The sequence below is a fragment of the Capricornis sumatraensis genome, chromosome 4, assembly GCF_032405125.1.
Source record: "Capricornis sumatraensis isolate serow.1 chromosome 4, serow.2, whole genome shotgun sequence".
NCBI classification, from domain to species: domain Eukaryota; kingdom Metazoa; phylum Chordata; class Mammalia; order Artiodactyla; family Bovidae; genus Capricornis; species Capricornis sumatraensis.
In genome coordinates this window covers 74,696,530-74,767,532 of record NC_091072.1, presented here as the reverse complement: position 1 = coordinate 74,767,532, position 71,003 = coordinate 74,696,530, and the positions used below count along the sequence as shown (strand labels likewise).

The 71,003-nt window shown below is 49.3% G+C and overlaps 1 protein-coding gene and 1 non-coding gene across 2 annotated transcripts; one reads left to right on the top strand and one right to left on the bottom strand.

Moving 5' to 3' along the window:
- Window positions 1-24,176: 24,176 nt before the first annotated feature.
- On the bottom strand, window positions 24,177-54,654 carry FAIM2 (Fas apoptotic inhibitory molecule 2). Its single transcript, XM_068972011.1, has 12 exons — window positions 54,640-54,654; window positions 51,147-51,342; window positions 47,970-48,073; window positions 47,500-47,564; window positions 47,014-47,067; window positions 40,981-41,031; window positions 40,649-40,688; window positions 40,134-40,171; window positions 39,521-39,608; window positions 39,143-39,238; window positions 37,445-37,498; window positions 24,177-24,326 (listed from the first exon to the last, which is right to left on the bottom strand). Exons 1-12 carry the CDS (start codon window positions 54,652-54,654, stop codon window positions 24,177-24,179), a joined length of 951 nt encoding a protein of 316 aa, XP_068828112.1.
- Window positions 54,655-68,254: 13,600 nt separating this feature from the next.
- On the top strand, window positions 68,255-68,326 carry TRNAS-GGA (transfer RNA serine (anticodon GGA)). The gene has a single exon. It is a non-coding gene; the product is annotated as a tRNA-Ser (tRNA).
- Window positions 68,327-71,003: the final 2,677 nt, after the last annotated feature.

Here is a 71,003-nt window from a genome sequence, read left to right as displayed (position 1 = left end):
AGCATCAAGGTCTTTTCCAATGAGTTGGCTCTTTGCATCAGGTGGCCAAAATATTGGGGCCTCAGCTTCAGCATCAGTCCTTCCAATGAATATTCAGGACTGATTTCCTTTAGGATTGACTGGTTTGATCTTGCTGTCCAAGGGACTCTCAAGAGTCTTCCCCAACACCACAGTTCAAAAGCATCAATTCTTCAGTGCTCAGCGTTCTTTATGGTCCAACTCTCACATCTGTGCATGACTACTGGAAAAACCATAGTTTTGAGTATATGGACCTTCATCAGCCAAGTGATGTCTTTTTAATGTCTCTGCTTTTTAATGTATTGTTTACATTTGTCATAGCTTTTCTTTCAAGGAGCAAGTGTCTTTTAATTTCATAGCTGCAGTCACCATCTGCAGTGATTTTGGAGCCCAAGAAAATAGTCTGTCACTGTTGCCATTGTTTCCCCACCTATTTGCCATGAAGTGATGGAACTAAATCCATGACCTTAGTTTTTTGTATGTTGAGTTGTAAGCCAGCTTTTTCACCTTTCATCAAAAGGCTCTTTACTTCCTCTTTGTTTTCTGCCATTAGGGTGGTGTCATCTGCATATCTGAGGTTATTGTTATTTCTCCAAGCAGTCTTGATTCCAGCTTGTGATTCATCTAGCCTGGCATTTCATATGATGTACTCTCACTGCAGATGGTGATTGCAGCCGTGAACTTAAAAGACGCTTACTCCTTGGAAGAAAAGTTATGACCAACCTAGATAGCATATTGAAAAGCAGAGACATTACTTTGCCAACAAAGGTCCTTCTAGTCAAGGCTATGGTTTTTCCAGTGGTCATGTATGGATGTGAGAGTTGGACTGTGAAGAAAGCTGAGCGCCGAAGAATTGATGCTTTTGAACTGTGATGTTGGAGAAGACTTGAGAGTCCCTTGGACGGCAAGAGATCCAATCAGTCCATTCTAAAGGAGATCAGCCCTGGGTGTTCTTTGGAAGGAATGATGCTAAAGCTGAAACTCCAGTACTTTGGCCACCTCATGCGAAGAGTTGACTCATTGGAAAAGACTCTGATGCTGGGAGGGATTGTGGGCAGGAGGAGAAGGGGATGACAGAGGATGAGATGGCTGGATGGCATCACTGACTCAATGGACGTGAGTTTGAGTGAACTTCGGGAGTTGGTGATGGACAGGGAGGCCTGGCATGCTGCAGTTCATGGGGTTGCAGAGTCAGACATGACTGACTGAACTGAACTGACCTCTGCATATAAGTTAAATAATCAGGGTGGCAATATACAGCCTTGATGTACTCCTTTCCCAGTTTTGAAACAGTCTGTTTTTCCATGTCTGGTTCTAACTGTTGCCTCTTGACCTGCATACAGGTTTCTCTCTTTAAGAATTTTTCACAGTTTGTTGTGATCCACAGTCAAAGGCTTTAGTGTAGTCAATGAAGCAGAAGTAGATGTTTTTCTGGAATTCTCTTGCTTTTTCTGTGATCCAGTGAATGTTGGCAATTTGATCTCTGGTTCTTCTGCCTTTTCTAAATCCAGCTTGTGTATCTGTAAGTTCTTGGTTCATATATTGCTGAATCCTAGCTTGGAGGATTTTGAGCATAATCTTGCTAGCACATGAAATGAGTGCTATATGATGTTTTGAACATTCTTTGGCATTCTGCTTCTTTGGGATTAGAATAAAAACTGACCTTTTCCAGTCCTGTGTCCACTGCTTAGTTTTCCAAGTTTGCTGGCATACTGAGTGCAGCCCTTTAACACGATTAAATCTTTTAGGATTTGAAATAGCTCAGCTGGGATTCCATCACCTCCACTAGCTTTGTTTGTAGTAATGCTTCGTAAGGCCCACTTGACTTCACACTTCAAGATGTCTGGCTCTAGGTGAGTGACTGCACCATTGTGCTTATCCAAGTCATTAAGACCTTTTTTTGGTACAGTTCTTCTGTGTATTCTTCCCACCACTTCTTAATCTCTTCTGCTTCTGTTAGGTCCTTACCATTTCTGTCCTTTATTGTGCCCATATTTGCATGAAATGTTCCCTTGTTATCTCTAATTTTCTTAAAGAGATCTCTAGTCTTTCCCATTCTGTTGTTTTCCTCTATATCTTTACATTGCTTACTTAAGAAGGCTTTCTTATCTCTCCTTGGTATTCTTTGGAATGCTGCATTCAGGTGGGTATATCTTTCCCTTTCTCCTATGCCTACCATAATGCCTGGCCCAAGATGCTTAATAAGTGTTGAATAAAAACTCAGTATCAATAAATGATATTGGGAAAACTGGATATTCATATGCAAAAAGATGAAAGTGTATCCTTTTACACAAAAATCAACTCAAAATGGGTTAAGGACTTAAATGTAAGACCTGAAACTACAACAGCAAGAAAAAAAATCAGAGGAGAAAGACTTCAAGACTGATTTTGGTAATGATTTCATAGATATGATGTCAAGAGCACAGAAAACAAAAGCAAAAATAGACAAATGGAGCTATATCAAATTTAAAACTTCTACACAGCAACAGAATCCATTAACAGTGAAAAGGTAACCTATGGAGTGGGGGAAAATATTTCCCAAGCTATTTATCTGATTAGGGATTAAATTCTAAAATATATAAGGAACTCCTACAAATCAAACAAAGCTAGTGGAGGTGATGGAATTCCAGTTGACCTGTTTCAAATCCTGAAAGATGATGCTGTGAAAGTGCTACATTCAATATGCCCAAAAATTTGGAAAATGCAGCAGTGGCCACAGGACTGGAAAAGGTCAGTTTTCATTCTAATCCCAAAGAAAGGCAATGCCAAAGAATGCTCAAACTACTGCACAATTGCACTCATCTCACACGCTAGTAAAGTAATGCTCAAAATTCTCCAGGCCAGGCTTCAACAGTACGTGAACCAAGAACTTCCAGATGTTCAAGCTGGTTTTGGAAAAGACAGAGGAACCAGAGATCAAATTGCAACATCCACTGGATCATCGAAAAAGCAAGAGAGTTCCAGAAAAACATCTATTTCTGCTTTATTGACTATGCCAAAGCCTTTGACTGTGTGGATCACCACAAACTCTGGAAAATTCCTAAAGAGATGGGAATACCAGTCCATCTGACCTGCCTCTTGAGAAATCTGTGTGCAGCTCAGGAAGCAACAGTTAGAACTGGACAAGGAACAACAGACTGGTTCCAAATCAGGAAAGGAGTACGTCAAGGCTGTATATTTTCATCCTGCTTATTTAACTGATATGCAGAGTACATCATGAGAAACGCTGGACTGGATGACACACAGGCTGGAATCAAGATTGCTGGGAGAAATATCAATAACCTCAGATATGCAGATGATGTCACCCTTATGGCAGAAAGCTAAGAGCTAAAGAGCCTCTTGATGAAAATGAAAGAGGAGAGTGAAAATGTTGGCTTAAAGTTCAACATTCAGAAAACTAAGATTATGGCATCTGGTCCCATCACTCCATGGCAAACAGATGGAGAACAAATAGATGTTTCTAGTGGAAACGTCTTTCTTTTGGAGGGCTCCAAAATCACTGCACATGATGACTGTAGCCATAAAATTAAAAGACGCTTACTCCTTGTAAGAAAAGTTATGACAAACCTAGACAACATATTCAAAAGCAGAGACATTAATTTGCCAACAAACGTCCGTCTAGTCAAGGCTATGGTTTTTCCAGTAGTCATGTTGGATGTGAGAGTTGGACTATAAAGAAAGCTGAGCGCCAGAGAATTGATGCTTTTGAACTGTAGTGTTGGAGAAGACTCTTGAGAGTCCCTTGGACAGCAAGGAGATCCAACCAGTCCATCCTAAAGGAAATCAGTCCTGAATGTTCATTGGAAGGACTGGTTGAAGCTGAAACTCCAATACTTTGGCCACCTGATGCGAAGAACTGACTTATTTGAAAAGACCCTGATGCTGGGAAAGACTGAAGGCAGGAGGAGAAGGGGATGACAGAATGTGAGATGGTTGGATGCCATCACCGACTCAATGAACATGAGTTTGAGTAAACTCTGGGAGTTGGTGATGGACAGGGAGGCCTGGCGTGCTGCAGTCCATGGGGTTGCAAAGAGTCGGACATGACTGAGCAATTGAACTGAACTGAACTGAATAAATCAAAACCAAAAAAAAAAAAAAATTAAAAGACTCAGTAACTTGATTCTTTAAGTGGGCAAAGGACTTGAACAGACATTTTTTCCAAAGGAGGACATACAAATGGCCAACAGACATATGAAAAGATGCTCAGCTAGTCATTGGGGAAATGCATATCAAAACCACAATGAGATATCACCTCACAGCTATTTAGGGTGGCTATTATGAAAACAAAACCAAAAGACAGGAGCTGTTGGCAAAGATGTGGAAAAAGTGGAATGCTTGTGCATCGTTGGTGGAAATGTAAAATGGTGCAGCCTACATGACAGACAGTATGGATGTTCCTTGAAAAATTAAAAATAAAACTACCACATGATGCCCACAATCCCATTTTTGGGTATTTATCCAAAAGAATTGAAATTAGGATCTTGGAGAGATGTTAGTGCTCACATTCTCTCTGGACCACTTCCACTATAGTGACACTATTCACAATAGCCAAGATGTGGAAATGACTTAAATGTCCATCTACAGATTAATAGATAAAAGAAATGTTAACATACATACAACAGAATATTATTGATCTTAAGGAAGCTCTACCATATGCGACAAAAGGGATGAACCTTGAGGACATTCTGTTGTTGAGTCGCTAAGTCGTGTCTGACTCTTTGAGACCCCCATGAACTGCAGCACACTGGGCTCCTCTGTCCTTCACTATCTCCTGGAGTTTGCTCAAATCATGTTTGCTGAGTCAGTAATGCTATATAACCATCTCATCCTTTGCCTCCCCCTTCTCCTTTTGTCTTCAATCTTTCCCAGCATCAGGGTCTTTTCTAATGAGTCAGTTCTTCAAATGAGGCAACCAAACAATTGGCACTTCAGCTTCAGTCCTTCAAATGAATATTCAGGGTTGACTGCCTTTAGGATTGACTGGTTTGATCTCCTTGCAGTTCAAGGGACTCTCAAGAGGACATTATGCTAAGTGAAATAAGCCAGTCACAGAAGGACAATTACTGCATGATTCCATTTACATAAGGTATCCAAAATCAAATCCATAGAAAGAGAATAGAATGGTAGTTGCCAGGGGCTGGGGTGAGGGAAAGAGGGAGTGGCTAGTCACTGGTATAAAGTTTGAGGTATGCAAAATGAATAAGTTCTAGAGATCTGTTGTACACCATTGTGTCTATAGATAACAGTACTGTACTGTACACTTAAACACCGGTTTCAGGAACCTCCCTGGTAGGTCCAGTGGTTAAGGCTCCATGCTTCCAGTGCAGGGGGTGAGGTTTCAATCCCTGGTCAGAGAACTAAGATCCTACATGCCACGTGGTGTGGCCAAAAAATTAAAATAAAATTGAGTCTTAAAACCAAAAATGAAATAAAATATTAAAAAAAATCTGGTCTAATGGGGTGTGATGTGGGTTAGTCTCTCAGTCGTATTCCACTCTTTGCAACCTCATGGACTATAGTCTGCTAGGTTCTGCTTATGTTAAGTATTCTTTCTGCAATGAAATAAAATAGACCCAAGCTCCACAGAGGATGCAAGTAGGGAACAAGAGCCAGGTCTGTTTGGGGAAAACTGAAAAGGAAGAAAGAAAGGAACTGAACTGAAACAGACCTGTTGGAATGGAGCTAGGCAAAATGTGGGCTGAACCAAAGATAAGAAAAAAACAGAGCTGGTGAGAAACTGGGTGGGAGTGGAGCAGGATGAGGTGTTTGCCTAGGTAGCAGGTCAAGTCAGCAGCCAGGATGGCCCAGAATGTACAACAGCTTCAGCCAGGGGTCTGCAAAGGTGGTGTGACTTCTGCCCACCTGGCCAGTCATCTGAAAGGGGTCTCCAGCTTCAGGAACCCGGTGATAATGCTGAAATTCTTCCAAGGACTGAAGCATGACTTCTGCAGACAGTCCTGGAAAGTGCTATCAGAGATTAAAAATAGGCCCTGTCCCTTTTCCTCTCAATTTTCACTTCGCATTTTCATCTCTGTCTGATGTATCAGATAGAGAGGACATAAGTTAATGACCAAAAGTCATGGTGGAATTGTGTTAACCACAGTATTCTTCTAGAAAAAAGATGGCGTTGGAGGACAGCAGCACCGCCCTTTCTCTCCCCAGTGTTCCACCGATTTTGGTAAGCTGAGATTACCCCTTTTTGTCACTAGATGACGCTAGCACAAACTCTTGACAGTCCTTAATTTTCAAAGTGCAGGAATCGCCTTTCTTCTGTAAGCACTTTTTCTGTTGTTTGCCTGTTTAAACACAGTGTATACATATTTGCCAGTAAAGAGCTTAATTTCATTAAGGACATGGGCATGGCTTTTGAGTCTTCAAAACATTGTTCACCTGAAAAGAAATAGGCAACAGTCCTAAGTGGTGAATGGGAGGCTCCCGGTAATCCTGGGAGCCTCAAGCAGTGAAGACAGAAGTGGCCTGGTAATGTTACTGGGGACCTGAAATGCCTCAGAAGTGAGCCCATGGACATTTGGATTGGACTCACTGTGGGCACTTTTTGAACCTATCCTCGCTTTTCAGAGCCCAGTCAGCCTAAGTGACCTGACAATACTCAACCCGCGCCTGAGTAATCAGCCCTCAAATAGCTGCTGTTGTTCAGTCACTAAGTTGTGTCCTACCCCATGGACTGCAGCACGCCAGGCTCCTCTGTCCTCTGCTATCTCCTGGAGTTTGCTCAAAATCACGTCCGTTGAGTCAGTGGTGCTATCTTACCATCTCATCCTCTGTCACTCCCTTCTCCTTCTGCCTTCAATCTTTCCCAGCATCAGGGAAATAGCTGTGATAGCACCTAAGAGCATGCTCTGTGCTGTAGTTGGCTAGATTTTGATGTTTACACAATTGTAGGGGTGGGTTTGGTGACATAATTCCCTGATGGCTCAGTGGTAAAGAATCTGCCACTGATTCTTTAGAATTCACAGATTCAAAGAATCTGCTGCAATGAGGAGATGAGGCTTTGCTCTCTGGGTCGGGAAGATTGCATGGAGGAGGAAATGGCAACCCACTCCAGTATTCTTGCCTGGAAAATCCCATAGATAGAAGACCCTCGCAGTCTATAGTCCATAGGGTCGCAAAGAGTTGGACACGACTGAGCTTGCACATGCACGCAAGCATGTAGTTTTTAAAGAAAAACAAATTACAAACAGAAAGATAGATGTGAATGTGAATATTTATTTACAATGAGAAAATAAATCACAACAAATTAGAATTTTTAAAAATCTGAAAAGTGCTACAAACATCACAAAAATCCCCATAATAGTTGGATGAATCAAATGCTAGTCACGCGTGAATATTACTTTTTTTCTTACATTTTTTGGCTGTATATGCTTTGATTGCTTCTTCATATGATAATTTGAAAAGGAAATGGTAACCCACTCCAGAATTCTTGCCTGGGAAATACCATGGAGAGAGGAATCTGGTGGTCTACAGTCCATGGGGTCGCAAAGAGTTGGACACGACTGAGCGACCAACGCTTTCATATGGTAATGATTTGATAATAGCATTTTACTAAGAGGAATAGAAAGATAATTTAGTCTTTTCTTAGCTTGGCAGATAAAAAATGTCTTTTTGATCATTTAGAAAAATTTCTTTCAAGCTTATGATTCATGATCGGCAATGTCATGTAAATGTTTAGGTTTGTTATCAAATTGGGAAAAAAAACTTGATCAAGTTTCTTTCATCCTAGGAGCTATATGATTTCAGAGCTTTTCAAATTTTCTTGTGCAGGGATTAATTGTAGATATATTCTTCAAATTGACTACGCTTACAGGCCAGTTCACCTTTGAAAACCTCGTTACAAATGGTGTATTAGAGTTCTTTTATTATCTGTATTGGTATTAGTAATTTGTGTCATCAAAAACTGTAAAGATAGGAGTTTTGATAAATCATATTTTGAACAGTTCCTATGAAAGAGAGAAAAGAATCCGTGGTACATTTATAATATTATGTGCTGTGTTATTGCGTATACTGATGACATAACAAAACTTGTTTTGACTGAAATCAATAAGGACAGAGTCTTCTGCTTGTATTTTTATATAGATGAGGAATAGAGTTTTCTTCAGACTAGCTTCTGGCTTCATACATTTTCTTTTCTTTCTTTTTTTTTAAATGTGTTTATTTTTCCAGTATATAGTCTTTTTAATTAATTTTTATTGGAGTATAGTTGATTTATAATGTGCTAGTTTCTGCTGAACAGCGAATTAAATCAGTTATACATATATCCACTCTTTTTTAGATTATTTTTCCATATAAGTCATTACAGAGTATTGAGTAAGTTCCCTGTGCTATATAGTAGTTCTTATTAGTTATATATTTTATATGTACTGGTGTGTGTATGTCAACCCCAGTCTCCCAATGTATCCCTCCCTCCCTCCCTCTCCCTTGGTAACCACAAATTTGTTTTCTGTATCTGTGACTCACTGGGTCGGGAAGATCCCCTGGAGAAGGAAATGGCACTCCACTCCAGTACTCTTGCCTGGAAAATCCCATGGACGGAGGAGCCTGGTGGGCTACAGTCCATGGGGTCGCAAAGAGTTGGAGACAACTGAGCAGCTTCACCTTCACCTTCTGTGACTCTATTTCTGTTTTGTAAATAGGTTCATTTGTACCATTTTTTTTAGATTCCAAATATAAGCAATATCATAAGATATTTGTCTTTCTCTGTCTGACTTCGACGTCATACGTTGTCAAAACTTGATTTTCTTCTACTCGCACACACTTCTGGTACCAAGTGCAGTAGGTCACGTTTAGATCTTGATTTGACCTCTCGTCTTGCACCCTCAGGTCACAACTTCAGGTGAGTCAGAGTTATGTGTGGATAAGAGATTCCTGGAACTACTCCTTCATCTGGGCAGCAGGTAATAGCCATAATAGGTCAACTGTAAATCGAAGTGACTGTAAATTATGTGAATAGATCCCAAATGGAGTGTATCCCTAGCTAAACTTCTCTTAGCTGGATTCCAGGAAAGTCTGTGGCCATTCCAGTGTTGTCTAACACAAGAGGAAGTGTGAAGGAGGGGAAGTCAAAGTGGAGATAGCTGTCGTAATCAACTGAAATTAATCAACTACAATAGTAACTGTTTCAAATTTTGTAAAATCAAATGATCTTGTGAATGTACAAGGGCCTTGGAAGGGTCCTGGGTATGAGTGAGGACCCTGAAGGTTGAGTTTCATTAGTTCCATAGTAAATCCATCTTTGCCCTGCACAGAATATGTACCCAAGCACATATTAACATCCAAGTTAAAATGAAGCAGTATATGTAGAACTGGAAATATCCAAGTTAAGAATCATTCACATGTATAACGGCATCTATGGCCTCCCAAAGAAGCTTGTGCTCCCGACATCCTGGCCCATGGTCCAGCCCATCCTACCCACCCATCCTGTCCCTCTCTAATCATGCCCCAGAGCCTCTGCTCAGTCCCTGCTCTCCCACCTCACTCACTGCCTCAGAAGTGAGGGTTAAGCAGGAATCTACACATATTTTAAAATATTGAATCTGTTTTACAACAGAAACCATGTTCCAAAAAGGGACTCATACCTGAGCTTCTGGAACACAATCTATAAATGGAGAATTTGCTTTTTATTATAGTTAAGAAATTCTGCAATTAATCCTTGTGGAGTTTTAAACCCCTTGGGAATAATGGCCATACAATTTATAAATGGATTTATAAATCATACTCCTGGGCATTTATCCTAGAGAAATGAAAGCTTATAGCCACGCAAAACCTCTACATGAATGTTCATAGTGGCTTTATTTGTTGTAGCTAAAAATGGAAAAGAACCAAACGCCCTTCAGTGAGTGAATGGTTAAACAATCTGTGGTACATCTACAGCATGGACTATTACTCATCAATAAAAAGGAACGAACGGCTGATATATGCAACAATTTGGGTGGACGTTAAAGCTTTATGTTGAGTGAGGAAAAAAAATCTCAAAAAAGTAAATACTGTACAATTCCATTTATATAACATTTTAAAATGGAAAAATTATAGAAAATGCAAAACAGACCAGTAGGGGTTTGCTAGGGTTAGGGATGATAGCAGCGCGGATGTGAGTATCACATGGTAGCTTAATGGAGGTGTTTATGATGGTGGAAGGGTTCTGTATCTTGATTATCGTGGTGGCTACACGAAGCTATGTGATAACATGCTACAGAACTGTATACACACTTTGCACCCATGTTGATTTCCCAGTTTGGGTAGTGTCGTGTCATTATATAAGATGTTGTCATGGAGGGAAACAATGAAGAGTCGGGGGGAACCTCCTTTTTGTGACTTTGGTACATCTATAAATGTTTCAAAATAAAAAGTTTTAAAATTTGAGGAATTATTACGGAATCAATATAATTTCCTGAAAGTCTTGTTGGGAATATAATAGATACAAATAGTTCCACAATGAGACATAACATGGTACATTTTCAAAACATTGAGGACAAAGAGGAAATCCTACGTGTTTCCAGAAAGATTAAAAATAAAAGAAGCAGGCAAAGGGTCAAGGATCATAATAGCACTGGATTTCTCAACAGCCATACTGGCAGCCTAGAAGACAGTGAAACCATGCCTTGAATATTCTGAAGGAAAGGTTATTTCCAATCTTTATACTCAGTCTAGTGATTGATGAAGTGTGAAGACAGAATGAAGACATTTCCAGACTTGCAAGAAGCCAAAACTGTTACCCTCAATGAACTGCTTCTCAGGACACTACTGGAAAATGTTTTCCACCGAAATGAGATAGGAAACCAAGAAAGAGAAATTCATGGAATCTAGATTGCAAGTTTCTAACAGAGGAGAGTGATGAAGGCAATCCTCAGAATGGGGATGAAGGAAGATTCCTGGATAATAGTTGTACAGTGGGTCTTTAGAGTAACCAATGCAAGTTAGAGGATTCAGGATATTACAGGAGAGAAGAGGGAATCAACAAGATGAAACTGATATTATATCTAGTGGATTTGGGCATACTGAGAGAATGTTTACCCACTTAGGAGAGAGTTAATAAATAAGTTGTTAATGGGGATATAAAAACTAAGCATGTGGAGACTTCCCTGGTAATCTAGTGGTTATGAATCTGCCTTGCAATGTAGGGGAGCTGGGTTGGATCCCTGGTTGTGAAACTAAGACCCTACCTGCTGTGGAGCAACTAATCACTTGAAATACAACAAAAGATCCCGCTTGATGAAATGGAGATCCTGAATGGCACAACTGAGACATGTTGCAGCAAAAAAAAAAAAAAAAAAAAACCTGTTAAAAAAATTAAGCAAATGAAGAACAACTAACAACAGTGATTAACCTCCAGAAAAACAAAATATGCAAGAAAGGAAAATAATCATTGTATGCTACATAGCTCAGTGGTCACCAGGGTTTTGAGTCTTAACAATGGAAACATTAAATATTGATCAATCCATAATTATCCAAATCAGAAGAGCTTGGGGTGGGGTGGGGAGGAGGAAGACTGTGTCACAAGTACAGGCACACAGGCACTTGATTTCCTTCTTTAATTCTTTCCATTTCTTTCTCTGACTGCCCTTTTCTCTTTTCAAACTAATGTATTTCCCAAGCTTTCTATAATGAATATATATTAATTTTGTAGTCATAAAAAAATAAAGATTATTACAAAGAAAAAATTAAGAACTGTGTCTATAAGCAGCCTCAGATCCTCTTCTAATTCACCTGGACTTAGCATCTGTGACTTTTTCTAAATGCTGTTTGAGCCTACTTACATTTTTAGCGTGTCCCACTGCTTGAATATAATGAGTTCCACAAGGGCACCCTGCTGTGCAAAGTGTTCTTTCATAAAATCCTGCATTTTCCTTTATCATCTTTCAAATCCAAGGGACTCCTTGCATTCAAGAATTTCCTAAGGTGTATTCAGAATAATGTGACTGAGGCAGGATCTGTGAAGGGAAGCAGTGGGAAAAGATATTTGCCAATGATACATCCAGTAGGGGTTGATATCCAAAATACATAAAGAACCCATACAACTCAGCAACAAAAAACCAAATGACCTGATTAAAGAATGGACAGAGGAGCTAAGTAGACGTTTTTCCAAAGAAGACATACAGATGACCAATTGACACATGAAGAGATGTTCATTATCACTAACTGTTAGGGACATGCAAATCAAAACCACAATGAGATATTACCTCATGCTTGTTAGAATAAATAACAAGGGAAGACCTAAGTGTTGGCAAGGATGAGAAAAGGAAGCCCTTGTGCAGTGTTGGTGGGAATGTAAATTGGTGCAGCCAAATATACTGAACTCAGTATATTTCCAAAATATTAAAACTAGAAATGATCCAGAAATCCCAGTTCTGGGTATTCATCCAAAGAATATGAAAATGCTAACTTGAAAAGATATAAGCACTCTTATGTTGATCACAGCATTATCTAAAGTAGCCAAGATATTGAACCTAAGCGCCCATCAATGGATGAATGGATAAAGAAGATAACACAATGGAATAGTACTCAGCCATAAAAGGGTAAAATCTTGCCGATTGTGACAACATGGGTGAACCTGGAGTGTGTTATGCTGAGTGAAACAAATCAAATAAAAAAAGTGAACTACCACATGATTTCATTCATATGTGTAATATAAAAACCAAATAAAAGCAAAATAAATGAGCAAACCAAACAAAAATAAACTTGTAGAGAAAAAAATAGTAGTTACTAGAGGGGAAGGGGTAGTTCAATTCAGTTCAGTCGCTCAGTCGTGTCCAACTCTTTGCGACGCCATGAATTGCAGCACGCCAGGCCTCCCTGTCCATCACCAACTCTCGGAGTTCACCGAAACTCACATCCATCGAGTCCATGATGCCATCCAGCCATCTCATCTTCTGTCATCCCCTTCTCCCCCTGCCCCCAGTCCCTCCCAGCATCAGAGTCTTTTCCAATGAGTCAACTCTTCACATGAGGTGGCCAAAGTATGGGAGTTTTAGATTTAGCATCATTCCTTCCAAAGAACACCCAGGACTGATCTCCTGTAGAATGGACTGGTTGGATCTCCTTGCAGTCCATGGGACTCTCAAGAGTCTTCTCCAACACCACAGTTCAAAAGCATTAATTCTTTGGTGCTCAGCCTTCTTCACAGTCCACCTCTCACATCCATACACAACCACTGGAAAAACCATAGCCTTGACTAGATGGACCTTTGTTGGGGTAGTAGTGGGGGCCAATTGGGTAAAGAGGATCAATTGTATGGTGATGCATGGAAACTGAAATTTTGGTAGTGAGCATGCTGTATGGTATACAGAAGCAAAAATGTGGGGATGTACATATGAAACTTATAGTACACGTGAAGCTTATAGTTTATAATGTTATAAACTGTTACCTCAAAAAATCTTTAAAAAAATAAAAGAGGGAAGTAATTTGTGTGGAGATCAGTTGAAACTATGTAAATATTCTGTCCTAGTGAAACTTTCACCTAAAAGTTTAGCATTTTCATTTGATGATTCTTTCCTGAATCAATTATTCAGTTCAGTTCAGTTGCTCAGTCATGTCTGACTCTTTGTGGTCCCATGGACTGCAGCACGCCAGGCTTCCCTGTCCATCACCAACTCCCAGAGCTTGCTCAAACTCATGTCCATTGAGTTGGTGATGCCATCCAACCATCTCATCCTCTCCCATCCCCTTTTCCTCCTGCCTTCAATCTTTCCCAGCATCAGGGTCTTTTCCAGTGAGTCAGTTCTTCGCATCAGATGACCAAAGTATTGGAGTTTCAGCCTCAGCATCAGTCCTTCTAATGGATATTCAGGATTGATTTCCTTTAGGATTGACTGGTTGGATCTCTTTGCAGTCCAAGAGACTCTCAAAAGTCTTTTCCAACACCACAGTTCAAAAGCATCCATTCTTTGGCTTTCAGCCTTCTTTATGGTACAACTCTCACATCCATACATGACTACTGAAAAAACCATAGCTTTGACTAGATGGACATTTGTTGGCAAAGTAATGTCTCTGCTTTTTAATATACTGTCTAGATTGGTCATAGCTTTTCTTCCAAGGAGCAAGCATCTTTTAAGTTCATGACTGCAGTCACCATCTGTAGTGATTTTTGAGCCCAAGTATGTCACTGAATCAATTATTACTTTATTACAAAATGTAAATTTTCTGATTATCTCATTCCATCTATATTTATTTGTGGGCAGTTTACCATAAGGAAAAGCCACAAAATATATTTTAAAAAATAAAAATGGGGATTATACTCAATATTTTTCAATATAATTTTTCATTTAATGTTATGCAATATTGTGATTCTGTGTAAATATTTACCCAGATTATCATTCTTAATGACTGCTTAGTAGTTCATAGAACAAGTGTATCACAATTTGTTAGTCTCTTATTGTTTAATATTTATGTTTCCAAATTTTCAGTGGCATTTGTCCAGTTGTTTTCTTAGGATAAACTTCTAAAAATATGATTCCTGGGACACAAGGCATACACTTCTAAAAGTCACTTGATAAAGATGGCTAAATTCTCATCCAGACTTGTTTCCCAAACACAGATCTAATCTTGTCAGTTAATCTTGTCTAATCTTGTTAATTAATCTACTTAACTGTCTACAGTGTTCTCACTGTCTACAGAATCTAGGTCCATCTCCTTGGCAGAGTGTTGCTGGGTCCCTTATATCCCAATTCCTCTCCAAGTTTTAGCATCTTTTCTTTCTATGCTCTTCGATCCCCTGTGTTCTAGTTATACCCGACAATTGCAATCCTCTACATATTGTAACATTCCATGCCACCAGGCTTTTCAGTCATTCCTTTAGTCTGAAATACCCTCTTCTCCCTTTCTTCTTGACCAAAGTGTGATCATTCTCTAAGTTCAAAGTCCTCTGAGAAGCCTTTTCTAGCTCCCTATATAACTATATATATAACTTTCAAATTGTGGAGCTGGAGAAGACCCTTGAAATTCCCTTGGACAGCAAGGAAATCAAACCAGTTGATCTTAAAGGAAATCAACTCTGAATATTCACTGGAAGGACTGATGCTGAAGCTGAAGCTCCAATACTTCAGCCACCTGATACAAAGAGGCGACTCACTAGAAAAGACCCTGATGCTGGGAAAGATTGAAGGCAGGAAGAGAAGAGGGCACCAGAGGATGGGATGGTTGGATAGCATCACCGACTCAATGGACATGAACTTGGGCAAGCTCCAGGAGATCGTGAGGGACAGGGAGGTCTGGTGTGCTGTAGTCCACGCGGTTGCAAAGACAGCAACTAAACGACAATATATAACTATAATAGAAGGGCAGTTAATACATTAGTTACCTCCCTGACATTGTCACACCACTCTGCTGAGTCCCTTGAGGACAAGGTCTCTTTCCTCTGCTGGTGGACACTTGTTCTTTCTCCCTGCTTAGCATTCGACTTTCTCCTGGGAACCATATTCTGATTTTCCTTTGGGGTAGATATCCCTTACCTCCCTGATTCCCATCAATGAATGTGGCTCCAAGGATAAAGATATGACCTAGGTCCATTCTGTCAGAGCATTCCACCCTAGTGCCACAATGATCGGTCCAGCAGAGAACTTCTGAACCAAGGACGACTAATTAGAATCAGTTAGGACTTCTGCTTGAATTCCTGGGCTAGAGAGCTCTTGGAACTCCCATAGAAATATTTTTATCAATTCTGTTGGCCAAAGAACTTGTGGTCTTTGTTTTAAACTGCTCCATTCTATCCTCAAGCCTCATGCAAGATATACCCAACATTTCCCAAGACCCTGACGTCTCATCCCATTACAGCATCAGGCTGAAGCCTGAGGTCCAGAATCACATCTAAACCAAGTCTGTGTGCACTTGAGGCTCTTCAGGTTTGGTCCCCAGGTAAGGCTGCTGTCAATCTGAAGACTTCAGAACAAGAGAGACATCTCCCACCCCTCACTCCCCACCCACCACCATAGCATACTATAGGGGAACAGGGATGGGACAACCACAATAGTTGCTCTGGTTCAAAAGCGAGGGAATGAGAGGTATACAGAAGACGTTTATGAACCCCATCTGGGCACATGTTGCCCATTCCTTGACTAGGGCCCAGTATATCCCTCTGGTCATGATTCTCTGCGGCTCCTCACTGCACCTTCAGTCTGGCTTCTTGGTTTTGCCTCTGAGTCACTCTCTTTTCCATAGAGAGTAGTCCATATTACCTCTGAATTGTTTTCTCAGCCTGCTTCCTGTCCACAGATGTTCGGGAGTTCCAAGTCTTCTCCATTTCGCACTGTTTCTGTCCCTTGGCAATTGAACTGGTGGTGCTACTACAAATACAGCTGTCTCAAAAACTGTTTTTTTCTATGACTTATTGAGGGTCTGACCAATAGGTGACAAGAATCACACTCATAAGTCTCTTTAAGACAAGGCTGTCTCTCTCTGTCTTGGGCCCCCAGTGAGGCTGCTGAGGGATAATATTTTTAAGATCCTTCCATGCTCAATCACTCTGTCATGTCCAAATTTTTGCAGTCCCATGGACTGCCACCAGCCAGGCTCTTCTGCCCAAGGGATTTTCCAGGCACGAATAGTGCAGTGGATTGCTACTTCCTTCTCCAGGGGATCCTCCCAACCCAGGGGTCTAACCGGCATCTCTTCATCTCTTTTGTCTCCTGCATGGACGGGCAGATGGGAAGCCCATTTAAGATCCTTAGAGGCCCTGTTGTTTAGCAGAGTGGGTCCTCCCCCGACCCTGCTCCCTGGCTGCTAGGCAGCATGTGGGATCTTAGTTCCCTGACCAGGTATTGAAGAATATGCCCCGAGCATAGGAAGCATGAAATTTTAATCACTGGACCTCCAGGGAAGTCCCAACAGAGTGGGTTTGCAACAAATGCCTTTGAGATTCTTAGGAGTGCTTTTGTCTTTTGGAAAGATTCTATGAGGCACCAGCTTAGAATGTTCTAAGGTCTTTTTTTTTTTTTTTTTTTTTTTTACTTTATTTTACTTTACAATACTGTATTGGTTTTGCCATCCATTGACATGAATCCACCACAGGTGTACATGAGTTCCCAAACATGAACCCCCCTCCCACCTCCCACCCCATACCATCTCTCTTAACAAAGGGTTTTACAGTCACACCTTTGGCTTCATCTTTGCTAGGAGATCATGTTTTCCTGACAGTATCCTGGATTTAATCTTTGTCCTAAGGTCTTTAATAAGGTATTCTTTGCTGGCTGGATAGACTGTCCCAAGCTTTCTATATCTCCTCCAAATTTTGTTTAACAGAATAATTCCTTCTTTAGCTCTTCTCTCACTATCTGTTTCTTATGAAAACAACAAAACAAGCCAACTGACATTTCAGCATTCTGCCTGGAAATCGTCTTAACAAGATCCATCAGTTCATCAGGTATTTTTTCTAGTTTTCACATTAAAAAGTTTTGACATAAAAAGGGTCTGTGTTCCTCTGGGTTTCAATTATATTTTCCTTTGAACCTTTATATGCAGTCTGCTGGTCATCCTTCAAGTTTCCTTAACAGTCTCATTGAGACTTGTCAGGAATCTTCTACCGCCTGGTCCCCAAACCAGTGCTGTACTTTTGAAGTTTTTTTACAGCAGTGTCTCACTTCCAAGGACCAGATTCTGTTCCAGTTACCTGTTGTTGTTCAGTCACTAAGTTGTGCCCGACTCTTTGCGACCCAAAGGACTGTGGCATGCCAGGCTTCCCTGTCCTTTGCTATCTCCTGGAGTCTGCTCAAACTCACCTCCATTGAGTCGATGAGCCATCCAACCATCTCATCCTCTGTCATCCCCTTTTCCTCCTGCCCTCAGTTTTTCCCTGGTAGCTCAGATGGTAAAGCGTCTGCCTACAGTGGGGGAGGCCCAGGTTCAATCCCTGGGTCGGGAAGATTCCCCTGGAGAAAGCAATAGCAACCCACTCCAGTATTCTTGCCTGAAAAATCCCATGGACGGAGAAGCCTGGTAGGCTACAGTCAGTCCCTGGGGTCGCAAAGAGTCGGACACGACTGAGCGACTTACTTTCACTTCAGTTTTTCCCAGCATCAGGGTCTTATCCAATGAGTCAGCTCTTTGCATCAGGTGGCCAAAGTATTGAAGCTTCTTCAGCTTCAGCATCAGTCCTTCCAATGAATATTCAGGGTTGATATACTTTAGGATTGACTGGTTTGATTTCCTTGCTGTCCAAGGGACTCTCAAAAGTTTTCTCCAGCACCACAGTTCAAAAGCATTAATTCTTTGGCACTCAGCCTTCTTTATGGTCCAACCCTCATATCTGTACATGACTACTGGAAAAACAAACAAACAAACAAACATAGCTTTGACTCAACAGATTTTGTAGTGGTCACAGGACTGGAAAAGACCAGTTTTCATTCCAGTTCCAAGAAGGACAATGCCAACGAATGTTCAAACTACCGTACAATTGTGCTCATTTCACATGGAAGCAAGGGACTGCTCAAAATCCTTCAATCTAGGCTTCAACAGTATGTGAACTGAGAATTTCCTAGATTTAAGGTAGGCCCTAAATCTGATGACAAGTATCCTTATAAGGGAAAAGAGAGAGAAATTCGGGACTCAGAGACACAGAGGAAGAGGCCAGGGAAAGACAGAGGCAAAGACTGGAGCGCAGCCACCAGCCAAGAAACACCAAGGATTGTCTGCAACCACCAGACGCTGGGAGAGAGACACAGAGTAAATTCTCCCTCAGAGTGTCCACAAGGAACCAACCCTCCCGACACCTGGATTTCAGGCTTCAAGCCTCCGCAACTGTGGGAGAGTAACTTAGTTCTGTTGTTTTGAGCTACCCAGTTTGCAGTAGTTTGTTATGGCAGCCCTAGCAACATGTACAGATGTGAGAGTTGGACCATAAAGAAGGCTGAGTGCTGAAGAATTAATGCTTTTGAACTGTGGTGTGAAGACTCTTGAGAGTCCCTTGGACTGCAAGAAGATCAAACCAGTCAATTGTAAAGGAAATTAGTCCTGAATATTCATTGGAAGGACTGATGGTGAAACTGAAACTCCAGTACTTTGGCCACCTGATGTGAAGAACTGACTCACTGGAGAAGACCCTGATGCTGGGAAAGATTGAAAGGAAGAAGAGAAGGGGGCAACAGAGGATGAGATGGTTGGATGGCATCACTGACTTGATGGTATGAGTTTGAGCAAGCTCTGGGAGTTGGTGATGGACAGGGAAGCCTGGCGTGCTGCAGTCCATGGGGTCACAGTCAGACATGACTGAGTGACTGAACAACATCGGCAACTAATGAAGACAGAATGGGTAAATAGAGACAGTGATACTGAAGGGCTGGTTGGAGGCAGGAGGTGGTAAGGGAGCCCAGTGTTGCCAACTTGGGCTGCCATCCTTCTGGTTTTAAAAAATATTTATTATTTATTTGGCTGCCACGGGTCTTAGTTGCAGCACGCAGGATCTTTGATCTTCCTTGAGGCATGCAAACTCTTAGTTGCAGCATGTGGGATCTCGTTCCCCAACCAGGGATTGAACCCAGGCTCCTTGCATCGGGAGCACAGAGTCTTAGCCACTTGGACACTGGATGGCAGCCATCCGTCTGTTTTTGCCAGTCCAGGCCTCTCAGCCTTCATTCACTTCCAGCCCCAATTCAGGCCTCCTTTTGCCCCTGCTCCGCATCTCCTCAGCGCTTGCTTTCCTGCTGTGGTTGCTGTAAGGCACACTTATTTGGGACTCTCAGCTAAATGGGCTGGAGCTGTTGGGTATGTTTTCTCTCCTGCAGCACCGGTGGAGATTTCTCCTATCTCCTGCCAGCTGTGGAAGTGCTTTGCATGCAGTAGGTGCTTAATAAAGGTTATTCTTCCTTCAGAGTCCTCTAACTATTGCTCTGTTCCTTTCCCTGCTCCAGTTGAATCGATGCCAAAACCTTGTCAGAGGTGAGATAAGGTCTCCCTTTGCTCCAGTGTGACGTGTCCCTCCCGTGTGCCAGTAGCCCCAAGTTCCACAAAGGAATCCGGTAATGTCATCATCACCCCACGTGTCCTGTGAAACCACTGCCACTCACTCACTTGTGTGTAAACTGGACAAGTCACTACAACCTCTGCTCTGCAGTGTCTGTCTTGTTAGGTAAAACAAAAGGGTTGGAAGGGCTTCATTCATTCCCTCCTCCATTTATTCGAAAGCTATTTATCGACACCATTTGCCGCAAGACCTATGAATTCAGGGGTGAACAAGACCTGGTTCACGCCTTCATGCATCTCAGATTTTATAGGAGGAGACAGAAGGAGTGGTTAAAATGCACCTAGAGTGGTACAGGGCAGAGGGGTTCCGAGGAAGGAGCAGCCAGGGCACTTGGAGGGAGGAGGGGGAAAGGTTTCATAGGAGAGGTGACTCTCACCACATGGGGTTCTAGGGAAACAGATTTGGGGTCAAAATAAGGAAGATTCTTCTAACAGAATTGCGCACAACAGAACAGGCTTTCATGGAAGGGCCCCTGTTGGGAGGAGGCCCTCGCAGAGCTGTGACAGGTGCAAGGATCAAAGAGCCTCCACCGAGGGTCTATTATGTATCGACACAGGGGCCAACGTGGGCCGTGGCGATTTCACTCTCACTTAGCTACGCTGGGGGCATCAGCCCTGGTGTGAATCGCTCCCACTGAATCTGAATTAACCCTTACATGCACACACACACACACACACACACACACACACTCCCCAAGCCAGAGCCATTTGAGGTGACAAGCAAAAGGTAAGAAAGGAGACGTTTCTGTATCATTTTTACTTTTATTCTTATCTCCTGTCAGACACGGACCAGGAAGGTGAGGCCTGGGAAGGAAACAGCGCGGACCCCGGGAAACTTGAAGGAGCTGAGGCCTGAAAGACTTGTCTGGGAGTGTTCTCTGCCCTCAGGCATCCAAGAGAAAGCTCTGGGGCTGGGGGCCACAGGGGTGGTTTCCAGCAGACAGGTAAACAGTGTCTGAGACGCGACAGTGATTAGACTAAAGGGGACAGCAGGAGAGTGGTCTGGGGTGATCTGAGAAGAGCCGGACATGAGGGCCAACGGCCAGATCCCATCTGCAAACCCCAGGCTCCGTCTGCTTCTCCTCAGCACAATCAGGCCCTGCTTTTCCTCAGGCAGCCACAGGGGGACAGCAAAGTGCTTGTGTGCAATCCCAGATGGGTCAGGGAGGGAGAGGTGGAGCCTTTTGGAACAAGTCTGGGTCACCCTGACTCCCCTAGGAGGTAAAGCTGAGGATGGGAGAACCACGACTCCTGGGGCTTCCCCAGGTGATACAGGAGCCACACCTGAGCCTGGCGATTGGTGCTGGAGGCCAGGGACTTGTGTGTGCCTCCCTAGCCCCCGCTCATCTACCATCCCCAGGAAGAGGCTCCTTTGATTTGTCTTCCCCTTAGTGAGAGATCTCCCACCCGCATCACAGATGGTCAGGTTCCTGGCTGCCTCCAGCTTTATCAAATCAACCTGTCCCTTCCCAGGCCCAGCCCCACCCTTGCCAAAAATGTGAGGGGCCAACAGGTTCCCCTCCTCCTTGGCAGCTTGTGGCACCTGCCCAGCTTCGGTTTCTCTGTTTCTCGTAATCCTGCATTCCTGGTCCCCGCCCTTCCTCCTTCCAAGATCCATTCAGGTGTCCCCAGGCTCCTCGTGCTTCAGTGCAGGTGGAATGGAGGGGCCTCAGCCCTGGCTCTGCTGCCGGCCCAGCAGGTCACCCTCTCAGGACCCAGAACAGGGGCCTCTGCAGCACACTCTGCTTTGAGGGGCCCTGAATGGCCCCCTCACCATCGTTTAAGGCTGAGGGGAGTGCTTGCCTCCCGCTCCCCGTGCTTTCGGAGCTCAGCCTCAGAAGAGCTTCTCAATCCCCAGTGTCATGAACTGTCCTATGAAGAGGAGGGCTTGGATCAGTGGATTCTGAGAAGTATGACCAAGGGCCAAGCTGAAAATTACAGGGCAAGGTGTGGAGGAGATAACCCCTCTAGAGCTCAAACTAGAAATCAGAAGAGGAATCAAGGGGACCTCGGAGGAGAGGTGATTAAAAAAAGTCAGTGCAATTATGTGTTCCGGTGCCCCTCCCTGTGGCACTCTGGCCACGGTCTTCCCTTTTGCTGATAGAAAAACTGAATCATAGTTAGCAAGAATCACTTGCTTAACACCATGAGCCCCTTGGCAATGAGGCACCAGAATCCTTCCCAGCTTGTGTCTAGACGTTGGAAACTATAGAGTGCAAATCCGGTCGTGGTAGCGGGGGAGGGGGGAGATGGAAGGCCAGGGGTGGTACTCAGGACCACAGACTCCCCCGAGCTGTCCGGGCCTGACCACTCAGTCTCATTCCGGCCGCCATCCAGTCTGTTAGCTGTAGGATCTTGGATCAAGCCTCTCCATCACCTCAGCTCTCCTCCGTGCCACTTCCATTGCAGGATCGCTGTAACGGGTTAATTTAGACAACACACAGGGAGCATCCCACCCATGCTCTGTTATCTCTGTTTCACGTACCAGCACCACCACCATCCATTCTTGATTCCCTCTCTCCTCACATCCAAGATGGAACAAAGCTTCAAATGCTTCTACAATATTTCTTACAAGTTGGAGATAGGAAGGATGGAGAGGGAGGTGTTGGGAATACGTAGATAACATACCTAGTTACCCTCCCCAGGGGCAAAGAGAGCCACTGGCATGTGGAGAGAGAGGCAACCCTGGAGGCGGCAGTCAAGGAAGGGTCCAGGTATCCACTGTGAACCTCCCTGACTCCACCCAGTAACTTTCCACTGGCTGAGTTAGCCACCAGCCAAGGCAGCTTGCACACTTCCCCCAGGTGTGGCCCCCTGGTCCACTCTCCAGCAGACCTGCAGGGGGCTGGTGGCTGACGCACACAGTCTGCCTGAGATCTCAGCTGCCTGGAGGCTGATAAGGAGACCCGAGCCCATCACATGAGACCAGCCGGAGGGACTTGCCCTGGTTGTTAACATCAGCTGGACGGTTTCCAAATTGGAGAGATGAGGAGATAGGAGTGGAATGGCCTGGACCTCTGAACTGAGTGGTCAGAGAAGCTAGGAGTAGACACACGGGCACTGCCAGTGGAGGCCTCAGGAGGCCTGGCTGAGGATAAGTCAGCAACTGGCAGTGGATGAGGGAGGTTTTGGAGGTAAGATGGGCAGAAAGGCCGTGGGGAAGGGCTGGAGGCAGGGCCCAATTTCCTTCTGGGTCAGGTGGGGTTGGGGGGCCGCTGCCGCAGGGTCAAGCAGCCAGAATAAATCTCCTTTTCCCAGAACGCCCAGTCTTCCAGCGCCCAAGCCCTTACTCAGCCTCAGGGTGTGAGAGCGGGCTGGGGATTTAAGAGAAGACAGTGAGAGGACGTCCGTCTCAGTCCTGCCACATCTCCCAGGAGGACGCAAGTCTGGGAGAGTCAGCGATGCTGAGAGCCCAGTTGGTTGGCTGCTTGCTCCCTTGGAATCTCAGGACAGGTCTCCACTTAGGAGCAGGGCCCCCCTACACCCACCTCCTGCCCTAGCAGCGCTGTGTTGTGACCCATAAGTGTAGAACAAGGCAAACACAGATGTTACTGGCTTCCTGCCCCTCTCTTCTGCCCCAGGGCCCAAGTGCCCAAAACAAGCCCCTGGTCCCAGAGCTGAGGGAGGCTGGGCAGCCTGGGACAGCCATACTGTTTACCCAGTACCCTTGCCTCTCCGTGGAGCAGGCACATCTTGTCTCCCAGTTGTCCTCCCCACCACTTCCTTATGAATGCCAAAGCCTAAACTGGAAGGAGGGAGAGGAGGCAGGGGTTGGGCCCAGGACAGTGTGCCCCAGGGTCTCACACTGTGGGTGGCCCTAGGAGGAATCGTGGTAGGGTTGCAGGCTTCAGCTGGGCTTCCTGGGGCCTCTTTCCCACATCTGAAATCCTGCTGGGCTTCTCCCACGCATCCCTTGGGTCTTCAAACCCAGAGGGGCCTCCAGCCTCAATGGTCCCAGTTTGGGAGAGGTAACGGGGGGGAAGGGGCGGCACAGGGGACAGTATGATCGGGTTCCGCAGGGCCCCTGGCGGCATGGGTACAAGCTGCAGAGGGCGGGGTTGAGGACAGTGAGCGGGTTGGCCGAAGGCTGGGCTGGCAGCTAGCTTTATATCTCGGCTTGCAGGAGCACAGGGAGGGTCAGAGGACCAGCAAGGGGGCATTCTCTGAAGGAAGGAGGGGGTGGGAAGGGCTCCTCATTCCCGGTTGGTGCCAAAAAGCTGCAGGAAGAAGGTGAAGATATAGATGATGTCTAGATAAATGTTGAGGGCTCCAAAAATATACTCTTCGGGGCTCAGCGAGTGGCGTCGGCTACCCATCAGCAACTGGGTGTCAAATGCCAGGAACTGAGGGAAAGAGGAGGAGAGACAGAGAGGTCAGAAAGTCTGGTCGCTGACACTGACCACTGAGCAACCAGGCCCACCCCCAATACTGTGATTACCTGCGGCCTGGCTGCCCAGTGATCCTCCTGAGAACTTTCCCAACACCTTCCATCCCTAATTTGACACCTATTTACTGAGCACCTACTATGTGCCAGGCACTGATGTGGCAAAGAAGACAGACAAGATCCCTGACCTCACAGACCTCAGAGTCTAGTGGGTAAAGTAATTGTTAGTATGATGAGTAACCAAAGAGAAACCCAAAGTGCCACCAGGGGCTGATATCAGGAACCTGACCTATGTGAGTGTGTCAGGTGTGAAGGAAGGCTTCCTGGAGGAGGGGACCTTCAAGCTGAAGCATAGTCTTCTTGCCATTCCCCTCAGGGCCCTACTCTTAGAGGACCAATAAATCCTCTGTGTAACAGCGAGCAGGGAACAGGCACTTGTTCTGTGCTTTACAGACATTACCTACTTCATCCTAATAACATCAGTATCCAGTAATGATTCTCCCTTTCCTAGAGGAAACCAAGGCCCAGAGATGTTCAGTACATAACCAAGGTTACACAGCTGGGAAGTGGCAAAGCCAGGATCAGAACCCAAGCAGGCTGACTCCAGAGCCCCCTCCTTGAACTGCTCTGCTCTGTGGTTTATGGGCCCTACGCAGGGTTACTGTGTCTTCTGCCAGGAATCAGGCTCCCCCGAGAGCCCCAGTAACCTGCTCAGAACTGCAGAGGCCACGAGGAGCACCATGCCATGTCTGCTTTCAGGGTCTCACCACTTAGTGGTGGGCACTTACGGATGATTACCATATAACCTCGGAAATGCCATAATTAGGGCTGATTGGGCAGGAGGAAGGTGGCCCAGAAGAGGTGACTCTACCTGGGGCTTGCAGGATGAGGAGGGGTTTGCTAGATGAAGCGGGCCTGGGGAAGCCCTGGAGGTGAGGGTGGTGGTGTGAAGAATGAGGAATTCACCATGGGGAGAAGTGGGGCAAAGGGAAACGGAGAGAGGCCGGAGCCCAGGGGCCAGAGGCTCCAACAGGGAGCAGCTCCAGCCTGTGGGACATCAAAGCATGTCACCCTTGAGGGCGGGGAGGTGGGGGTGATTGCAAGTATGGGCTTGAGAGTCAGGCCGGCTTGAATTCCAGTCTCAGTTTCGCCACTCACTCACTCTGGGACTCTGGGCTAGGCTATTCAGTCGCTCTGAGCCGTTGAGTCCAACTCGGCAGAAGGGAGATGAGTGTGCTCACCTCCTGAGGTGGTTGTGAGAGTGAGATAATGCTTGCAAGGCACCTGGCGAGGTGTCTAACACCTGGTAAGCACTTAATGAATGTGGCTGTTAGTGTGGATTTACTGTTATTGTCTGCAGAAGGAGAGGTGCCCTCTTGAGGACATGTGTACGGGGTGCTGAGATGCAGGTGTCTCCTGCCACTCATCAAAGAAGCAGAACTGTCGCCAGGGGAAGCTGGGTGGCCTTCGCAGCAGGCAAACAGAACCACAGCCAGGGCTGAGGGGGCCATGTTCAAGGCACAAGAACACAGGACTGACTGGAGTCGGAACACCTAGGTTTGGGCTTTAATACCTCGGAGCCACCCCCCACTTGACCTCAGTGTTCTCATCTGCAAAATGGGATGGTAATGATGACCGCACCGTGGTGTGGTTTTCAGGGTTGATGTCTGACAGTGAATGTGGCATCAACTTATTATTCTTTAGTGTCATTTCACTCCATTCTACTCTGCTCCTTCTCTTTTCGATTTGGACTCCCAGGTAAAGAAAGCTTCCTTGCGTAGGGAAAACAAGCAAGGAGAGTGGCTGACCCAAATCCTCCTGGCTGCTCAGTGGTCACGACTGCCAGCACAAGTTAATAAACTGCCGATCTGGCTTACCAATCATTGCTTGCTTGGTTGATTTCCCAGAGCCTGGTCACCCCTGGGTGAGCTAATGAAATCAAATCTCTCAACCTAGAAGGCTTGAACCTGACCCTGTTTGGAGGGGTGGTTGGGGGCTGTTCTCCAAGGAGCCTCCTAGAACAGCCAGCTGGCTTTTCTCTTGGAGAAAAGTATTAGTCACTCAGTCGTGTCCTACTCTTTGTGACCCCATAGACTGTAGCCCACCAGTCTCCTCTATCTCATGGAGTAGGTTGCCACTCCATTCTCTGGGGATCTTCTTGACCCAAGGATCGAATCCAGATCTCCTGCACTGTGGGCAGACTCTTTACTGTCTGAGCCACCGGGAAGCCCTTCTCTTCGAGAAAAGAGGGATGAAATGGATGCTGTCCCTGCCTTTGGCGCAAGGCCATGGATGCTGATCTCCATGGGCTATGTGGGACAGTTTGCTCCAAATTTCCACTCCACAGCCCAGTACCACCCACCACTGCAACTTCATGCCTGTTGAGCCAGCTGAAGGGTTTCCATTCATTTATTCCCAACAATATTTAAACTGAGCATCTACTATGCTACAGGGAATTGCCTTCAGAGCACTGTCTAATGAGAGCAAAAAACATGATCAGAGATTATACTATGAGCATGGACGCACATAGGGGAAAATAACTTGATAATCTCCCTGGGTGATGAGCACTGTTAAATAACATCTTGGCTGAGAGCAGGTATCTTGGTTATAGTTAGCACCTTAGTTGGCAGCCAAGATCTCAGTTGAGAGCTAACAACTCAGTTGCCCGCTAACACCTAAAATGACAGCAGGTGCTTAAGTTGCGAGCCAGCTGGATATAAGACCCTTCAAGAGGGGCATGGTGGTCAGGGGTAGGAGCAGGATGGGGGCGCTATTAACTTACATCTGAGCAGTCTTCACACACTCGTCCTTTATCTCACTTGCCCAGTTCACCCTAGGAGGTGGATAGTATCATCACTATTTTACACAGAAGGAAGGGAGGCTCAGAGCAGGTGAGTGACTTGCTGATGGCCACTTATCCAGCTGGAACCAGATTACCTGTCTCCTACATCCTGAAAGAGACAGTGGGGCTGGGGTGGGCTTGCAGGGAGGGAGGAGGCATGTGCAGATGGCACAGAAGACAAAGGCAGACTCTCCTGGGTCACCCTACTGGTCAGGGCTGGACCTGGCCAGGACCCCCCAGGCCACACAGTTGGCCTGATCCTGTGGTGCCCAGGCTTGTGTCTGCCACCCTCCCAGGGGTGAGCTGGAGAGGCTCTGAGGGAGCCATGCCAGGGAAAGGGCAGCTCAGAGCCACCAATGAACAGGCACCGACTACAAAAAGGTGGGGTTAGAATGGGTTGAATCAGCATAAAAAATAATACATGGACCATGTCTATCCCACAGAAATGCCAGCAGCACACCCAAAGCTGTTCAAGGCAGCGTTGCTTCTAACAGAGAAACCCTGGAAACAACCCCAAACTTGATCAATTGTGCTGAGGCAGAAATATCTCTCATAACATCTATTATGAGAAATGAACAACTGACAGAAAAATCCATATCACATTAGCCCCCTTACTTAACAAAAAACCTATGACATAGAAGCTACCTAGCATATATCCATAAAATGCATATAGAAAGGTCTGGAAGGAAAGACAATTAATTAACCACAGCAATTACCACTGGGAAGGCAGGGAAGGATATGGCCTGATGACATTTGCTTTGTATATATTATTTAAGGTTCAAAAAATGAAATATATGAATAAATGTATTCAATCCCCGGGTTTGAAAAATCCCCTGGAGAAGGGCATGGCAACCCACTTAGTTTTCTTGCCTGCAGAATCCCAGGGACAGAGGAGCCTGGTGGGTTATAGTCCATGGGGTTGCAAAGAGTTGGACGTGATTTAGTGACTAAGCATGCATGCACATGCTATATATTAGAATTTTTAAAAGAAGGGTTAAAGTAACACAAAAGGAGAGTTCATGAACCCTTTTATTTAATTCTCACCACCAGCCCCTGGGGCAGATATTGCATAATCATCTCTCTCATGGAACTGAGGAGACTGAGGCCCTGAGAATGCAAGTGCCTCACCCAGTTCACACAGCTGAGAGGACAGTCAATTCCATTCTCTTTCCACTGTGTGACATCACTTTGGGGCATGGGGTGTGTGGTGTGTGTGTGTGTGTGTGTGTGTGTGTGTGTGTGTGTGTGTGTATAAGGATGGAAGAGGTGGGAAGAAAAGTGTACCCAAAGTTCATGGCTAAGAGCCCAGTGGGCTACCTGAGGGGATGCAGGGAGCGCTGGGCCCACCTGCTCCTCACTTTCTGGGCTAAAAGGTGAGACTGGGCTCTGAGGATTCCAGAGAAAAAAGACTAACTGCCAGCTTTAAGCCCTTATGCCCTCGGTTGGGATGTAGGACGGAGAGAGGGCAGCTGAGTGGAGATCTGCTTCAGTCCCATAGAAGATACTTCTCTTGTCTTCAGTGGCTTGGGTGTTAAGAGTTTAAACAGCACGGGGGACTTCCCTCGTGGTGCAGTGGCTAAGACTTTGAGCTCCCAAGGCAGGGGCCCAGGTTCAATCCCTGGTCAGGAAACTAGATCCCACATGCTGCAACTAAGAGTTCACATGCCATACCTAAGACGCAGTGCAGCCGAAGAAATAAATTAATATTTAAATAAAAGAGCAGTTCTGCTTCTTTTTTTTTTTTAAAGTTTAAACAGCACAGATGACCTCTGCATGCTGCAGTCCTGGGGAGCACCTTCAGGTGGGCCACCACTACCAAAGGAACAGGGTCTGACAGGGTCGGGACAAGAGGGGAGCAATGTGAGAAGGCAAGTAAAAAAGGAAGAGTGTGCATGTAACAGACCTCAAGAACATGGACTGGGCAGTCCCATAGACCTGGGTTCAAAGCTTGCCTCTGACCTTGGGCAACTGACAACTGCTGCTGCTGCTGCTAAGTTGCTTCAGTCGTGACCGACTCTTAGTGACCCCATGGACTGCAGCCCACCAGGCTCCTCCACCCATGGGATTTTCTAGGCAAGAGTACTGGAGTGGGGTGCCATTGCCTTCTCCAACTGACAGCTACTAACAGGTAATATTATTGTACACTGATGACATGCCAGGTACTTTCTCAGTGCTTTGTATATACTGATTCACTTACAAGTTACAAGCTATGAGGTGGGAACTATTATCTGAATATTATGGATAAGGAAACAGAAGTACAGAGAGTGACATGACTCAATCAATCCACCCAGCTTAAATGTTGCAGAGAATGGATTTGAACCCATCTACTCTGCTCCAAGGGTTTCTCAAGGAGCGATAGTGGTAAAGAGCCTGCCTGCTAACGTAGGAGACTTAAGAGACAAAGGTTCGATCCCTGAGTTGGGAAGATCCCCTGGAGGAGGGCATGGCAACCCACTCCAGTATTCTAGCCTGGGAAATCCCAAGGACAGAGGAGCCTGGCAGGCTATAGTCCATACAGTCGCAAAGAGTTGGACACGATTGAAGCAATTTAGTATGCACACACACACTGTGCTCCAAAATCTGGGCTCTGAACTACAAGGTTAACATGTACGATAAGAGTGAAAGCTCCCAGGGCAGCTGAGAAACTACCACATTCCAGGTGCTCAGCTGTTTTCTTTTTTCCATTTATATATTATTAAGCATTACCACAGCCTTGTGAAACAGTTAATATTAGCCCCATTTTAAAAACCAGGCATACAGAGATCAAGTAACTTGCCCAAAGGTCACAGCGGTAAGAGGATGAGTGAGGCCTTGACTGTGGTTTGGGTGGGATGCCCGTGGTCACTTGGAGAGCTCCCGGGAAGGCCTCCTGCAAGCACCCCCCACTCAGGCCCGTGTACATGTGTCCTGCCCTGAGCCCTACTGGGACTCTTAATCACCCCTCCTTCAGTCCACAAGCCCTGGGGCAGGGGGCTTCCTTCACCTTCTCCGAGTTAGGGTGTTGGTTTGAAGGGCTTGGTTTGAGCAGGGCGTTGGTTTCGAGGATTAGTGTCTCAGGAAGTGAGACTGAGGTGAGGTGCAGGAGTGGGGCACGAGTGTACTTTCCCCCTGAAGGAACAATTACTGGTCAATCCACCCTCCCTCCTCCTGCCCTCTGAGGAATTCATCTGGCCTCCAGGGTTCAGATGAGCCTCAGGTGGGGTATCAAGGCTGCTGTGGTGGCAGACGGTGGGCTGCCAAACAGAGAAGCTTCTCTCACTGGATCCCTTAAGCTCATGGAAACCAGTGAGGCAAAAGAGTCGCCAAATTCTAAATGAAATAAAGTCTGAAAGAAAATCATATCCCTGCCTCAGGTCTGTGTGGCCATTTTTACTTTTCAAAGTGTTTCTCTAACTGTGAAGAAGGCAGGGCATCTACCGTAGCCCCCATGAGAAAAGCAGGGCAAGTGGTGGGGTGGGGCAGACTGGGTCTCTTCCCTGAGCCTCTCAAAGACTGGGGAAGATTCCCAGGACACACGGATTCCCAGGTGGACCTGGAAGAAGAGACTGCCTGAAGCCCAGCCTCCGGATGACAGAGGCTGAGAAGGCCTCTCTGGACCCTTCTCATGTGAGGGGACAGACCTCTCCAGGCCTCCATCTTTCCATCTGTGAAATGGAAAGGGAGACAGAATAGAAAGAGTGCTGAGCTGAGAATCAGAAAAAGGGGTGTTTCTTCCAGCCTGGCAGCCAACACTGCATGCGTGTGGTGTGTCTGTGTGTCTGTGGTGTGTTATATGTTGTGTAAGTGATGTGTGGTATGTATGTGTGACGTGTGTATGGTGTGCATGTGTGTGTGGTGTGTGTATGTGATTGTGGTGTGTGTGTGTGTGTGTGTGTGGTGTGCATATGGTATGTGTGGTGTATGTATATATATGACATGTGTAAAGTGTGCATGTGTGTGTGGCATGTATGTGTGTAGTGTGTATGTGTGATGTGTGTAGGTGTGTATGTAGTACATGTGGTATAGATGTATGACGTATATATGGCGTGTGTGTGTGGTTGTATATATGTGTGGTGTGTATGCGTGATGTGTGCAGGTGTGTATGTGGTATGTGTGGTGTACATGTGTGATGTGTGTATGGTGTGCATGTGTGTGTGGTAAGTGTATATGTGTGGTATGTGTAGGTATCTATGTGGTATGTGTGGTGTATGTGCGCGATGTGTATATGGTGTGCATGTGGTGTGTGTATGTGTGTGCATGTGGTATATGTGGTGTATATATGTGATGTGTGTATGGTGTCTGTGTGTGTGTTTGTGAGTGTGTGGTGTGTTTGTGAGTGGTGTGTGTGTGTGATGTGTGTAGGTGTGTATGTGGTATATGCGGTGTATGTGTGTGATGTGTATGGTGTGCGTGTGTGTGTTTGTGTGTGGTGTATGTGTGTGATGTGTGTAGGTGTGTATGTGGTATATGTGGTGTATGTGTGTAATGTGCATATGGTGTGCGTGTGTGTGTTTGTGAGTGTGTGGTGTGTATGTGTATGTGAGTGGTGTGTGTGATGTGTGTAGGTGTGTATGTGGTATATGTGGTGTATGTGTGTGATGTGTATAGTGAGCGTGTGTGTGTTTGTGAGTGTGGTGTGTGTGTGATGTGTGTAGGTGTGTATGTGGTATATGTGGTGTATGTGTGTGACGTGCATATGGTGTGTGTGTGTGTGTGTGGTGTGTGTATGTGAGTGGTGTGTGTGATGTGTGTAGGTGTGTATGTGGTATATGTGGTGTATGTGTGTGACGTGCATATGGTGTGTGTGTGTGTGTTTGTGTGTGGTGTGTGTATATGTGAGAGGTGTGTGTGTGTGTGATGTGTGTAGGTGTGTATGCGGTATATGTGGTGTATGTGTGTGATGTGTATGGTGTGTGTATATGTGAGTGGTGCGTGTGTGTGATGTGTGTAGGTATGTATGTGGTATATGTGGTATGTATGTGTGACATGTGTATGGTGTGTGTGTTTGTGTGTGGTTTGTGTGTATGTGAGTGGTGCGTGTGTGTATGTGGTATATGTGGTGTATGTGTGTGACGTGTGTATGGTATGCGTGTGTGTGGTATGCAGGCATGTGGTGTGTAAGTCTGCTTGTGCTCTCTCTAGGTCTCAGCACAGGAAGGTCCCTGCCAGCTCTGAGCGCTCACGGTCCTTCCCGGGGACTGAGGACAGATGGCTATGAATGCCCCCTCAAAGGCCAGGAGTCAATACCCAGAACTAGAGGCCCAGCCCCTCTACAGAAAGAGCATCTTCCCATCCAAGCTGCACTCACCCAGACACCATCAGGCCCTGACGCATCCTGTACTGACCACGCAAGTGCTCCAGGCCGCCCTGTCCTTGACTCTGGGGCACTGCAGCGGCCCCCTAACTAATCTCCCAGCCTCTGTCCTACTCATGAATCCAGCTTCTCACTCATCTTCCTTAAAGCCCAGGAGCGAATGTTGCCAGAGGTCCTGAAACTGGCCAGGCGGGACAGGCAGAAGAGAGTTCTCTTCCCACCGGGCCTGTCACCTAAAGTCCTATTCCTGGTTTCTCCCCAGGTATCAAGGCTTGGCTTCATGCTTTCAGGGACTGGGAGACTTCACTTCCCCAGAGAAGGATCAGCTCTGAGGTAGGGCGCCTGCCCACAGTCATGCAGGTACAGAGGGGCTGCCACAGCAGGAAGGCGGCTGTCCAGGCCCTGCGTGCTCGCTCCCTCTCTCTTTCCCCCTGCCTCAGCTGTCCTGCTCTGTCCCAGCCCCTGCGCCTTGCCTCACCACCCCAGCCCACCCATTCATGCTCCCCTGCCTCGCTTTCCATCAGCTTCTACAAAAATGCACTCAAGGAGGGGGCAATAGAAGGGAGAGGAGAACGGGGCTACCCTGAGGCCAGAAACTTCCGACTGACTCACCACTTCCACTGGCATTTGAGTCTGGTGCCCAGAGCGGGGTTACAGGGTAGGGCGACAGAGAAAAATCCAAGCCTCTCGAGAATGTGCCAAGGCCAGTCAGGGTGAGGCCTAGGAGGGGTGACCCCTGCCAGCAGGACCACGGCCCTAGGAGACCCTGGCTCCCCATCTCCCCAGTCTCCCCCTAGTCCAGCTGGGAGGCCTGCTATCCAAGAAGGCAGTCTTTCAGGGGCAGGGCTGAGGTCTGTAGGAGAAAGCCCTTTGCTTCTCACAGCCCTTCCAAGTCCCAGGCTGGTGGGGTTGGGGCGGTTCTCACCGGGGGCTGGGCCCTCCTCTAGCACGTCTCGTCCCTCTTTTCTCACACATCCTCCCTGAGGCAGCAAGAGGGGCAGGGATCGCGGAGTGACATCCTCGCCTAGCTGCAGCGCTTGGAGCGCCCTTCACAGTGACGAGACCTCGCCAAAGGCTAGGGTAGGAGAAGGCAGGATGGACAGATAGAGAGACCAGGGGTGCTGGGCACTGGTTCTGGGGATAGGTTGGACTACAGGTTCCAAAGGACAGAAGTGATGCTGGAAGCAGGATCAGATTGAGGTCAAGGGCCTTCTGAGTTGAGGTTAGTGGAAAGGCACGGGAACCTTAGTTCTTATGGGGCTGGGCCTCTGTGGGCCTCCATCCACGTGAAACTGAGAGGGAGGGAGGGGAATGAGGCCAGTGGCCCCTCCTCAACCCTCCCCACACCACGGATGGGCTGCAGGTCTTCCTCCCTTTGACCCAGGTGACAGAGGGCAGGGGATGGGGCCGAGCGACTGACGCCACTGCTCCTGACCACTGTTTACATGACTCTAAGGATGAGCCTGACCGAGGAGAGTCAGAGTGTTGCTCTCCTAATGAAACATTAATGGGTAATTAGGTGCAAAGGTTCCTCCTCCCCTGTGACTCACGGGAGATGGATGCCTAAGTCAGCTGTGCAGTCATGCTTTCTGTGCCTCAGTCTGACAGTGCCTCAGCTGGACCTGGCCTCTCCAGAGTCCGTTCATCTTGAAAACATCTAGGGGTGCCTGCTGTGAGCCCCTAGGCTGTGGGTAGAACAGCTACCCACTATTCTAGACACTGTGGATGCAGCGACAAGCCAGCCAGACCCAAATCCCTGCCTTCAAGGAACTTAAATTCTGCTGGACGGAGACAATAAATAAACAAACCAGAAAAACATACAGTATGTCAAAGGAAGAGATGTGCGATGGAGAGAAATAAAGGGAGCGACCTGTGGGCATGCCTATGTGTGTGTGTGTGTGTGTATAAACACACTCAGCACACAAGACTGTAAACAAAGCAAACACGTGAAGGAGAGGAGATGGGGAGTGGTGAGAAGATCAGAAGGAATCGACAGAGGCAAGTATGGGAGCAGGGGCCTGGGGCTGGCAGTGAGCCTGCCATCCTAGGGAGCAGCAAGGATGCTTGTGGCTGCAGCAGGAGCGGGAGGCCGTGAGGTCAGGAGGGCCTGCGGGCAGTGGGCAGCGACTGCTGGAGGCCAAGTGCAGAAATGCTGCTGCTGCTGCTAAGTCGCTTCAGTCGTGTCCGACTCTGTGCGACCCCATAGACGGCAGCCCACCAGGCTCCTCTGTCCCTGGGATTCTCCAGGCAAGAACACTGGAGTGGGCTGCCATTTCCTTCTCCAAGTGCAGAAATGATCTGACCTCATTTAACAATGAACAGGATCCCTCCCACCGCTGTGGTACTGGCACAGACTGCACCCATCCCCCGTGGGGCAGCACCCACGGGGGGCCATGTCAAGAATCCAGGTGGGACATGATGGCGACACGGACCAGGGGGAGCCATGAAAGCAGAGGCAGATGCTGGTGCTTGGATCCCAAGCGAAGAAGAGGCTTCTGGGGGGAGGGCATGAGCAACTGTACCAAATGCTGCTGAGAGTAGAGCAAGGTGAGGACTGAGAAATGACCACCGGGTTCAGTCACAGGGAGCCCACCGGGGACCCTGATGAGAACATTTAAAGAGGATTCAGTCTTCCCTGGTAGCTCAGCTGGTAAAGAATCCGCCTGCAACACAGGAGACCGGGGTTCGATTCCTGGGTCAGGAAGATCCCCTGGAGCGGGGATAGGCTACCCACTCCAGTATTCATGGGCTTTCCTGGTGTCTCAGATGGTAAAGAATCCACCTGCAATGTGGGAGACTGGGGTTCGATCCCTGGGTTGGGAAGATCTCCTGGAGGAGGGCATGGCAACCCACTCCAGTATTCTTGCCTGGACAATCCCCATGGACAGAGGAGCTGGGCGGGATACAGTCCATGAGGTCGCAAAGAGTCAGACACGACTGAGCGACTAAGCACACACAGGAATGATGGAGTGGAGAGAAGGGAGGGAGGAAGGGAGACGGACTGGAGGCAGCACAGGTTCCCTTGTAAGATGCTTTGCTCTAAACAGGGGGACTAGAGGCAGATGTGAGTTGGGGGTTTTTTGTGTTGCTATTTTTTTCAGTTGGGAGAAATTAAAGCCTGTTTTTATGCTGATGGAAAAAATCCAGTAGAAAGGGCAATACAGATGGTGCAAGAGAAAGAGGGAGAACATTGCCAGAGAGATCGCCCCAGCCTCTCCCCACTTCAAGCCAATAGAAGTTCTCCTCTTTGAGGGGGATGATGGGGCTTCTGGAAATGGCAGCAGGCTGGGCCCAGGACAACTGGGTCCTGCCCTAAATCTGCCCTTTACTGGCAGTGGGACTCTGTGCCAGCCCCTTAACACCCGTGACCTCGGGTATATCTAGAAAGCAGGTCTTCTAACAGAAGCACTGCCTCCCTCCCTGGGATGTGATGGAGATCCCATGAGATAATATGTGTGAAAGTGCTTTGTAAAATGGAAAGGGTGGAACCGATAGTTGGGATTGTTTTTATTATTTCTAATAACAAATGATTATTAAACAAATTTAAGGGATTACTGTTCATCCAACCCTACTTGTCTGCACAGTCTCCCCGCACAGCTGACGCACTTGCAGCAGCAAGAAGCCAAGCACACTTCCTGACCCTCCCTCAGTGATTGCCCTCCTCCCACTCTGCCCTGCCTGGACCCCTCTTCTTCTTCCATTTGTCCCTGCAAACACTGTTCTCTTTGGCCTCCCCAGTCTCACTCCCCTCAGTCTGACCCTCCTGCTTCCTTTCCTCCTAGGCTGACTCCCCTGACCCATCCTTTTCATTGAGATTTGTCTTCAGCAGGTACTATCTGCAGGAAGGGCTTCCCTGATGGCTCAGCAGGTAAAAAAAAAATCTGCCTGCAAAGCAGGAGATATAGGAGATGTGGGTTTGATCCCTGGGTCAGAAAGATCCCCTGGAGAAGGACATGGCAACCCAGTCTAGTATTCTTGCCTGGAGAATCCCCATAGACAGAGGAGCCTGGCAAGCTACAGTCCATGGGGCTGCAAAGAGTCGGATGTCTCTGAACGACTAAACACACACACACACACATCTGTAAGAAAGACTGCTGGTCCGGAACCAAGAGCAATTAGTGCCATATGATAATCAACCATCCTGGTTTGTCCAAGCTTGCAGTTCCCAGGGGGTTTCCCCCCAAGAAGGAGGACTTTCAGTGCTGAGACCAGTAAAGTTCTGGGTCAACCAGGATGAGTTGGTGCCCTAGTCTTGATCAAGGCCACGCTAGTTGATTTACCATTCATTGTTTTATGTCTCCTGCGTTGGCAGGCAGGTTCTTTCCCACTAGTGCCACCTGGGGAGGGATTTAAAGTCTCTGAGGTCAAGCTCCTCATCTTAATTTGAGAAAAACAGAAGCTATTTTATAGAGCTACGGTGAGGAGTTAGTGTATGTGAAGAGCTTGCTGTGGGAGAAGTAAGTGCTCAATAAAATATTAAATACCATCGTTATCATTATCATCATCAACACTCTCAGCTCGGTGAGGGCAGCCAAGGACATGTTCAGTCTAAATGCATCTGTCACCGAGTACTTGGAATCTCCTTTACTCCAAGAAGTCTTCCCAGATTACCTCCAGGAGACAGCCAGGGCTAACTTGGTCCATGTGGTGGGGACACCCTCACTTTCCTGCTCCCACAAGCGACACTCAGCCTCTCCCCAGGAACCAGGGGTACCCCTTCCCAGCTCTGTTTAAAGTGTCAGTTCTGCTGTTTCAACCTTCCATGCCCGTGCACAGGTCAGCTGATCTGTCTTGGAGACCTGAGCAGCACTGAGTCCCGCCCCTGCCCACTGACACTCCATGGGGGTTCAGAGGAGTGGACTATGAGGAAGATAGGGACGGAAGAGGGGCCTGAGGAGGTGGGGGGGGGCTGAGAAGGCGGGGCCCCGGGGGGTACACTCACCAATGTAAACACGCCTGCTCCCAGCACGGCATACACTGCGTGGAGCCAGGGCACCTGCAAGGCAGACAAAAATATGGACTCAGGGAGGGTGAGGGTGGGCGGTGGGGGTGCGGGGCAGCGGGGAGGGGAGAAGGGGTTAGTCCTGAGAATGGAGGGTGCAGGACAGACCTCCCCGGGGGGGGGCCCTCTCTCTCACCGCCCCCCTAACCCAGCCCCAGACCGAGAGGTCCTTAACCCTCTGGGCTAGGGGAGCCCCAGAATAACAGTGATTGTGAGGGGCTGGCAGGGGAGCTCCCGACTGGCCAGCACTTCGCTCCACACACAGCCCCAGGCTGAGGCTGGCCCAGGGTGACTCATCCTATGGGGCCCTGTCATCCTCCCAGCCTGAGTCTGGCCGGAGGCTGCGCCCTCCTCCCAGCGTGCACTCATTCCTGTGCTTTCGGTCCCCCTGTCGGGACTCCCTGGCTCTGCCTGTGGAGGTGAGGGTCTCAGAGGAAAGCGGATAGACTTTAGTCGGGGGGAGGAGGGGCACCCAGAGTCCTTGTCGCTGAACTTGATGGGACTGTCTGCCCCCGCTTCCCAACCTCCGCTCCCCCGGGGGGACTCAATGGCACCTGGCCGTGTGTGGAAACCTTGCAAGAGGTGCCAAACCAGCCATGCCCTCTGTAGGGCCTTCCCCCAGAAGATTCCTGGAAACACAGGCATCCTATGAGCCTGACCTGGGTCAATAAAGGGTTCTTTGACGCTCTGGGCCCATTCCTGTACCCCCTCCCCCATCCTAGATACACAGAGGGCCCCTAGGCCAGCTCCGGTTCCTCCCTTCGTCAACAGGATCCTGGGAAGAGCCAAGGAAATGCCAGAACCAATCCTGATGTCCTGGACTGGGAGCCAATACCCGGGGCCTGGGCAGGATGGGGTAAGGGAGGGGCAGTGAAGAAGGCTGCTCTTGGCCTGGAAGAAAAGGGGTGGTGGGGACCAAGAGGAGCCTGGGGGCAGGCACAGCACTGGGTTTTCAGCAGGGGTCCAGTAGCTGCTCTCTTGGGTTCCCAGGACTCAAACCCCATCCTGTGATGCCCTCGGTCTTCCCCTTCTCCACCTGCAGCAGCCCAAGTGCCTGGGCCTCAGCCGAGGTCACTGAGCCCCGAGCAGTCCTAGCTGGGTTTCCCGGGCAGGCCAGACACTTAAAGAGCTGAGATTCGACTGTTCCCATGGACCCCCTCATGAGGTGAAGGTGTGCTTAAAGCCCTGCCGTCTCACTTTCCACCTGCCTGGCCAGCTAGATCCTGGCTCTCTGGACTTGACTGATCCCCCCAGAGTCCCAGGAGGCCTGTCCTCAGGGCCCCTCTGGGCTTCGTAGCCCCATGGAGTTCCAGAGCCCTTCCCCTGCCTAGGATTTGCAAAAGCTCCTAGCCCTCCGCCTCAGCCTCACCTTCACCCTAGCGGGGAGGATGGGAAAGGTGAAGCCGGATGTGGCTTGTGGAGCAGGCAGGTGCCCAGACCTGCCAAGAAAAGCCTGTGTTTGCTTACACTGCCAACAAGCCCACGGAAGGTGCCAGGAGGGGCAGGACTGGATGGCAGGCTGTGAGGCCTTGGCTCCGGGCCTTCCCTGGAGGGCGCAGGAGGAAGTGGCAGCCTCGGGCCAGCAATCCCACCCCCTTTATCCCCAGGGACGGCAGGCAGGCAGAGCCACAGACTCACATATTGGAAGGGCAGGAGGATGGCCAGGATGAGCCCACTGAAGAAGAGGGTCATGAGCAGCACGAAGAGCACACCTTGGCAGGATGTGAAGTCGAACTGCAGGGACGGGCTGAGCGTCAGCTGCCGGGCCCCTCAGGCCTGCACAGGGCGGCCTGGCATTCCTGGGGGCCCTGGCCAGGCAGCACGCTGGCCAGAAGGCTGAGGCCTCGATGGCAGGCTGTCTTCCAGTGCTCACCCTAGAATCTGGCATTCCTCCCCATCCACTCCAGGTGCCCTCCCCACACGCTTCTCATCCTTGTGACCTCTCCCCAGCCAGGGATCCAAGCTCAGATCCTGCACCCCACCTGCCTTCCCGGGCCCACGGACCCCAGAGCTGACCTTGGTCTGGAAGCTGAAGACGGTGACCGAGAGGCAGACGAGGGCCGTGATGCTCAGGCACAGCAGCACAGACGTGGTGTTGTAGTAACTGCAGGACCCGCGGGCAGGGGCTCAGCTTTGGGGCAGGGCTTCTGGTCTCCCCCAGCCCTCCTCCCAGGCCCACCCGCCTCTGCAAGGACCTGATCCCACCACCGTGGGGGCCCCACCTTCCCTCCTTTCCCATGATCCTCCCTCTCCTGCCTCCCCTTCCTTTCTACTAGAACCCAACCTCCCAACATGCTTAAGACTCGAAATCCTGTTAGAAGGATCCTGAAGAGGTGGTGGTGGGGGGGGTTGTGCTGGTATATGGAGGTGGCTTTCAGGGAACTGCATGAGCATGAATCTGGGGTCCTTTCAGCTGCAGCTTGAGAGGTGTCACCTTGCTCTCCTCCGTCTCCCACCCCAACCCCGCCAGCCTGGCCAGGTCTTGGAGGCACTGTCCAGTAGAGTGCAGGAGGAGTGGGCTTGAAACCAGCATTTCCTACCTGCCTGCCCCTCCCCAACACCTGCCTAGCAGCGCTCCCAGGAGGGATAGTGTTTGGGGCAACTCCCCCATTCTGCCGATCCGCTTTACCTGGACAACATTCCAGTGAGGTAGGCCATGGACAGGGTCTGAAAGGAGAACAGCGTGAGGGAATGGTGGGGCCCAGACACCTTCAAGGGCCTCCCCTTGTGTGCACCCCTCAACTCTGAGTCTGCTTTGTGCATATGCGCTTACCTCCAGGACTTCATCTGGGGAAGGAGGTCCCAACGGGCCTTGGGCCAGCTGTGCCTTTGTTCTTTTGCAGCCCTTCTCTTCCCCTTTCCTACGACCATCCCCATTGTCACCCACAGCTCTAGGATTTCCCACACAAACCTCTTAAAAACACAATCATAGTGGAAAGAGAGAGTGGCTGGAGTGGAGAGAGAAAGCTCATTTGGAAAGAGAGGGTGAACTGTCTTCGAAGAAAAGGTGGGGTGAAAATACCCCTGCCTCCCTCAGTGACCTCATCTTGGCTGTCCCCAACTCCTGGCCCTTGAAATTCACCCTGCACCCCTGCTCCCTCCATCACTACAGCATCTGTCCCCAGACACCCCCGCGTCACTTACAAAGATGGTCAGGAGGATCAGGTTCCAGGGGAAATGCCTCCTGTAAGGCAAGCCGCCGAGTTCAGAGGAGAGTGGTGGTGTGGGCAGCACAGACTGGGGCTCCGCAAGCTCACCCCCGCTCCTGGGGCACATCCCCACAGGCCCCCATCTGTCCACTCACCCTCCCCCCACCTTTGAGGTGCCAAGGAAACGGGGGAAGGCAGGCCTGCTTAACAGAGCCCAGAAAATGGGGCTCTCTTAGGGTGCACAGCACTGGTGGCAGGCAGGACTGGGGCCAGAACTTCCAAGACCCTGTTCATGTTCCCACAAGCTCCCCCCGCCACCATCTTTACCTGGGTCCAGAACAGCAGGCCAGGGTCAGGTAGGTCGCAAAGAACACAGCGCTGCGAGAGACAGACGGGGGAGTCAGCTGGTCTTTCCTGAAGCCTTTCCACTCCGTCGCCTGCTCAACCCACTCTCTGCCCACAGGACAACAAGCAGGGTGCCGCGGGGCAGGGGCAGGGATTGGTTAAGCCCACAACCATCCTAGAACCTTGCAACGGACAGGGTGATAGTCCAGTTCCAAAAGAGAGGAAAGATGAGCCTACTTCTAGAAATCATGAATCTTGGGTGCCATAGGATAGCTAACCACCCAATCCAAAGTGGTTTTCCTCCAGATAATATAACTTGTGTGTGTGTGTGTGTGTGTGTGTGTGTATACACAAACATGGACTTCCCAGGTGGCCTGGTGGTGAAGAATCCACCTGTCAATGCAGGAGACACAAGACATGCAAGTTTGATCCCTGGGTCGGGAAGATCCCCTGGAATAGGGAATGGCAACTCACTCCAGTATTCTTGCCTGGAAGATTCCATGGACAGAGGAGCCTGGCAGGCTGCAGTCCACGGAGTTGCAAAGAATGAGACATGACTGAACACACACACATGCGCGCATAGATATAGGCGTATATGTGTAGTTTCATATGTGGAGTTCATATAGTGTTCTCTATGTGCCAGCCAGAGAACTACATGCTTTATGACTATTAACTAATATAATCCTCACATCATCTCTGTGAGGCTCATTGGGGCCAGCCGACTTGTCCAAGGTCACACAACTACCACAACAGCAGAGGCAGGGTTAAAACCCAGGCATTCTGGCCCCAGAGTCCTCGCTTATAACCACTACCCCACACTGCCTCCTTCAGGCCTTTCCCTGGACCTGTTGCTACTTGTAACGATCTTGTTTTTCCTGCCAGCACCTGGCACAGTGAGAAGTACCTATGGCATGAATTTCTGGATCAGGTGGCCATGTCCACCAGGAGACTGGCAAGAAGCTCAAGTGAAACCCAGAGACAAGGATGCAGGGTTGAAGATTTTCTGGAGAGCAGTGGAAGTGGAGGCCAGTCCAGGAGGCGGGAGATGAGGGCTGAGGACCCAAGGGTGGGGCATGCCCATGCCTACCTAGATTGGTGCCAACACCAGTGCATGGTCTCCAGTGCCCAATGTGCCCTCAGACATGGCACCTGTCATCCCTCCCCATCTCTCTCCTCAGTTCTCTCACCCATCCCCTATGGCAGCAATGCCAACCATCCTCCTCCAGCTTCAAACCTCCCAGGCTGCCTCACTCTCCTGCCTGGTCTGCCCTGATGTGTCCCAGAAAGATCTGGGATGAGGTGGGGCGCCCTGGCTCCCTGTCTGCCACCTGAAAACATCACGTCACGGATCTCTGTGCGCTCCCTCCTGTGCCTCCTCTCATTGCAGACTAATCCCCAAGCCTCTGGGTCCCACACCCTCCCCTGTCCTACCACTGACCACCACTTCTCCCTCACACACCTCCTCAGCTGTTTCCCATCTTTAAACAACACCTTCCATGGCTCTAGCTGCTGCGACTTTATCCACCCAGCCTTACAGCCAAACTTCTTGAAAAAGTTGTTGCTGTTCAAGGCATTTTCTCCATCTCATGATTACTCCTCAACAAACCAGCCTGAGCCCCAGCTTAACGAGAGCTATCTTTGCAACATCACTATGACCTTGTTGAGTCCAGCTGACGCTCGTCCATCCTTGTCTTTCCTGGCTTCTCAATATCTGGTCTCTCACTTGCTGCCCTGGTTCCACAGTGACACAGCCTTGGGTTCCCGCCTGACTCCCTCGGTCACTCCTTCTCCACCCGCTTCAGCACTCGGTCTCTTCTGCCAGGCTGTCTCCTTTCACACTCCCCTTGGGTGGGTTCAGGCATTCCTAGGACTCCCTTTATCAGGCAGATGCTCAGGACTTGCACACCCATATTTCTGATCTAGAATCTCCTTCTCAACCTCAGACCTGAATAACCAACTGCCTACTGGGCAGACACGTTCAGAAATATGCCCAACGCAGAAGGTTAGAGTCGAACTTGTCCTCTTCCTTGCTCCTTCTTGGGCACCCCCCATGGCAGCCTTGGAGGCACCCACCCAGCAGCTCCGTCAGCTGTAACGCCCAGCCTGCTACACCCAGCTAATCACTTGGACCTGTAAGTCCTCTACCTAGGCAGCTCTCAAATCTGTTCCCTTTTCTCCATTCCTGCAACCACCCTTTTAGGTTGAGCCACCTCTGTCTATCTGGTCCTTCTGCCTCCAACCCTGCCTGCCACTCTCCAAGCTACAGGCAGATTCCATCATGTGACTCTTCTGTTTAAAATTCCAAAGACCTGGCAATGTCTTCTGTGATCCACTCCCCGCCTACCTCTCCAGCCCATCCTGCACCATGCTCCACGCCTCCATCTACCCTCTCATCGCCCTCCGCATCCTCATGGGGTGACCAGCTCCCTCTGCCCCTGCTGGGAAGGACTGACCGGCGAGGATGCCTGTGGCCGGGGTTGGAGGGGCTTGCTCTGTGCACCGCGGGCAGAACTCAGCTGAAGCCTGCACCTCATACCCCACAGGCCTGCTCATCGGATCCGCACCCAGGCATAGCATCTGGAACGACCTATTGTCTAATCCTCAGCCTAGCACGGGTTAGGCTATCTTTAAATATTCCTGGATGAAAAACTCAGGGAATGCAGGGGTTGAGACAAGCCCACTGGATTTTGTGAACAGGAGCCCTCTGTCTTCACCCTTCCCTGCTCTTCAGTGGCTTGCAAATGCTGCGTCACTGTTGCCACGGTGATGGAGGGGTTCTCAGTGCCATGACCAGGGCTGCTGCAAGACATCCTGCTCTGTGAGGGACCGTGGCATCACCCTGCCCTTGGAGTTGTTAAGAAACACTCTGGCACTTGCTCTCTTTGGGTCCCCCTTGAGTCACCGGTCAGTCACTTCAACAATAATGATAATAATAATACCATAGTCTATGTGTATCCTGGGTGTGGGGCCTATCTCCCTGGCCAGTCTAGAAGCTTCCTGAGGGCAGAGCTCAACCTCCTTCTCTCTCCAGTCCAGAGATCCCCAACCCTCCAGATGAGTGGTTGGGAGGAAGGGCAGAGGGACGGGTGGCCTGGGGGCAGCTTAGGAGCCTGACCCTCACATTTCCCATCCCAGCCCTGGCCCCACTGTCATGTGACCTTGAACAAGCTGCTGAATTGCAGAGCCCCAGCTTCCTGCTTTGTCAAATAGGAATACTGGTACCAGCTCACTGGGCTGTAGCGAGAGTTGGATGGAAGCACCCAGTACAGCCTTGAGCAGCAAGGCCTGGTGAAGGGTAGGGACTTGAGGATGAGAGCTGTTATTATTATGACTAGATCCTGGCTGACTGACAGCTTCCTGGAGAGACTGGGACCCACCCCGCCCCCCGGCCCAGCTCTGGGCTCACATTTGTCCTCCTCTGTCTGGCTCCCCCCACCTCTATACCACAGGCCTTACTCCCCCCACTGCAGGGAGGCATGCAGTTCCTGCTGCCGCGGCTCAGAGGAAGCAATCAGACAGTAAGGCAAGAGCCCACTGAGGGAGGTAATTGGGGCCTGGAGAAAGCGAGGGCTGGGGGTGGGGGTGCTGGGAGGTGGCCATCCAGGGAGTGGAGAACGAGTCACAGGAGTGAGAGAGAGACAGACTCGTCAGATCCAGGGCCCCAGGGCCTGAGCTGGAGCCATGGTCTATTTACAGAATGTCAACACAGAGGCACGAGGCTCAGGTGGAGGCCAGCGTCCAAACCCAGCGTCCTCTCCCAACTTACGCTGCTCTGGAACCAGTTCCTGTCTGCTGGGGAGGCTGCCGGGCACGGAGGGGATGTGTACCAGCTTTGCGGTCAGAAAGACAGGCTTCAATCCTGGCTCTGCTGCCTAGGAAGCAACATCTTCACTCTGACCTTCCTTTTTTTCAATGTATAGAATGGTACTAATAACAGTATTTGCCTGGGAGGTTTATTGTTAGGGATCGAATGAAGAATATCTGCAAATCCCACGGCACAGTGCCTCATACAGAGAAAAAGACCTATTTCATTCATATTGCTATTAAGGACTTGGTACTTGGAGGGGGTGAGACCCATTAGATGTCAGCCCTGCTAGGTGTCCGACCCAGAGGCAGACTCAGGACCAAGGTGAGGTGGGGAGGGGGCTGGAAGGACAGAGCCACAGGCTGGCTTTTTGTAGGACAGCACAGCATCTCGGTGATGAATTCATCAGCACCATTAAGGCTTTGCCATCCTCCACGGAAAGCTCAGGGCCCAGGCCCGAGCTTATCTCCACCCCCATCCATCCCTGAGCCCAGCACAGCATCTCTGTTTTCTGCCTGGAGATGCTGAGGAGGAAGGAGGATGCTAAGTCTCGGCATTCGGAGGTCAGAGTCTCACACCCGCCCTCCGTGGGTCGACTCTGCCTCCACTTCCTGAGCTGCTTATTCTTGGATTGTTCCCCTGCTCCATCTGCTCAGGGCACAGAGTCCTGAAGACTCCCCCACAGAAGGCCTGACGAGGGGCCTGGCGACTCCACTCTCGAGGTCTCGGGGCTCAGAGGCTGCCAGGAGGTGCTGACGTGCTGGGAGTCATGCCAACCCGCCACGTGGGCTGATTGGGGTGGCAGTCCCTGGGGCCTCATTAGCTTTACCCTCATTAGTGTGCCCAGATCCCCTAGATGCTTGCCTCCCTGCCTGGTCTGCAGACAGGCCCTCCGTCCTGCACCCTAAGAAAGGCTTTGGGTGTGAATGTCTCCTCCCCTGGGACCCCCAGCTTGGGGCTCTTAAAGAGCCCCAGAGGCCAAGATGTCTCCTTCCTGTCAGTCTCTGGGCTGGCTTATGTTATCTCAAGGCCCACTGTGGGACTGTTCTGGGCTTGGGTGATCCAAGAAGCTCTGGGCTGAGCCTACATTTTCCACCAGATTCCTTTTCAATAACAGGCCTGGGACAGCTGTTGTGCACAAGCTCCTTGGGTGGACACTGGGGGCCTCCATCCCAGAAGGGGATGTCCTAGATTCCGCTCCACGGAACCTTGCAGTACTCTGCCAGCCTGGTCCCTAACTCAACAGATGTACCCCCATGCACTCCCACTCCAGCTCCCACACACGCTTTTGCTTAAGCCACTCCGGTCCCCAGTCCTCGTGGCCCCGTCCTCTGAGGCACGCGGCCCCTGACGGGGACTGAGGGCTGCCCCTCCTCTTTCACAGGCCGCCTGGCCCTGCAGAGGCCGCCTTCCCAGCAGCCCCATTCTGGCCTGGGCTCGCAGTGGGTGCCGAAGGAGACTTTGCTGACAGTGGTTCTGCTTTGAGCCCATGGTGGTCCGGCCTGGTGTTATCCAGAACAATTTCTTAATTGCCCACCTGGGAGGGTCAGAATAGCCTCTCAAGTTACTTGCCATGTTCCTTGCAGTGTTTAGGATAGGCGGGAGCTGACTGCTCGAGGCGAAGGGAGTCTGCCAAGCAGAGGGATTAAGAGTGCAAGCCTCAACTTGAATCCTGGGTTTGAACCCCAGCTCCACCACTGTCTGCCTGTGTGACCTTGGGCAAACTCAACCTCTCCGAGACTGAGTTTTCTGAGGTAATTATACCCAGTAGACCTGAGCGAATGCAATACTGTGTATCAAGCACAGTGAACAATGCCCAGCCCTTATTAGGCACTTTATAAGTGGCAGCTATTATGATTAATAATTCGTAAGCACTAATAACAACTATGTTAATAAGAGTAGCAACATTATTATTAGTGTAGACCAAGGTGTCCCAGCCCCTCTCTGCTCAGGGCCAAGGTCTGGGTCTCTCCAGCTATGACCCCAGCTCCACCCTTCCCACCTTATGCAGGCTCCAGAACCAACACCCCTCCTCTCCCCTCCCTCTCAGACCTAAACACCTCAGAAGGGCCCTTCTGGCCATGCTCCTGTGAGGACAGTCCCCATGGTGTGGGGAGAGGCCATGGGCTGGGACTTGTCAGCAGAGACCTTCCACCCTGGGCCGCCATGGGTGCTTCCGGTGAGAGGGGTGGGTGGCGTGGAATACTCACTAGGATGCCCAGTACCAGCCTGGGTTGGCCTGGACATAGTCCTTAACGGGGTCACTGCAGAGAAGGGAGGAAGAGAGAATCCGAATTGACCCTCTGTCTCCATTTCTGGTTCTACATCTGCACCTGCCCCCCGCCCCCAGTTCACAGGACTGGAGAGGAAGAAAGGAGACTGCACCCCATTGGGGCAGGGGACCCCAGCTACAGTCTTGGGCTGAGACGTGGACATGCCTGGATGTAGGGCTGGTGTGTCTGAGAGGAACGGCTGCTTCACAGACACTTGCTGGCCCAGAAGCATGGGGCCACCCCCACTGGATGGAGGACCCCTCCACGTGCCCAGGCTAAGGTTCTTCCCAGCACGAGGGGGACCACTGCCCTGAACAAATATCCCCAGGCCAACATTTCCAGACCTGTCTGATGCTGGATGCCCCCAACCCCAGGCCTGGCCCCACCGCTCCTGGAGCATGCTGGTCCACATGGCCAACTCACCAGAAGGTAAAGAGAGCCACGACACCCAGGGTCACCAGCAGCTGAATCAGCAGAATGGTATAGACCTGGGGACAGGAAGGGGCTCCTCTCAGCTTAGGGGCAGGCCGGGGGGCTCAGGCCCCCAGCCAGGATCAGGAGGGCCCAGCTTCCTGGTGACTCGATCTACCCTCCAGACCCACATCCCAGGCCCTCCACCCTCCATTTTCAGAGTCACTGGGAGGAATCCAGGCCAAGAAGAAAAGAGAGCAATGACGCTCCACAGCTTACACCCATGGGATCTGGAGAGAAGAGAGCAGGTGTTCAGGCATAGCAGGGGGTGGAGGATGCCCCCACTTAGAGCAGGTACTATCAGCTGGGATCACAGCGATGGGGAGAAGGGTGGCCTCTGGGCAGAGGGTTGGGCCAGGGGTTTCTCAAGAGGATTTTCCCGCCCACCCTCCCAGTCTGGGAGAGTTGGGGGAGGCAGTTACCTTTCTGATGAAGACTCGGCGAACCTTCTGGTCGTCCCAACTGAAGGTGGTGAAGAACTCATGGTCTCCAGTGGGGAAGCCACTCTCATAGCTGGAGCTGCTGTCTGGGTGGCAGGGGGAGGGCCATGAGTGCCCCCCACACACACGTGAACACCGCCCCTGATGGCCACCCGCTCAGAGCATTTGTCAGACTGGCTCCCGGGACCAGGCGAAGCCTCTCTCTCCAGCCCCATTCTCAAACCTCCAGCCCCACTGCATCTCTTCCCACAGAGGTCCCAGACCTCTCCCAGGGTGCCTCTCACCTGTCCTATTCTGAGTCCTGAGAAAGAACTGTCTCCTCCCCTTCTTCCTGCCCCCACCACCAGCTGGGGCTCCCTGGGGGCCACGCTCTTTCATAGAAATGTGGCCTTTCCCTCTTGTGCCCCCCATCCCTCTCCCTGGACACTCTAGCTCCCTCTTGGCTGAGAATCAGAGAGGGGACAGCCACTCCCCCAGGGCCACTTCACACATTCCCAGGGTCATTGGTCCAACCCCAGGTTGCTCTGAGGCCCTTGGGGTGGGAAGTGGAGACTCCTGCGGAGATCAGACCTGCTGGTGCTCTAGCTGGGAACCAGGGAAAGGCAGTGACTGGAGGGGAAATAAAGTCAGGTGAAGTTTGGGAGCCTGGTCCTAGAACTTAAGACTTTCAGAAAAGCATGGGCTCCACAGGAAAACATGTGGATCGGTCCTTAAGACTGGCTAGCTGTGGGCCCTTAAGGGAGTCACCAGCCTTCTCTGAGTCTCTTCTATGATAGAGGTTGGTGATACCCACCCACTGAGGATGAAACAAGATAAAAGTGAAAACTTTGTGCCTGATGCTGACCACACCAACATCTTAATTCTGCATCGGAATCATTCCTAAGGCCTTAAATATGTCCACTCTATTCTCCCCCACGATCCCTACCAGCTCTCCCCGCCCTTTCCCTCCACCACAATAGCCTCTATCTTGGTCTTTCAAAGCTGATGTTGGCACTGCCCTTGCTTCAAGTTCTTTGACGGCTCCCCACTGCCTTTTGGGCTTCCCCAGTGGCTCAGATGGTAAAGAATTTGCCTGAAGTCCATGCAGCTGGGGTTCCAACCCTGGGTTGGAAAGATCCCCTGTAAAAGGGAATGGCTACCCACTCCAGTATTTTGGCCTGAAGAATTACATGGACAGAGGAGCCTGGTGGGCTACAGTCCACGGGGGTCACAGAGAGTCAGACAGGACTTAGTGACTAACACACTGCCTTTTACTCAAGTCCGAGTTCCCTACTAAAGCCTCCGCAGCCTCGCATGAGCCCTCAGCTCCAGTGCACACTGCCCCCTGCTACTCTTCTCCAGCGTGACTATGATATGTTCTCATGCCTCTGAGCCTCTGCATATTCTTTCTTTCAACCTCAGACACTCGTTTTCCCACCTCTTCACCAAGCTAACACATGCCATCCTTCAGGACTCCATGTGGATACCCCTTCCTCTAGGAAGTCCTCCCTGACTGTCGGGCAGGTGAATGGCTGAGGCCTCCATCACCACACCTGTTTCCCTGTGTGGTGGTTGTTCATTTATTGTCTACACAGTCACTTCTGTGAATGTAAGTCTTAACAATCGGTGCATCCCTAGAAACCAGCTCAGTGCCAGACACAGTGCCTGGTGCAGGCTTTGGAAATGTTTGTCATCTGCCGACTGAAATGAGCTGCTTTCCTCCGCCCTGACAGTTCTGTGAAAACATTCCTTACGGCAGCCATTCCTGGCAACCAGGACACAGGAAATGAGGAAGTGGGGAGGGAGGTGGACCAATTGCCAGCCTGGGGCTTGAAGACCCTAAACCTCTCATCCTTCACTACTCTGTGTACTGTCTACATTTCCTGCCAAAGTGCAAATGGCCAGGCCACAGAAAGGGAGGAAAGGAGAGAAAAAGCAGTCCTGTGGGTGTCAGGGGCAGTAGGAAGGGCTCCCATGAACACCAAACCTTCGTAGGCCCTCCAGTAGGTCACGGTGGGGTGGGTCTTCTCGGCCCGAGGAGCTTTGTGGTGGGAGGTGCGAACCATGGTGGCCACTCCTTGTGAGTAAAGACTCTGTCTGAGGCATTGTTCTTGGGGTCGCTTCTAGAATTCTGTTGGGGTTGGGGGTGGGGACTCAATAAGGTGGGGGAGGGGATCGAGGGGCTGTTGAGGGAGGTTGAAGGGGCTGAGGAAGACTTCATTACAGCTCATAAGGGGTTGTATGTTCCCAGCCCTGAGGCAAAGTTTCCCCAGGCTACTCAGCCTAATAGAGGGGTCCCTACCAGCCATGATTCTTAGTCTGCAAAGAGCTAGCTAGCATCAGCCCGCCTGGGTCTGCTTAGGAACTGTACCTGACTGTGAGAGATGCTAAGGCTGGTGTGGGTTAGTTGCTCCATCGTGTCTGACTCTTTGCAACCCCATGGACTGTAGCCCACCAGGCTCTTCTGTCCATGGGATTCTCCAGGCAAGAATACTGGAGTGGGTTGCTATGCCCTCCTTCAAGGGGATCTTCCAGACCCAGGGATCGAACCTGGGTCTCCTGCATTGCAGGTGGGTTCTCTACCATCTGACCCACCAGGGAATCCCACTACGGCTGATATTTGCTTCCAGTTAAGGCCTGGGGGAGGAAAAGAGTCAAGGAGAGTGATGGATGAAGGGGATCCTCAGGCCGGGGCCCCCAACAACCCTGGGGCCTCCATGCACACAGGTTTCAGATCAGCCAGCATGTAAGCAGACTGCATCCCATTCACAGGGAGCCAGTCCCAGTTGAGGCCACGGCCAGCTGTGGTCTTGTACTGTTCTTTCCTGTGTCCGCTCTAACCTTGCCCACTCCTACTCTGCATCCCTTTCTTCTAGACCAACTCCTGGTTTTTCTCCCCCATCTGTTCCCTCTTCTTGTCCTAGCTCAATAACTTGGAAAAAACCCCTCTTCCCTACTGAAGAGAACTCTGACTGCAGAAACTGTATCTCTCTTTTCTCATGGAGTTCTCCTTGACCTATCCTTAGAACAGTCCTCCAAATCCCAAACCTTTGACATCACAGCCTCATCTGACAACCACACAGTGCATCTATTTCTGGGCAACTTCTTCCTACACAAGTTTTTTCATACGGGCCCACCACTTCCCCTGAGGCTCCTGCCTCCAGGAACTGAGAGACTTACTAGGGTCCACATAGGCCCAGCTGGGGTGGAGAGGCATAGCCGAGGGGGCAGGGGGGAAGGCTCCTGCCTTGAGCCCCTCCCCAGAGGTGGCCTCCTCATAGGAGGGCGGGGCCGAGGGCACTGCCGGAGTCTCCTTCTTCTCAGCATTCGCCTGCTGCTGCCCCTCTGTCCCGGGGGCCTTGTTAGCCACGGAGAGCTGTGGAGGAGAGGCAGAGAAAGACAGTCACTGGGGACAGGGCGCCACCCAAGTCCTCCGCACCAGCCCCTCCACTTCTGGGATTCCCCCAGGTACTTTTTCCCCTTACTAGAATGACAGGGGTGCAGACAAGAGTTTCCCTATTTTACGTGAGGTATATATACAATGGAATATTATTCAGCCTTAAAAAAGAAGGAATTCCTGTCATTTGCAACAGCATGAATGAACCAGGAGGACATTATGCTAAGTGAAATAAGCCAGACCCAGAAAGAAAAAACTGGAGGATCTCACTTATACATGGAATCTAAAATTGTCAAATTCACAGGAGCACAGAGTAGAATGGTGGTTGCCAGGGTCAGGGGGTGGTGGGGGGAGTGGGGAGATACTGGTCAAAGGGTACAAAGATTCAGTTATGCACGATGAATAAGTTGTGGAAATCTACTGCACAGCACGGTGGCTAGAGTTAACAATACTGTATTGTGTCCTTGAAATCTGCTGAAAGGGTAGATCATAAGTGTTCTTGCCACCAAAAAACAAAGAGAAAGTAACTCTGTGAAGTGATGGATGTGTTAACTGGCTTGATTGGGGTGATCATTTTGCAAGTTACATGTACATCAAAATATCATACACCTTATATACAATTTGTTTTTTCGTTTTTGGCTGTGCCATGCAGCATGTGGGATCTTAGTTCTCCTACGGGGATCAAACCTACACTCCCTGAATGGAAGCGTGGAGTCTTAACCATTGGACCACCAGGGAAGTCCCTATATACAATTTCTATTTGTCAATTCTACCCGCAATAAAGCTGGAAAAAAGAATCTTATTTTATGGATGGGAGAACTGAGCTCTAGGAGGCTCGGAGCTGGCCAGAGGCATACACACTGGGACAGGGTTAAGAATTGAGGAAGCTGGAAATTCTTAGGAGAGCCCGCCATTGGGGGTCACTGTCCCTGGGGCAGTGCCCAGCTCTATACAATTTCACCTTCTTCCTGGGGTCCAGAGAAGGGCCTCGCACAAAGTAGGCGCTTAAAAAATATTACTCAATGAAAGGTTCTCTCATTCAATCTCACTGTTACCTTGCTAACTATATTTTGACCCCTGTTTTTAAATGAGGGAACTGAGGCTCAGAGAGGAAGAATGACTCAAAGCCCTCCATGGCCCACTGGGCTGCAGAGTCCAGACACCATCCACTGGGACTGGCCTTCTTCTTCTGGGCTGGAGACGACCAAGGAGGGCAGGGATTTGGAAATCAGGGAAACAGAAAGAGGAGACGAGAGGGGGAAAGGAGGAAGAGGAATACGGACTGCAGGGGAGTGAAGGGGCAAGAAGCCCTTTGCTGAGTCCATTTTGGAAATCTCGTGGCCTTCCCTAGTGGCTCAGTTGGTAAAGAATCTGCCTGCAATGCAGAAGACCCAGGTTCAATCCCTGGGTCGGCAAGGTCCACTGGAGGAGGGAATGGCAACCCACTCCAGTATTCTTGCCTGGAGAATTCCAAGGACAGAGGAGGTGGCAGGCTACAGTCCATGGGGTCGTAAAGAGTCGGACACGACTGAGTGACTCTTTCTTTCTTATTGGAAATCTCAGCCTCTCTTCCTTAAACCAGAACAGAATCAGACTGTTACTAATGGAAGGGAAAGCGCCTTGTCCAGCCCCTTCCATCATCTTACAGACAAGGAAACTGAGGCCCAGTGGGAAATGTCCAATGGCAGGATGACAGGCCCCCACAATGTACAAGTTCAGCTTCGGTGAGAGGATATGGGCTTTGAGGGCCCGAATGAGGCCACCAGGGAAGAGATGACTTGGGAGGCAGGGGTGGTATGAAAAAGGAAACCACACCAGGATATTCTGCTTCCATCCAGCCCTGAGGACTACTGAACTGGAGGGGCCTTTTCCATCATCAGAAAGCCAGGGAGCAAGCTGGGGGGTGGGGGGCGGAGGAGGCCGGGGCAATACATTCACCCCAGGACAGGAAGCAGCGTCAGCAAAGTGACTGATGGAGGCAGGGGTGGGAAGTGGAGGGAGAGAATCCGCAGAGGTGGGAGCGCTTCATTTTCCCCATGGTGAACCCCCACCCCCTCAATCCTCAAGGAAGGGCCTCAGAACCCAGGCCTGTGGGAATGGGGCCCTGGCTCATCCGCTTCCCTCCTACTCGCCAATCCCCTTCATCACCCAGATCGGAAGGGTCATGCCCAGGAAAACCCACTTCAGCCCACCAGAACCAAGGTCCTCTGAGCCCAGACCCAGGGCTCGCACCTGGGAAAGGATTATCACCTCTGACTTCAGCCCTGTCCACACTGGTCCTCCTCACCAGGAACCGCCCTGCTGACCAGACCCCCAGAGCCGTCTTGGGCCTGCCCTCTCCACATCCAGCACTCCCAAGTGAAGCCTGCCTGAATGGCAGGAGATGGTATCACCCAATGACATCATTTTTTGGCCTGATGAGCTTGCAAACAAGGAAAAGAGGGTCTAAGAGCCCAGGAAAGATGCCATTGGCTCTAAGAAAAAAAAAAGTGGGAGCAGAAGGGAAGCCCTTCTTCTGTTTTCTCTACCCAATCCTTAGCACCACCCCAGAGGACCCTCTTCCTTTGCCCAAGGCCCTGGTGGTTGTATAATTCCACAGGCTGTCAATGTTACATAACCCTACTAGGCCAGCCAAGTCTCTGCCCCAGTCCCCCTCCTCTACATTTCAGGCCTAAAACAGGAACAAAAAGAGAAGACTGTTTTATCCGGTCCCATTCAGTCCCATGCCTGGCCAAAACCAAAACAAAAATTAGAACATCCTGAAGCAGGGTTGCCATAGTAACTCCTCAGCCACAGGGGCTGTATCCAGAAATGGAAAGATGACAGGGAGTTGGAGGGGGGGTTTCTGTGGAGGGTGTAAAAGATGAGTATAACATGGTTGGGGTTGGGATTGGACAAAAGAGGGGGGTGCCACATAAAGACTGCCTCTCAGGGCTCATCCTGGGGACACACACACACACACACACACACACACACACACACGACTCCTAAGCTGACTCCTTAAGAAGACCTGGGCATCTGTGAAGGGTCCTGTGATGCCAAAGCATGGGTGGAATGTAGATGGAGGAGAGGAGAGCCTGGTGGGCAGGAAGAGGCCACAGCCCATTCCTTGAAACGGGCCTTTGGGTCCTCTGACTTCAGCAAGGACCGCCCAGGACCTTCGCACAAGAGCCAAGCACAAGGTGCTTGCAGTGGTCCAGAGGGCTTGCTTAGGATGACGGGGAGATGGGGGAATCTGAGGATGGAGGATGGTGCGGGCGGGGGAGATGCCGGTACCTTTCCCTGTGTCATGGTGCCGTCTCTCGGGGAAGGGGTCCCTGAGGCAGAGGCGGCCGCTCGGGTCACCGCAGCCTGCCTGCGTCTCTTCCTTTCTCCGCGTGGGTTCTAGCAACATCCACTGCAGTCGGGCCAGGCGGACCGGAGCGTACCATCCAGGCACGGGGGGTGGGGGGAAGAGGGGGCGGGCCAGGAGGCTGCCGCGGAGGCCTCTGCGGAGCTGCAGGCGGCGGAGGCGGGGGGAGCACCGCCCCCTCCTCCCGCCCCCTCCACCCTGGTACCCTCACCCCCGGGGACCAGGGAGCCCTGCCCTGCGGCACTGCCCGAGTGGATGTGTCCGCGCGGGCGGGAGGAGGCTCGGGGGCTCCGTGACACCCGACCAGCTGATGCTGCCTGCCTGTAACTGCAGCTGGGTGACAGGGCCTTATCTCTGCACCATCTCTGCCGCTGACGGGCTCCATCGTACCTATGACTTTCCCCCCTCCCTCTTTGGATGCCGCCCTGGTTTCTATCTCCATCTCCACCCCCACTCTCATCGTCTCTGTTTCGTCATTCAAGCTGGAGTGGGAAAAGTCTCCGATGTCTTCTCTACCCTACTGTCCCCCTGGGCCCTAAGTCCCTGTCGGCCTTTAGGCAAACCATGTGTGGGCCTCTCTCCTTGCCTCCCTTTTCTCACCTTTGAAATGGGAGCAAGAGGCCCCTCCCGACCTTGTCACAGAGACCTTGTCACAGAGACATGGGCAAGTAGTAGGATGGGAGGATGCAGCTTCTATTTTTCTCGACCCTGCTGGGACATTTTACCAGATCTTTCTGGAGAGGCCTCTAGTTCTGTCTCAAAACCTTTCCACCCCGCTACATTGCCCTCTTTTGCCTTCAATCTCAGCCTCCACTGCCCCTGTTACCCATCTCCTCCCCCTTCCAGAGCTGGTCCCACCCCACTCCCCAGTCTTGTCCTTGGGACTCAGCCATCACTGGGCCCTGTTTTCTGCAGTTGCTGCAGTGTTGGTCTGGGATTTGCAACCTCAAGAGCTGGGCTCGAGTCCCAGTGTAGTCACCCACTGGCCGTGTGACTTTGACAAAGCTTTAACCTCTCTGAATTGCAGCAACTCCTGTGGGAAGGAGGCTGACAGTGGAGCTCTGTCCATCCTGGATGTACTATGAGACACAGGGGTTATGGTGGCAGAAGTATACTGAAGACCACAAAGGGCTGTGAATTTTTGAGTTATTATTATTTGAAGAATCTCCTTTGAGAGTGTCTTGAACTGCCGCAGGGTGAGGGCTCAGAGATCCACCTAAAGAAGGATATGAACCTTGAAAGATGGGAGGAGAAACCAAGATTTGGTGCAGGTAGGGGTAGCCCCCTGCCTTCTGCTTCCTTGTCGTCTCCGAGCTTGACCCACCTAGTGACTAGAGAGAAAGCAGGGCCCTGGATGCTGCTGCTGCTGCTGCTGCTAAGTCGCTTCAGTCGTGTGGGACTCTGTGCGACACCGTAGACGGCAGCCTTCCAGGCTCCTCCGTCCTTGGGATTCTCCAGGCAAGAACGCTGGAGTGGGTTGCCCCGGGTTGGCACATAAATTGTTGATGTCTTTTTGCCACCTCCACTCATCCGCTATCTCCCACTCCATAACGACCAACTTCCCACACACTTAACTTAAACCTAGGCCTCCCTGTCCAGAGGCTTTGTCAGCAGCCCCCACTCCCACCACTAACACACACACGGAGTCTCCGCCCCATGCCCCTCCCTGTCCTGTCACTCTCCTCCCCAGCCCTTCTCCCTGACCCCTTCTTCCCACGAGCTGCCCCCGGCCCTGGCACTCCTGAAGCTCTGCCCAGCATTCCAGGTTCTGACCTTCACCTCCCTCCCTCCCTCTCTGATCCTGCGCTCCGGAGCATTTTCCTTCTCCTGTTTGACAGCTCAAGTGCCATCTCCTCCAGGAAGCCCCCGTGGTCCCTAGTCTGGGACCCTAGTACACTTCTATACTTTCAGAGTGCCCTGACATAGCACCTGTCATGTGGTACTTGGAGTTTGTCAGTTTCCCCATCAGACTCTAAGAGATCCTGTCTGTAGCAGTTTTTGTGTTAGCAGGGCTGAAGACTGTGCCGGGCATGGGGAATGAATGAATCTTATTACTGTTATCCAGATGTAGAATGTTATGCAGAACCCCAGCTTACTTAGGCCTTGGTATCCTCCTGTGTTTCTGACTCTTGCCTGCTCCTTGTATCCCCATTCCTCTGCTGTAGCTACACAGGCTTCTTGGCTGTTCTAGACTGGATCAAGCCTAGCTCAGGGCCTTTGCACTTACTCTGTCCTCTGCCTGGGATCTCTACACACCCCCACTTCTTCACCGCCCTGCTCAGACATCATCTTATTGGGGGGAGGGCTCTTCCTGATGTTATACAAATAGCAATGCCACCAGCGTACCTCCACTCAGTTCACTGGACAGTCCCTTTTTCCTCACTCAGCTGTATTTTTTCTCATGGAAATTGTCACCTCTGATATTTATTTTTGTTTCGTTTTTTTATCTCTCTTTCTCCTCCCATCAACTATATGAGAAGAGGCATTTTGCCCTACATCCCTGGGTTAAAAGAGTGCCCTGCAGTACAGTAGGTGCTTGATAAACATTTGGCTAAGAAAAGTGCAACATTATATACAATCCTTATGTTCTTCAGACATTTTGACATTGTCAGTGCTAGATGTTTCTCAGATGTTGGACTCTATGACCTTGACGTAGAGCTGGACTTGTTGACTCTTGACTTTGCTTATATATCCCATTCTATAGTCTTCATTCATCATTCCGAAGTTGGAATACTTGTCTAGTACTCCACCGGCCTCTGGAGGCAGTGAAGTCCAGTGATCAAGTTCACAGGCTTGAGAGTCAGGCGGCCTTGGTTCAGATCCCAGCTTCTCTACTTGAAGGCTGTCTGACTCCAGACAATTACTTCCCCTCTCAGGGCCTCAGTTTCCTCATTGGTAAAATGGGGGACAGTGATAGTACTGACTTCACAAGACTGTAGAGAGGCTGAAATGATAATATCTGTAGAGGGCTTCCCATAGTGCCCAGCACATAACAAGTTCTCTGTAAGTAAGCTATTAGGCTTCCCAGGTGGCTCAGTGATAAAAAATCCACCTGCCAAGCAGGAGACACTGGTTCAATCGCTAGTCCAAGAAGATCCTCTGGAGAAGGAAATGGCAACCCACTCCAGTATTCTTGCCCGGGAAATTTCATGGACAGAGAAGCCTGGCAGTCGCAAAAGCTCTGTGGGATCTCAAAGAGCTGGATGTGACTTAGCGACTAAACAGCAGCTGCAAGTAAGCTATCAACCTTAAATGTTACACAAATGTTGTTGAATGAAATAATTAATTCCCACCCTCGTAAAGCACTCGGTTCCACTGTTATTCATTCTTCATGTGTGTAATGCTTACCTCTGTGTGACATCCTGTGGGGGACAGTAATTCAGAGAGGAATCAGACCTGCAGTCTTCCCTCAAGGAGGAGCGATCCATCCCGAGCACGTTCAGAGCTCACCCCTGTGCAGCACGAGGGCTGGAGAAAGTGCGATGGGGGAGCTTAGAGGGTGAGGCGCCTGAAGGATCCAGAGGGTACAGAGCTCCCCAGGGGAGTTGGGAGCTTGTTGGGGTAACATCCTCGAATCCCCAACCGAGGGAATGAGCTTTACTCCATGCTCATGTAGAAGGGAAACTGGGGCCGGGGAGAAGGGGTAGACTTCAAGGTTTTTTTGAGCAAGGTATGCTCCACAGCTTCCCCCATCTGCCAGTGCAGGAGATGTAAGAGACGCGGGTTCAGTCTCTGGGTCAGGAAGAGCTCCTGGAGGAGGGCATTGGCAACAAACTCCAGTATTCTTTCCTGGAGAATCCCATGGACAGAGGAGCCTGGTAGGCTATAGTCTATAGGGTCGCAAAGAGTCAGACATGACTGAAGTGACTTAGCACATGCTCCAGAAAGACCACACTGCTGGAGTCCTTTTTTCCATTAAAGCATTTTCTTAAACAAGAAGGGCAGGATGGAGGGAGTGGTCCAGTGGTTAAGAATCCGCCTTATAGTAGGGGACGCCAGTTTGATCCCTGGTCCGGGAAGATCCCACTTGCCGTGGGGCAACTAAGCCAGTGCGCCACCGCTACTGAAGCCCACGCGCCCTAGGACCCATGCTCTGCAACAAAAGAGGAAGCCTCACTCGCTGCAACTAGAGATAGGCCATACACAGCAATGAAGACCCAGAGCAGCCAAAACTAAACAAGTTTTTTAAAAGAAGGGCAGAAGGGTATGTCTGTGAGCAACACGTGGGAAGGACTGAATGAGGGAGAGGCTGGAGGTGCAGAGATAGCATGGAGACTTCAGGAGAGTTCTGATAATGGGCATTCAGAGCCCAGGCTGACTGAGCTGGGCTGCTCAAGTGTGGGCCCTGCGTGAGATGCTCCACTTCTCCATGCCTCAGGTTGCTCTTCTGTGAAGTGAAGCTTGAGAGTTAGCATTGGTAAAGCGCTCAGAACAGGGCCGGCCATATAGCAAGTGCTCCATATGTATCTGGTGACTTTAAAGTGAGACAAATGACAGAGAGGGGCAAAAAGGGAGACAAAGATGTCTCCATTTGTCCAGGGTCAAAGACAGAGAGAGGCAGATGGCTTGGGGCAGAATTGACCGCACTTGGGAAGAGGCTGGACATAGATAAGGGGTGAAGGGGCATCAGAAGAGATAGGGGCTTGGAGGCCAAGTCCCTGGGTGAATGGTGCTATTATGAGAAGGGAGGAGATGCTGATGTGCTCAGGTGGGGTCGGGTTGAGTTTGCGGTGCCTGTGGGACACCCAGCTGGAGCCCTTGGGCAGGACCTTACATGGCTCAGGGGACACTAGGCACTGGATTCTAGGGGAACACCTCTGCCCTTCCTGCCCTGGAGCACAGCCCTGGGGCCTCATGGAGTCTAGCAGTGGGGTCACCAGGGACTGGGTGGCCACTGGTCATTAGCATGTGGACAGTGGCTGGATCACCGGGGACATGAGGAGAGCAAGGCCAAGGAAGGAAGAGGAGGGCAAGCAGAGCTGGAGCATCACCTGAGGTATGCAAAGGATGGAAGGAAATTATTTTCCTCCATCCAGAATCCCCCTCACCATCTTCAACCTCCAGGCTGAGGTGGAAATGGAGAGATTCGAAGGCCACACGTCAGTGTCTTCAGGGCTACTCCCTGGGCAAGGGAGCTCACTCACTGCCGCTGTTTCTGTTTCAGACCCCCTCCCCACCAAGTTCACACCGTGGCGGCCCCTCCGGATTCTTGTTCTGCTGTGGTTCCCAGTCAGTTCCGTTTGGGGGCAGCTGCCAGGGGAGGGGGCTGAAGGTGTGGACAGAGGCACCGCTTCTCATTTTACAGTCACAGAAGCAAAAGGCCAAAGAGGGCTGGTGACTAACCCAGTGTTACATGACAGGTTGGGGGCCGTGCCAAGGTCAGAAGTGTGAATGTGACCCCGGCTCGGGGACCATCAGCCAGGAGTGATTCCAAATGACAACACTTAGAATGGGTATGGAGGACGAGTTGGAAAGGTCCCAGGCTTCCTAGGGGGCACAATCAGAGCCATTCAGCCTCCTCTCCCCAGATCCACACCCATACCCCCAATACACCCAGCCAGAAGCAACACCTGCCCCCGAGGGTGAAGAGAGAACTGCAGAGGCAGGGGCTGGAGCTTGGGTGGCTCAGAGCAGGCAGATCTCAGGCTGGGCTGCAAGAGGCAGTGGTCCAGGCCTGCTCTGGGTACCAGCGCACCTCCCTGTGTATACGAGGGCCCCAGGTGTGGCAGCCTCCCACAGATATTTAAGCCTGCCATTGCCCTGCAGGTCCCTGGCCCCCAACCCTCTCACTGCTATCCTTACAGGCCCTTTCAAATTCCTCCCCTTCTCCCCACTCTGCCCCCAACAGCCCTACAGCAAAGAAACAAACATCCTGTCCAGGCCAGTCATAGCTTGGTTGCACAACTCCTCTGTGCTGGGGTGTCCATTCCTGCCTCCCCCTCCTTCACCCCAGGACACACTGCCTCCCCAGACACAGTCTGCGAAGCATGGGAACACGTCGTCTCTGGTAGGCATCAACACCCTGAATCACCTTCCAGCTGTAGGAATTGCTTACGGTGTGAAATTGCATTCCTGCTGCTCTCGGCAGTACTGGGGGCCCCTGAGAAGTCATTTCCTTCCCCTGGGTCTTGGTGTGGGCACCCACCCTCCCTGATTCCTGGGATGGTCACAGGTTGTTACGATCACTTGTTGTGTTCTGTGTGCTATACATGTACGTTTCTGCTTCTCCACCAGGTGCTTCTTAAAGGTAGACTGTGTCCCTTGATTCTTACAGCAGTCCCCCTCCCCCCCAGTCTCTTCCTACCTGCTAGAGTTCAGTGGTGAAGTATACAGGTTTTGGATCTAGGTCCATTTGGGTACGAATTCTGACCTTGCTCCTTATTGTATAAGTAACTTTAGGCAAGTCACTAAACTTCTCTGAGCTTAGTAATAGATATCCATTGATTCCTTCATTCATTCAACCAATATTTACTGAGGTCTTACTACATTTCAGGCTGATGTATATACAGCAGCCAACACAAAAGATGCAATTCTCTGCCTTTGGGGATTTACTTTTTAGTGGGGAATATTAACATTTGTCTCATGGGGCGATTGTGAGGACTTGATGAACCATCATATGGAAAAAGCTGAAACAGCCTGACATGGTAGGCTTGACACGCTGGAGCTGTTGCCATGCACATCTATTCAGGACCATTTGCTGAGAGCTTACTCTGCGTCAGCTCCCTGCTGGGTGTCAGGGAGACAGAGACGCAGAACGCCCATCCGTGCCCGCAAGGAACTCGCAGTGGAACATACCAACTATGTAACAATGGGCTCTGTCGTCTGTCTGAGTCATTGTTCAGAAGCTTGTAACCAGCATCAGCTTGTATTGCATTCTGCAAAGAACCACAAGTTTCTAGAATGTTAGGAAGAGGAGGGACAGCTATTTGTCCCCCAATATGCCTCAGATAAAGCCATATATGATTGATGGTTATCAACACTACGGTTTGGGGAGGTTCAGAAAGGGGTGTGGTTATATTTAGTTGGGAGATCAGAAGGGATTGGGGGAGGTGACTTTTGAACTGCATCTGGAAGAGTGACATTTAATAGAAACAATAGCGGCAGAAAGAGGAAGAGACCCCCATCCCCTTTCCCAGCCCTCTAATCTTTGGCCAAGATGACACCAGGCTCAAGATTCCACCACTAGAAATTCGTTTCTTTGGATGAACCTCCAGGAGGTTGCTGATGGGGGCAAATCATTCCCACAGGAATAACACGGAAGGATGCATCTGAGCCATGAGAAGAACGGTGGGGAAAAGAGACCTAGAAACAGTGGCGAGCAGGGTAATATGACTGGGGGAATTATAATAATAGCTAAAATGTATCAAGCACTTGAGTGTTGGGCACTGAGGTAAATGTGCTGCATGGTTTCATTTAGCCCTTGACAGCAGAGGTAGGTCCTCTTCTCTCCATTTTACAGAGAAAGCAACTGAGACTTGGAGAGGTGAAGTGACTTGCCCAAAGTCTCCCACACCTGGCAGTCATCAGCCAGAGCCCAGCTCTTAACCACATGTGGTCCCACCTCAGTAAGTTTTCTAACCAGTTAGATGGGGTTAATGGCCGCTCCTCTACTGAGCTGCAAGGCTTTGGTGATGGACATAAAGCTCCCTGAGTGGTGTGACATGTGTAAGTCTCCACATGGGCCATGTCCCTTCTCTTTCTCCAGAGTGGAAAGCTCTATTTCATGAGCCTGATAAATATTTCAGTGGTATCTGTGTGGTCGAGGCTATGCAGCTGGTTCTCTGCAGCACTTGTGATCAGACTGGGTGACGTCCTGGGCCTGTTGAAAGTGTTCAATCAGTCTCATTTAAAAAGAAAAAAAGATCTTTTGCTTGAACAGTTGACAGTCGTCACTGGCATAAGACAGACCTGCAGGCTTTTCAGGAGAGAGGTCAGAGCATGAGCCGACCCAGAGTCCCATTTCCCAAGCAAGGACACAGCCAAGCCCAACAGCTATCAATGGGCTCCTCCTTCCAACCCGGATGCTGTGCCAAGGGCTCCGTCACGCTTGGGGTCCTGGAAGGGTTGCATGGAGCCCAGAAAAGAAAACAAGGAACACAAGCTGTGCCCCGAAGGCAGGGGCATAAAACTGAAGGAAAGGTGACCTGGACTGATGCTTCTTGAGGACTTTTTAAAAAACACTTTGTTGCAGTAAGAACATTTAATATATGATCTACCTTCTTAACAAGTTTTTAAGGGCACAATCCAGTATTGTTAACTATAGGCATGATATTATATAGCAGATGTGTAGAACTTATTCATCTTGCATAACTGAAACTTGACACTCATTAAATAGCAACTCTCTCCACTTCCACCTTCTGCCAGCTCCTGGCAGCTGCCGTTGGACTCTCTGCTTCTGTGAGTTTGACTTAGATATGTCACAAAAGGTAATCACGCGGCATCTGTCCTTCTGCAACTGGCTTATCATTTAACATAATGTCCTCAAGCTTCATCCATGTTGTCATATATAGAAGAATTTCCCCCCTTTTTAAGGTTGACTAGCACTTTACTATACATGTATAATATATATATATATTTAGAAATATAGAGGAAAGGTGATGTGTATAGATAGAGATAGAGAAAAGGTGATATATATATCACCTTCTATTCATTTATGCATTCAGGCATCATTGGACATTTAGATTATTTCCACATCTTGGCTGTTGTGAATAATGCTGTAATGAATGTGGGAGCCTAAATAGCTCTTTGAGATCCTAATTTCAATTCTTTTGGATAAATACCCAAAAGTGGGATTGCTAGACCATATGGTAGTTCTAGTTTTAATTTTTTGAGACACTGCTATACTGCTTTCCATAGAGGCTGCATCATTTTACATTCTTCCCAACTGTGTGAAAGGGTTCCAGAGTCTCAACATCCTCCCCAACATTTGTTATTGTTTTTTTCTTTACTAACAGCCCTCCTAACAGGTGTGATGTATCTCACTGTGTTTTTGGTTTACTTTACCCTGATGATTAGTGACTTTATATTTTCATATACTTGCTGGCCGCTTGTCTTTTTTGGAGAAAAGACTATTCAAGTCCTTTGCCTACTAAAAATAATGATAGAAGTATAGTTGATTTACAATGTTGTGTTATTTTCTGCTGTATAGCAAAGTGAATGTTATACATATACATATACGCCTGCATGTGAAGTTACCTTGATCGTATCTGACTCTTCACGACCCTATGGACTGTAGCCCACCGGCCTCCTCTGTCCATGGGATTTTCCAGGCAAGAATACTGGAGTAGATTGCCATACCCTCCTCCAGGGGATCTTCCCGAATCAGGGATCTAACCAGGGTCTCTTAAGCCTCCTACATTGGTAGACAGGTTCTTTACCACTAATGCCACCTGGGAAGCCCCACATAGACATGTATATCCACTCTTTTCAGATCTTTTTCTGTCTAGGTCGTTAGAGTGTGGAGTAGAGTTCTCTGTGCTACACAGTAAGCTCTTATTAATCTGTTTTATATATAGTCATGTGTATATGTCAATATCAATCTCCTAGGTTTTCCCTCCTCCCCCCACACCTTTGCCAATTTTTTAAATCAATATTATCTGGGGCTTTTTTGCTATTGAGACAGGATGAAAAGCTAATATAAAATGTCTTATTCATAAGTTTTTGTGTTGACTACATATTGAAGTGATAATATTTGGGGTATATTGGGTTAAATAAAATATTAAAGCTAATTCTACTTGTTCTTTTTGGTTTTTTCATGAGAGTATGAAACAGTTTAAATTACAAATGTGCTTGCATTTTTGTCTCACATATTTCTTTCTATTGAACCTTACTGATCTAGACTGATCCCTTCCCTACTGCCCAGTCTTCTGAGGGGAACCCCATGGGAAGATGTCATGGGGGAGACTCAGATGGAGAGGGCTTGTGACATGTTGATATAAGATCTATCCAGACTAGGCTGGAAATGCAGAAAGATGCGCAAGGGAACAGCTGTGTCATCCTGGAAATGGGGGTTCGGAACAGGTGCTTTTCTCTTTCACGTTCCGTATTTCTCTGTTCATATGCCTGCCTCCCTAGGAGACTATGAGCTCCAGGATAAGTAAGAGCTTGTTTTATCCATCTTCATATCCTCAGTGCCAAGCACAGTGCCTGCCATAGAATGAGTTACTGAAAACATGCCTGCTGGGCCTTCCCTGGTGGGCCAGTGGTTAAGAATCCACCTTCCAATGCGGGAGACGTGGGTTGTATCCCTGGTTGGGAAACTAAGATCACACATGCCTGGAGGGCCACAAAACCCACGAGCTACAACTAGAGATGCCTACATGCCACAAGGAAGACCCAGCACAGCCAGAAAAAGAGAAAGAAAAAAAAGAAGAGCTGTACTGCTGTAAGGACTGACGCGAGGGACAGGGTGGGGAGAGAATCCAGACAGCAGAGGATGGTGCTGAGATGGTGCCAGGCCCACCTGGGTGACTATAGCATTTGGAGATTTTAATCTTTAAATCTTTAAAATCATAATCTCCAGAGAAGAGTCAGGTTGAACTCATCTACACTCCCTAGCTAGGAGCTGAAGACAGCTGAGAACAGGCAGTGACCCTGAAGTCATTGCATCCAGCCTCCTGCCTCTTTGCTCCCCTCAAAGGGTCAGATTCCTGTGCCTCCTGCAGTCAGCTCTGGCACAGTGCTTCCCCAGGTGTGCTTCCCCAGATGTGCACACACATCTGGGAGAGAGATCACTGGGTCTCTCCACACTTGGGCCAGGGTAGGAAAGGCTGCTAGTGCAGCCCACGGAAGGCGGAAGCATTCAGCTACTCCTGCCTGGCACAGCTCTGCCTCCGTTTCAAGTTCAGGCCCCACCCTTGCCCAATTCACGGATCAGCGATTCTCAGGAGCACACTTCTCACACACCTTCAGTCTCGAGGTGGGGTCCAGTTGGCAGGTTCCCACAGTTCCCACCCTTGACGAGCCTCTTTGCCCAGCCAGAGGCAAGGTAAAGAGGCAGCAGGATCGGGGCGGGGCTGAGTATACAGGAAGGACCCCAGCGGAGCTCAGAGGGACAGATGGTAGTACTGTGTGTTGAGCAGCCTACTGTGGAACGTAGGCACCAGGATTCTGGAGCTGGAATGCCTGGGTTTGAATCTCAGCTTCTCCACTTGCTGTATGTGACCTTGGGCAACCTCTTCAGACCTTAGGTTCCTCACGTCAGAAATGAGCACAATACAGATCCCCAGCTCAGAGGGTGATTCAGAGATTCCACGACTGAAAATAAATCAAGCACTTAAAACTGCGCCCGGCACATGGCAAACACTCAGTGTTAGAGGCAGTCTAGCTCCAGTACTTCACACTTGGGGAAGCAAGGCTCAAAGAGGAGTAATAACTAGGGCACAGTTATCCAGACAAAATGTTTTTATATCGTTCAGTTTTTTCTTTTAGTTTTTAGTATGGAAATTTTTAACTTAGGAAGTAATAATATGATGAACTCATTATGAAGAAGGGTACTCATCACCCTATTTTAATGATTGTCAGGCCCATCTATACTTCTGCTACACCTCTGGTGGTATTTTTGGCCACGCTCCACATGGCATGTGGAGTCTTCATTCTCCAACCAGGGATCGAACCTGCGCCTCCTATAGAAGAAGTGTGGAATCTTAACCACCAAGGAAGTTCATCCCTGGATTCTTTTGAAGCAAATCTCAGCTGCTATATCAGCTCGTTTGTAAATATTCCAATATGTATCTCTAAAAATAGCCATGCATGCGTGCCAAGTTGCTTCAGTTGTGTCCAACTCTTGTGACCCCATGGACTGTAGCCCTCCAGGCTCCTCTGTCCGTGGGGATTCTCCAGGCAAGAATACTGGCGTGGGCTGCCAGTGCCTCCTCCAGGGTACTTTCCTGACCCAGGGATCAAACCCGTGTCTCTTATGTCTCCTGCATTGGCAGGCGGGTTATTTACCACTGGCACCAACTGGGAAGCCCCTAAAAATAGCCACATTACTATTATTACTAAAATATTAATGATAATGTGTTAATATCATCAAATATTCATTCATTGTTCAAATTCTCTCGCATTTCTAAAACAGTTTGTTTAAATCGGAGTCCAAATAAGTCCACTCCACATCAAGAGGCCAAAGTATTGAAGCTTCAGCTTCAGCATCAGTTCTTCCAATGAATATTCAGGACTGATTTTCTTTAGGATTGACTGGTTTGATCTCCTTGCTGTCCAAAGGACTTTCAAGAGTCTTCTCCAGCACCACAATTCAAAAGCATCAATTCTTCAGTGCTCAGCCTTCTTTAGGGTCCAACTGTCACATCGTACATGACTACTGAAAAAATTATAGCTTTGACTGGATGGAACTTTGTCAGCAAAGTAATGTCTCTGCTTTTTAATATGCCGTTTAGGTTGGTCATAGCTTTCCTTCCAAGGGACAAACATCTTTTAATTTCATGATTGCAGTCACCATCCACAGTGATTTTGGAATACAAGAAAATAAAATCTGTCACTCCTTCCACTTTTTCCCATTCTATTTGCTCTAAAGTGATGGGACCAGATGCCATGATCTTAAGTTTTTTGAATATTGAGTTTCAAGCCAGTTTTTTACTCTCCTCTTTCACCCTCATCAAAAGGTTACTTCTTAGCATCCCCAAAAGTGATCAGTTTTTTTAAATCATGAACTTGTGAATTCAAATATATTTTAAGTGTTTTAAATTATTGCCACTATAGTTAGGATATATTTAAAAACTTGTTTTTGGGCTTAAATTTATTGAATGAAGGTAATAAAAATAAAGATAACCATTGAAAAACCTAGAGAACTCTGACTCTGGAATCAAATAACCCAGGGGTGGAAACCTGGCTGTACCACTTACGAGCTTGGTGACCTTGGTCGAGTTATTAATTTCTCTTTTTTTTCCTGTCTCCTCATGCCCCAAAGAGGAAAATGGTTAACAATAACTAACATTTATTGAGTGTTTACCAACTTTGAAGCATTGTGCTAAGTGCTGTAAAGACATCAGTCGTGTCTGACTCTTTGTGACCCATTGGACTGTAGCCCACCAGGCTCCCCTGTCCCTGAGATTTTTCAGGCAAGAATTCTGGAGTGAGTTTCCATTTTCACCTCCAGGGGATCTTCCCTACCCAGGAATCAAACCCGTGTCTCCCATGTCTCCTGAACTGCAGGCAGATTCTTTACTGCTGAGCCTTTGGGGAAGCCTGGTAATCATCCTATCAGCTCCATGAGGTAGGAGCTATTATCATCCTTATTTTAGGGATAAGGAGGAGACTAAAACATAAGCTGGTTGAGCAATTTGTCAAGGTTGCATACCCAGAAAGAGGAGGAACTGGGACTTGAACCTGGAACAGTCTGGCTTCAAAGCACACCATAGTCTAATAGTTATGAAGATTTGAGATGGCAATGATCATTCATCGGATGCCTACTGTATGCCAAGCACTTGGCCTGACTCCAAAGCCCACACGTTTAGCTGGTACCCTATTTTCATGGTATTGGCTTGTGGTAGGTGCATAATTAGTGAGAATTATGGTTGGTCTTCCCTGGTGGCTCAGAGGTTAAAGCGTCTGCCTGGAATGCAGGAGACCCTGGTTCGATCCCTGGGTCGGGAAGATCCCCTGGAGAAGGAAATGGCAACCCACTCCAGTACTCTTGCCTGGAAAATCCCATGGAGGGAGGAGCCTGGTAGGCTACAGTCCATGGGGTCGCAAAGAGTCAGATATGACTGAGTGACTTCACTTTCACTATTGATGGTTGTAGAAGTAAAGGCCGCAGGAATGAAGGATGGGACGAGGAACTAACCAGGAAAATGGCAGGCCCTGGCAGACAAGAAAATCACCGAAACAGAGCTATTGTTGGCCCTAGCACTTCGCCTCTGAAATGGAGCAGGGTCAGGTCTGGCACCTGGTGGAGTGGGGGAGACTCCTGCTGCAGCTGGGCCCTCTCCCTCCCCAGGCTCCCCCTCACCTGCCACGACGCAGGCCTCCTGCCTAAGGATGCAGCCGTTCTTGGCGGGTTCTATGTCCGCTGACATTATGGTTCTCATCCTACTTACTTCATTAATCAGTTAGGACAGGAAAGTTCCCTCTGCTTCCCGGGAGGCCAGGGTGGCCCTCAAGTAGTCTTAGAGGACAGTCCAGGTCCTACCTGGCTGGTGGGGAGAACAGAGAGCCTGGGTGCTGCTGGGAGTGGGGAGGTATCAATCAGAACCCAAGAGCAGCTTCTCCTGAGCACCCAAGAGCAGCTGGGCGCCAGGTGGGGGTCAGACCCTCACAGTGCCCAGAGAAGGTGAGTGTTCTTATCACCTCCGTTTGGCTAAGAGCTAAGAGAGGTTAAGCAGCTTTACCCAAGACAGGTGGCAGATCCAGGAATCTCATCCATCTAATCTCACCTCATACCCAACTCCACATCAGGTACCGAGGAATCAGGAGGCAGGGTGCTGTGGAGGCAGGCGATGCTGGAGCTCTCTGGGTAGTGAAGGGAGGAGGGCATTCCCGGCAGGAGGAACAGTTTGTACAAAGGTGTGGAGGCGTGGAAGGGTCTGCCTGTTCAGGGCGGCGATTACCTCTGGCCAGACTGAAGGGTGCGTGAGGAGGAGTGGCGGCAAATGGAGTGAGGGGGCTGCTGGGGCCAAGGTAGAGACCTCAGGTTCTAGGTCAGGGAGCTGCAGTTTTGTTCTTGGGAGGCGGAGATGTGGGGCCACGGGGGGGCATTAAGCAAGAGGACCGACAGCAGTGATAGCTGGGTTTGCAGGGTGATCTGGATTTATAAGGAGCTTCTCGAGGTACATTATCAGGTGGAAAAAACCAACACAATATTGTAGAGCAAAATTAATTAATCTTTTAAAATAAAAATTTAAAAAAAAATCCTAAGAACTACACATTTTGCAGTTTAGAAAACAAACTCAGAAGAGTTCTGAGACATGCTTTACTGAGAATATGACAGCAAGTATTAGGAACAAGAGATTCCCAGGTGGTGCTAGAGGGAAAGAACCCATCTGCCAATGCAGGATATGTAAGATACGCAGGTTCAGTCCTTGGATCAGGAAGATCCCCAGGAGGAGGACATGGCAACCCGATCCAGTATTCTTGTCTGGAGAATCGCTGTGTCACAGGCCTCACAGAGGAGTCCGCAACCTCCATAGGGTCTCAAAGAGTCGGACATGACTGAAGCAACTTAGCACGGCACAGCAAATTAGGAGCAAACATTCACTGAGCTCCAACCATGCACTCGGGATGGGAAACATCAGAGAACAAAATACAAGATAAATCAGTAGAATGTCTAGTAGTTAGAGGTGCTCTGGAGAAAACCAGGTGGAACAAAAGAAGTGGATATTCTTTCTGATAACTAACATTCTGAACTAAGGGTTACCTGTGCTGGACTAGAAGGTGCCCCAGGTCTGCCACAAGAGCTAGTAAGGGCCCCAGTGGGGGAGAGTTTGGGGATGCCGGTTAGACCCTGATTTCTCTGTGACCTTGAACAAGGCATGCCCTCAGTAAGCCTGTTGCTAAGTAAGGGGCCTGCACCAGACAAGGGGTGTTTCATGTCAGAAGCCTCAAGAAACATCACAAGCTGACCCAAGAGGTCCAGGGAAAGGGCACTAGCTGGAGTATTTTATTTATTTATTTTATGTTTGTTTGTTTTGTGTTTTTTTGTTTGGCCACTTTTTTTTTTTTTTTTTTTGCTGTGCCACACAGCATGTGGGTTCTTAGTTCCCCAACCAGGAACTGAACCTGTATTCTCTGCACCAGAAGAACAATCTTTCCCCTGGACCACCAGAGACTTCCCTGGTTAGGGTATTTCAACAAGCCCCATGGGAAACTCTAAAAGTACATCTGATCAGAAACAACTAGATTATCAAAGTCCCTTCCAAGTCCAGTTCAATAAATTCAATATGACACCTGTTTATTGAGTATCCTCTATGCCAGGCACTGCCCTGCAGGTTTAAGATAAACCAGTGAGCAAAATACAAGATAAATGAGTAAAAGTTTCTAGTAGTTACAGCAGCGCTGGCCAAGTATGATGAGGAGAGCTGGTTCGGGGAGAAGTTGCAGGGTTTGGTAGTACGAGCAAGGTGACTTGAAGGAGATGAGGGAGTAGCTGAGTGTATATCTGGGGGAAGGATGTTCAGAGCAGTCAGCAGCTAGAGCAAGGGTCCTGGAACAGCAGTGTGCTTGCCACGTCCAGTGGGTGAGAGTGAGAGGTGGAGTAAGGGGACAGGGATGGCCATGGAATGCTGCTGAGCATGCTAAGACATCTTCAGCACTGCCCTGGATATCTTGACTCTGA

Excerpts from the sequence above, each read along its gene's own strand:
- FAIM2 (XM_068972011.1), bottom strand. Across the intron at positions 39,239-39,520 it reads TCTTCAGCTTCCAGACCAAG|TTCGACTTCACATCCTGCCA; the intron begins GTCAGCTCTGGG and ends CCGTCCCTGCAG. Across the intron at positions 37,499-39,142 it reads TCCTCCTGCCCTTCCAATAT|GTGCCCTGGCTCCACGCAGT; the intron begins GTGAGTCTGTGG and ends TCTGCCTTGCAG.